The following is a 72089-nucleotide window of genomic DNA, read 5'->3' as shown; positions in this document are numbered from 1 at the left end:
CAATTGACTAAACAATTCTAGAATTAAGATTTCACACCTTAACCTTATTATGGATCTAACTTCACCTATTTAATATATTGAAAATTGTTACTTTGATGGAAATTAATTCTAAGATATCTTAAGTCCTCTTTCAAGGCATCTAAGGAGCATTTTAATTAACCTAAACCCTACTTTCGTAGTGATCAATCTTAATTAAAATCCTTTAAGCTCTTTGATTAATTATGAGATTCCATAAAGGATTTCAGCCTATCTCTCAGTCAAATTTTCTAGGTTCAAAATCCTGATTTCTAATACTAATCTTCACCTTTCAGTTCTTCAACTAGTATCTTATATCATAATTAAGTGGATACCAACATATAGCTTGCATTAAGAACATAGAATATTGAATCAAAGAACAAAACTCAAATCCATTAAATAAACTCACTATATATTCATAGCAGATATTAAGAGTGCTACTCTTCTAATTCTAGAATTAAACAAACTACTCGCTCATAGCGAGTTTAACAAACATACTGGAATTAAAATAAAAAAACATAGGACAATTTGAAGACATATAATAAAAAAACTTAGAATAAAGATTCTGCAGCCTTAAACTTTTAAAACTTTACCTGAGAGTCCTTCTCCTTAATGCTGATGCAGATTCTCTCCAAGTTGCTTGAAAACTAAGGTTTGTATGTAAACTAAAACTAACTCTAACTTGAACTAAAGGCCCTCCTACACGTTTCGATCTTCTGATATTTATATTGGATGCCTTAAAGTCACGTTTCAGAGTCCCAAGAGCCTTAAAAGTCTTTACAAAATGAGTGGAAGGGAGTTAGAGTCGAAACAGAAGTCTAGCTGTTGCAAAGTACACAGCCCATGTGTAAATCTCTGGATCAATTTTAGGCTTCGTTCATAAGGAGGCAGCAAGTTACACAAGGGTAGGATGTTTACACGGGGAAATTAGCACGGCCCGTGTATTGTAGCTTCTCCTTGGCTCTCTGGGTTTTGGCTTCTAGAAACTTACATGGGGCATGATACCTTACACGGGGTCTGTTTCATAACCCGTGTAATGTGGTTTCTTCTTGTATTCTTTAGTTTCTCTTGGCCATGGAGTTACAAGGGTCCAGCTCTATGTTTACACGACCCGTGTAAAGTTATACAGTAGGCTTTCTTGCTTTTTCTGCTTTCCAAACTTCCATGCCTTAGTTCTTCCTTAAAACACCTGAAAAGATACAGAAAACACGAAATTAAGTAGAGATTGACACAATTAACAAAAACTAATGAAACTAAGTAAAATGCATACAATTAACTACTTAAATACTATGAAATATAATGCAATAGGCCTTAAAATACCTATATAATACAAGTGTCTCAAGAATGTGTTAGTAGTATGCCCTAGAGCATATCATTTAGTATGTATCTTGTACATATTTTATTAATAAAAGGCAATTTCACTTTTCTGTTTATATAATATATTTATGTGTAATAGAAAAAATCCATTGATATTTTGTTAGAAATTCTATTCTTAAGTTGTTAAGAATATGAGTGACAGTATTTCTAGCACAAAGTATCATAAATTGGTTCACAATCGAGGATACTTTACACAGGACATGACTAATCCAGAAAGATTATATTCATGTTTGTTCCTAAGGTATTTATATGAGATATAAATAAGATGGAATGGTGACAGTATTTCTAGCACAAAGTATCATAAATTGGTTCACAATCGAGGATACTTCACACAGGACATGACTTATCCAGAAAGATTATATTCATGTTTGTTCCCAAGGTATTTATATGAGATATAAATAAGATGCAATGGTGAGTCTCATGCCATATAACAAACACGATAGGCACTTATACATAATAAGTAGGCCGAACCAGTGATGCATATGACAAGCACATTGAGTTTACTCTTGTCAATGCATTGTCATATATCATATCAGAACATATAATCTTTAGACCTGAGATAACACAGTTATCTTGTATATTGGTAATTTGAGTTTGATACTGCTTTCATACTTGTACTGTGTATGGGTATATGGGCATGTGTTAACTCCTACTAGTTATATATGGAGATAGGTGTTGATCAAGATGGAATCTGTTACCCTAAGTAAATAGGGATAAAATCCTATGTTTATTTAATTGTTATTGATGTTTTAAGTTTCTGGCTAGGACAGACAGATTTAGTCAGAAAAGAGTTTCTGTCAAGAAAATCTAATTAATCAAGAACTGAAATTAAAAGAGAACATAATAGTTATAGCAAATGGGGTTTGACATAAACCATGACTCCGGCTCAAATTGGGATTTTGTAACAGAGAGATTCTAGTGCATGGTAACATATGATTAAAGGTTCATTTAATGTATTCCTTATTACTGATTGGGTGGCCATGACACGCTATGCTAGGTGTCAACCATGGTCTATGAGATACCTAAAATGATTTAGTGAAATCATTCATGGTAAGAAAGAGTTCTGATGATATTAAGAGTTAATATCACATCTCATTGCCAATTAGTGATGAGCCTAGTGAGTTACACACATACGCAAGTTAATCACCAAGTTAAATGTGATTTAATTGATTAATTAAAGAGTTTAATTGATTAATTAAATAGGTTTGGTTTGCAATAAGATTGCAAAGTCCCTAGCATGGCTTGAAACCAAATCTAGGTTATTGGATGTATAGTATAAGTTAAATTTATATTTAAAGTATTTAAATATGAATTTAATTGTGAGAAATTAATTAATAGAAATTACTTAATTAATTTATATTTGATATAAATTGATTAGAAGAGGAGAAATAATGATTTTGGGTTGAGAACTCAAAATTACAACATAAGGGTAATTTGGTCATTTCACATGGTGACATGTGGCACCATGAGATGGTGACACATGGCATCATATAAGCTTGCCATTTGTTTTCCTATCATGTAAGATGATCAAAGTCAAAATTAAGTCTAGCTTTGACACTTGGCTTAATGTGATTAAGTCAATTAAAAATAAGATGCAATGAGGTGGTGACATGTGACATAGGGTTTAAGTGACTTAATGACCTAATTATAAAAGGGAAAAGAAAGATGAATAAAACACAACATTCTCTCTTGCTTAAGGTGGCGGCACATTTTTCTCTCCCTTTCCTCTTCTTGCTTTCTCATTAATTCAAAGAGAATCACTCCATTCCCTTTGAATTAAAATTGCTAGAAATTGTTTCTAATGCCATATACATATATACAACCTCTCTAAAGGTAAGAACCCAAATTATAATTAGTTGGCAAGGCTTGAGAAGCTAATTTAGGGGCTATCCATTGGTGATCTTGGTGTGGACAAGCTAGAGGGACAACACTTGGGGTCCTAGGTGCTTCCTAAAGGTGCCAATCACATCCATAGTGCATCAAAGAGGTTAGCGCCCAAACTCCTCTTTTAAACTAGGGTTTAAATGAATTAATTTGTTAATTCATAATCTTGAATGGCAAACATAGATCCTAATACATAATAAAAGTGTTTCAATATGCAATTGAGCATTGAAATTAATTAGGCAAATGTGGCATGATGCATATAACCCTAGAAGAAAATTTTTGAAATTCAATGCTCCAATAAACTAATCAACATGCTTCTACTCCTTCAATTAGTATCAAAGCCACTTTATTTGCTATTTAGATTGTTTATTGAGTTTAAGTGTGTGATTTAATTAAATATGGATGCATCAAAAGCTGATTGTGCATCACCAAGGTGGCGGCATGGTTGAGCATCTCTTGGTGCGCATGGATGGTTGAGCATCCCTTGGTGCGCATGGTTGTTGGGCCTTCTTTATATAATTGTTGTATGTGTCTAGGCCCATGCTTAATTAAATTGTTTAATTAAGAATTTTAATCACATAATTAAATTTTGAAAATTGTTTTCAAGGTATTAAATTTGGAAAGAGTTTCTAAATTTAAATTTGTTTGAATGAGATTCAAATCTGAATTTTAAATTTGTTTGAATGAGATTCAAATATGAATTTTTAAATTTGTTTGAATGAGATTCAAATCTAAATTTTTAAATTTGTTTGAATGAGATTCAAATCTGATTTTTTAGTTGAATATTAGATATTTAATTTAATTTTTTAGTATGTATATTTTATTTATTTGTTAAATTTTAATATACACGATGGATGATCATGGACAATAAAAGATCAATGTGATTGAATTTATTTCTTTTATTTTTCTTTGGGTTGTAAAATAATTAATTTTATTTTTGGTGGCATGTATTATAAGTGTTGTAATAATTTGGATTGTAATTTCATTTATTTGAGGACTTTAAAGTCCATATTCTTGTAAATTCGCCTTGGTATGCCAAGGATTACAATGTAATTGGATTGCAAGAAGATCAAGGAGGTCAAGAGCATTGGTGGGACCAGTGGGAGGAAATCAAGATCAAGTGTTGATTATGTACTCCTTCAGCAACTTTTATAAAATGAATGAATGAAATACACTTAGGAATGCCCTGATTCAATTCTTGGTGACTCAGAATTAAATCCCTTAGAAAGTCCATGATCATACCATATTATTTGTTTATCCATGTATGCATGAGATGTATGGGAATGTATGCAAGTATATGATATATGCATGCTAATTGGATAATGTGCAAAGTGAGACCATAATAGTAATTAAGCCGACCACTAAATCTTCAAAACAAAAGATTAAGTTGGAAATGGTATAATTAAAGTAATTATATCATGAGCCCTCCATTGAGGCAATTATTTTAAGAAATTTTAAATACTTGCATGTGATGTCTTTAATTTAAGAGATTTTCTTAAGAATGATTGTTAAGCAAGAGATGTTGTAAATATGTAAATAAGTTGATGGCAAATTATGAATGTGCCTGAGGACATTAAAATTATTTGCATGTTTACTGGCTTAATGGGATCAACTTATTAATGCAAGATAAATCAATAAGGGATGTGCCTGAGATTTTGAGCATTAAGGGCTAGATAAAGGATTGAACCTCACATGAGATGTGATGGGCAAGGAGTTGCTCACTTATAGTTTATTGTAATTCCAATAATGGATGTGCCTGAGGATGATCAATAAGACTATAAGAATTCAATCACCCACTAGAAATCCATTCAACTAGGATTTCCGATTCCTACTTTGGAAGTGTAGGATTTGCCAAGTTAGTGGGAGGACCGATTTGATTAAAAGACCATAATCATTTTGGTTAATTACTTGATACATTTACTAATTAATCTAGTTATTTTTTGCAGTTATTCTTCTGATAATAATGAGCACACAACAACTACCACCATCCAATATACTTGCGAGCATACTTAATCACAATAGGTTGACGGGACCTAATCTTTATGATTGGCTTAGAAATTTGAAACTTATCCTGAACCTTGAACATATAGGATATGTTCTAGACTCAAAGGTTCTTGGTCCCTTACCTCTAGAGGCCACTCAAGAGGAACATGATACTTTAGATAAGTGGAAGGAGCATGATATGAGAGCCAAATGTTACATGTTTGCTTCTATGAGTAATGAGTTACAAAATCAGCATGAAAATATGCAAAGTGCAAGTGAGATCCTCCTTCACCTGCAAGAGTTGCATGGTGAGCATAGAAGGAATGCTAAGTATGACATATCTAGGCAGCTATTTCGAATAAGGATGTCTGAGGGACAGAATATAGGAGATCATGTCCATAAGATGATTCGGCTTATTGAGTAGCTGGAACATCTTGACTTTCACATGGATTTCCAACTGTAGATGGATTTGATCCTTCAGTCCCTACCTAAGTCATTTGAAAATTTTGTGACAAATTTTCATATGACTAGGCAAGAATACACCTTGGCTGGTTTACTTAATATGCTTGTTATTGCCCAAAAGAATATGCTAGGCAATAAAGGAAAAGAGGTAGCTTTGATTGCATCTTCTTCTGCTGGAAAGTCTGAGAAGAAGAAGGGCAATAAGAATAAGAAACCTTAAGTTCCAAGACCTTCCAAGAAGATAGCCAAACAGAAAGGAAAGACCAAAGCTGATGGAAGCAAGGGAAAGTGTTTCCACTGCCAAAAGGATGGGCACTGAAAAAGGAACTGCCCAGAATATCTTGCTTCTCTGAAGGACAAGAAGGATACACCTTCAAAAGGTATGTCTATATCTTATTTTTTAGATGCTGATGATGCTCTTAGTTCATTTACAGCTTGGGTTTTAGATACTGGTGCCAGTTCTCACATTTCTTATGATATCCAGGAACTAGAAAATAGTAGCAGCTTGCATGCAAGAGATCTTAGACTCCGGATTGGCGATGGCTCAACTGTTGAAGCTTTAGCCATAGGATCTAAATCTTTTTACATGTGTAAACATGTTTTGTGCTTGAATAATATTTTGTATGTACCTGATGCTTTTAAGAACATCATTTCTACATCTAGTTTGACTAGAAATGGTTATGAATTTCAGTTCACAAATAATGTTTGCAATATTTATTTTGGAAATAAAATGTTGGCTCTGGTTATATGCATGATGGTCTTTATTATTTGGATAATAATGATAAATACAAATTGAATGCAAGCAATCTAAATGAATGTAATGCCATGATAAAAATCAACTCAAGTTCAAAATATATTTGGCACTTAAGATTAGGTCATATTGTAGAAGATAGGATTACAAAACTGGAGAAAATGGGGATTTTATCCTCGTTGGGTTCTTAACCTACTCCAACTTGTGAATCCTACCTTCAAGGCGAAATGACTAGATCACCCTTTGTTGGACAAGGACTAAGAGCTAAAAATATTTTGGAGCTAATACATAGTGATGTATGTGATCCATTTAAGGAAATAGCTAGAGGTGGTTTTCATTACTTTATTACCTTTACTGATGATAAATCAAGGTTTGGGTATTTGTATTTGATGAAATACAAACATAACTCCTTTGAAAAGTTCAAAGAATTTAAATCTGAAGTAGAAAATCAAACAGAAAAAAGTATTAAAACTCTTCGATCAGATCGTGGAGGTGAATACTTAAGAACTGAATTTGATGAATACTTGAAAGAGCATGGCATTGTTTCCCAGCTGACTCATCCAGGAATGCCACAGCTGAATAGTGTATCTGAAAGGAGAAACCGTACCCTATTAGATATGGTACACAGTATGATGTGCTATATTGATATGCCAATATCCTTTTAGGGATTTTCATTAGAATTAGATTTTGCATATTCTGAATAGGATTCTATCAAATCCAGTTTCTTCCACACCTTACGAGATATGGCATGGAAGAAAACCGAGTCTTAAGCATGTTAAGATTTGGGGTTGTTCAGCTTATATCAAAAAGCTGAACACTAATAAATTGGAAATCAGATTAGAAAAAGGTCAATTTGTTGGATATCCAAAAGAGAGTTTTGAATATTATTTTTATTTGCCTATATCACAAAAGGTTATGGTAAGTAGAGATGCCATATTTCTTGAACAACAGTTTATTCAAGAAGGAGGCAAAGGAAGGCAAATAGAGTTAGAATTGGAGAATTCTAACCAACCAACAGATCAAATGGATATAGATCTATCTAGTCAACCTACACCTATTGATGAAACATCTACAGTATTTCCTCGCAGATCAACCAGGATATCTCACCCACCAGTGAGATATGGTTTTCTTCATGAAGATGAACGAGAGTTGTTTACTTATAAAGAAGTAGACCATGTAGATGATCCACTTACCTATGAAGAAGATATATCAGATATAGATTCTTTAAAATGGATTGAAGCTATGAAATCCGAAATTGATTCTATGCATAAGAACCAAGTTTGGGACCTTGTTGACTCACCTGAAGGTATTGTACCTATAGGAAATAAATGGGTTTTCAAAAAGAAAATTGGTTCTGATGGAAAAGTAGAGACCTATAAAGCAAAGATAGTAGCGAAATGGTTTCGCCAAAGGCAAGGAATCGACTATGAGAAGACTTTCTCACCTATTGCCATGCTTAAATCAATTAGGATTCTATTAGCAATAGCTGCATATTATGATTATGAGATTTGACAGATGGATGTCAAAACAACTTTTCTCAATGGATATATTGAAGAAAACATTTTCATGGAACAACCTAGAGGTTTTGAATCCCAAGATAGTTCCAAGGTGTGCAAGCTAAAGCGATCCATTTATGAGTTAAAATAAGCTTCAAGGAGTTGGAACATCCGTTTTGATGAAGCCATTAAGTCATTTGGTTTTATAAAAAATGTGGATGAGCCATGTGTATATAAGAAGGTTAGTGATAGTGCTATTACTTTTCTTGTCTTATATGTGGATGATATTCTGTTGATAGGTAATGACATAGGTATGTTGACAACTATAAAGGTATGATTGTCAAATACATTCTCCATGAAAAACTTAGGGGAGGCAACCTATTTTCTTGGAATTCGCATCTATAGAGATAGAGCGAAAAGAATAATTGGTTTATCCTAAAGTCTATAATTGGAAAATGTGTTAAAGAGGTTTAACATGCTTGATTCCAAAAGAGGATTTTTGCCAATGAGACATGATATCCACCTTTCTAAAGAGATGTCTCCAAAGACACCTGAAGAAAGAAATAAAATGGCCAAGATTCCATATGCTTCGACTATTGGAAGTTTAATGTACGCAATATTGTGTACTAGGCTGGATATCGTATATGCTATTAGTTTGACTAGCAGGTTTCAATCCAATCCAGGTTTAGAACACTGGATAGCTGTCAAGAATATCCTTAAGTACTTGAGAAGAACTAAGGATTTATTCTTGATTTATGGAGGTGGTGACTTACAATTGGATGGTTATACTGATTCTGATTTCAAATCAGATATCGATGATAGAAAGTCTACCTCTGGGTTTGTGTTCATTTGTAATGGAGGTGAAATCAGTTGGAAGAGTTCCAAATAGAGTATGACTATTGATTCCACTACAGAGGCCGCGTACATTGCTGCATCAGATGCTGCAAAAGAGGCTATTTGGATATAAGGAACTCCGGTCTCACTAAAAATCCAACACACATAGAAAGGAGCAACCACATTATTATAGAGATAGTTGGGCGAGGCGATGTAGCCATGCAGAAAATAGCATTAGCTGAAAATTCAGCTGATCCATTCACGAAGCCTATGTCACAAGCTCAGTTAGACCGACATCTTGAGAAGATGGGTCTAAGATATTGTAATGAATGGCTCTAGTGCTAGTGGGAGATTGTTAGTAGTATGCCCTAAAGCATATCATTTAGTATGTATCTTGTACATATTTTATTAATAAAAGGAAATTTTACTTTTCCGTTTACATAATATATTTATGTGTAATAGAAAAGGTCCATTGATATTTTGTTAGAAATTCTATTATTAAGTTGTTAAGAATATGAGTGACAGTATTTCTAGCACAAAGTATCATAAATTAGTTCACAATAGAGGATACTTCACACAGGACATGACTTATCTAGAAAGATTGTATTCATGTTTATTCCCAAGGTATTTATATGAGATATGAATAAGATGAAATGGTGAGTCTCATGCCATATAATAAACATGATAGGCACTTATACATGGTAAGTAGGCTGAACCAGTGACGCATATGATAAGGACATGAAGTTTGCTCTTGTCAATGTATTGTCATATATCATATCAGTGCATATAATCTTTAGACCTGAGATAACATAGTTATCTTGTATATAAGTGGTTTGAGTTTAATACTGCTTTCATACTTGTACTGTGTATGAGTATATGGGCATGTGTTGGCTCCTACTAGTTATATATGGAGATAGGTGTTGATCAAGATGGAATATATTACCCTAAATAAATAGGGATAAAATCCTATATTCATTTAATTATTCTTGATGTTTCAAGTTTCTGGCCAGGACAGACAGATTTAGTCAGAAAAGAGTTTCTGACAAGAAAATCTAATTAATCAAGAACTAGAATTAAAAAAGAACATAATATTTATAGCAAATGGGGTTTGACATAAACCATGACTCCAGCTCGAATTGGGATTTTGTAACAGAGAGATTCTAGTGCATGGTAACATATGTTTAAAGGTTCATTTAAGGTATTCCTTATTACTGATTGGGTGGCCATGGCACGCTATGCTAGGTGTCAACCATGGTCTATGAGATGCCTAAAATGATTTGGAGAAATCATTTATGGTAAAAAAAAGTTTTGATAATATTAAGAGTTAATATCATATCTCATTGCCAATTAGTGATGAGCCTAGTGAGTCACATACATACACAAGTTAATCACCAAGTTAAATGTGATTGAATTGATTAATTAAATAGTTTAATTGATTAATTAAATAGATTTGGTTTGCAATAAGATTACAAAGTCCCTAGCATGGCTTGAAACCAAATCTAGGTTATTGGATATATATTATAAGTTAAATTTATATTTAAAGTGTTTAAATATAAATTTAATTATGAGAAATTAATTAATGGATATTAATTAATTAATTTGTATTTGATATAAATTGATTAGAAGAGGAGAGATAATGATTTTGGGTTGAGAACTCAAAATTACAACATAAGGGTAATTTGGTCATTTCACATGGTGACATGTGGCACCATGAGATGGTGACACATGGCATCATATAAGCTTGTCATTTGTCTTCCTATCATGTAAGATGATCAAAGTCAAGATTAAGTCTAGCTTTAACACTTGGCTTAATGTGATTAAGTCAATTAAAAATAAGAAGCAATGTGGTGGTGACATGTAGCATAGGGTTTAAGTGAGTTAATGACCTAATTATAAAAGGGAAAAGAAAGATGAATAAAACATAATATTCTCTCTTCCTCAAGGTGGCGGTACACTTTTCTCTTCCTCAAGGTGGCGGCACACTTTTCTCTCCCTCTCCTCTTCTTGCTTTCTCATCAATTCAAAGAGAATCACTCCATTCCCTTTGAATTAAAATTGCTAGAAATTGTTTCTAGTATCATATACACACATACAACCTCTCTAAAGGTAAGAACCCAAATTATAATTGGTTGACAAGGCTTGAGAAGCAGATTTTGGGGCTGCCCATTGGTGATCTTGGTGTGGACAAGCTAGAGGGACAACACTTGGGGTCCTAGGTGCTTCCTAAAGGTGCCAATCACATCCATAGTGTATCAAAGAGGTTAGTGCCCAAACTCCTTTTTTAAACTAGGGTTTAAATGAATTAATTTGTTAATTCACAATCTTGAATGGCAAACATAGATCCTAATACATAATAAAAGTGTTTTAATATGCAATTGAGCATTGAAATTAATTAGGCAAATGTGGCATGATGCATGTAACCCTAGAAGAAAATTTTTGAAATTCAATGCCCCAATGAACTAATCAACATGCTTCTGCTCATTCAGAATGTAATAGAGGTATAGATAGACGGGTCCAAGAGTGTCTTGATAGGGCTTTTTGCACTTCTGATTGGCTCTTTTTGTTTCTTACTGTTTGCCTTTTTAACGTAGTGGCTAGTGTTTCGAACCACTCTCCTATTATGCTTGATCTTGATCATGTTGTGCATTTTGTCTCTAAACACAAATTTTGGTTTGAAAATGCGTGGTTGGTAGAATCTGATATTGACTATATTGTTGAGCAAAATTGGTCTAGTACGTCGAGTAATGATTTCTTGGTTAGACTTGATCGTTGTGTGAAAACTTTATAGATGTGGGGTCAAAACTTTGCTTCCAAGTTTAAATAAGATATTAGCAGGTTGAAGGATAAGCTTGCTGCTTTACGCAAGAGAAATGATTCCTTGGTTGTGCTTAACATTGATGATACTAGACATGAATTGAACTTGTTGCTTGATCACGAAGAGATGTTTTGAAGCAGCGTTTTAAAAATTTTTGGTTGCAATATGGTTATCAAAACACAAGCTTCTTTCATATACAAGCTTCAGAGCGTAAAAAGTCTGACTGTATTCATGTGTTACATGATCAGTTGGGCAACTTGATTGAGGATCATTCAGGTATGTGCTCTATAGTTTCATAGTATTTTCATGAGCTTTTTTTTTTGCTCTAATGGTACCTATGACAAGGTTCTTGAATTTATTGACCAATGGGTTACCACAGATGATAATCTGAATTTGTTAAAACCTTTTTCAGAGGAGGAATTTAAAATTGCCATTTCTCAAATGCACCCAAACAAAAGCCTAGGTTCGAATGGGCTAAACCCTGCCTTCTATCAAAAATTTTGGCCGATTGTTGGAGCTAATGTGGTCTCTAGTTGCATTTCTTGGCTTTCCCATTGTGCTTTTCTGGAGGCTTTGAATGATACGTTGATAGTTTTAATTCCCAAAGTTGCTTCTCCATATAGTATGCAGACTTTATGACCTATTTCTCTTTGCAATATCGTTTATAAGATTATTGCAAAGGTTCTTGCCAACAGGTTGAAGTTGATCCTTCCTCGGATTATTTCTCTTTTCAATCGGCTTTTGTTCTGAGTAGGTTGAATACGGACAATGTCTTATCAGCTTTTGAATTAATTCATTATATGAAGCACAAAACCAAAGGAAAGACAGGTGACACTGCTCTTACCCTCCTACATATGTATAAGAATAATTGTTCCCACAATTTACTATAGAGAATCACCAACTTACTCAATTACAGCTATCAATTAAAGGGGTGTTTGATTCACCTGTTGGGTATAGCTGATAGCTAATATACACTCAAACAGGTGAACTGGAGTATTTAATAAACTTAGAGCCTGTTTGGTTTAACTGTTAGATACAGCTAATAACTGTTAGCTAATAATTGATAGCTGGTAGCTTATGATAGTTGATTTATGTCAAGTGTTTAGTAAAACTATATTCAGTTGTTGCTGTTAATAAGCAAAATGACTAATAAGGGCATATATCATATAATTTATTTTATTGTTGAAATAAAAATAAAATTATAAATTTATTATATTATATTATTTATTTTATTATTAAATTAAATATATATATATATATTAATTTAATATATTATATTATTTGTTATATTATTAAAATAAATACATAATTACCGATTTAATATATTATATCATTTATTTTATTATTAAAATAAATATATAATTATTGATTTATTATATTATATTTCTTATTATATTATATTTCTTATTTTATTATTGAAATAAGAAAATAATTAAATTCTTTAAAAAATAATTAAATAACTTTAATATTGTAATTATAAAATGATAATGTAATTATTATTATTGATAAAAAAAACTAATAACTAAATTTAAGTTTTTAGACGTAAAAAATGTATTTTTTTAATAATAAATAAGTATTTTATATTTTATGTTATTAATAAAAATATTTTAACAAAGTTGTTTTAATTAAGATTTTAAGATTATAAATAAAAAAAATAAAAGTATTAATAATATTTATTTTCAAATTATATGAAAAATGATAATATAGTCTAAATAAAAAAGATAAAATTAAATTAGCTATCAGCTAACGAAAAGCAACTCTAAAAATAATGCTGATACAAACTGCATCTGATGGGTATCATATCAGTTACCTATCAGCTATTAACTTTATTTTTTTAAAATTTACCAAACATTAGTTTACCTATTTGGTGTCTATCAGCTATTAGTGGCACTCAAGCGGTGAACCAAGCACCCCCTTAAAAAATAGCCGATAAACATCAAAATAGATGAACTAGAGTATTTGGTAAATTTTAAAAAAATAAAGCTAGCTGATGAGTAACTGATATGATACCCATCAACTGTAATTTGTATCAGCTCTGTTTTTATAGTTATTTCTTATAAGTTGATAGCTGATTTGATTTTATTTTTTATTTAAACCATATTATCTTTTTTTATTTAACTCAAAAATAATATTATTAGTGCTTTTATTTTTTTATTTATAATTTTAACATCTTAATTAGAGTATTATAACTTTGTTAAAATATTTTTTATTAATAACATAAAATATAAAATATTTACTTATTATAAAAATACCTTTTTTTACATCTAAAAACTTAAAATTAATTATAATTTTTTTTATAAATAATAATAATTACTTTATTATTTTAGAACTATATTTTTAAAATTATTTAATTATTTTTTATTTCAATAATAAAATAAATGATATGATATAATAAATTAATAATTATATATTTATTTGAATAATATAATAAATGACATAATATATTAAATTAATAATTATATATTTAATTGAATAATAAAATAAATAATATTATATAATAAATTTATAATATTATATTTATTTTAATAATAAAATAAATTATATGATATATACACTTATTAGTCATTTTATATATCGACATAAACAGTTAAATATAATTTTACCAAATACTTAATATAAATAAATTATTATTAGTTATTAGCTATAAGCTAACAGTTACCAGTAATATATATTAACTAACAGTTATCCACTGCATCCAACCGGTATACCAAATAGGCCATAAGTCTTTTTTATTCAATGTACCTTCGCATGCGTTTTAACTTTGCTTTGCCTTTCTTGTTGCACCTCAGCACACTGTTTTACTGCAGTAGCCATTATTGTCTTCATCCCCTCTCAAGCTGGAGATGGGTGAATGAAGGAATTCGCACAATCCCAGCTTGAAAACAAAAGCACCAAAGAGTGGACTGCTGAGGCATTTTGTAAAGAGATCAGCAAATTGTTCGGAAGGAGCATTTGATCTTGTACGACATGGCAATCGATGTTGAGATGCTTCGTCCGTTCATAGAAAATGGGATGCAGAATTGGGGGCCAGTTTTGATTTAAAACCTGTTTGTTTCGGTTTATGGTTAGATTTTAATCAACACCGGACCGGACCAATCCTGATCCATTCCCATTCCCATTCTAATTCCTATTCCAAGCTAATTATATTTCTGGTCTTCATTCAAAAATTATTTATATTGAAATATTTAATTTAAAAGTTAATTTGATCAACATTTCTCATTTAATTAAATGGTTTTTAATAATAATAATAATAATAATAATAATAATAATAATAATAATAATAATAATAATAATAATAATAATAATTTCAATTATGTTTTAATTTTTGTCCTTGCCCTTGTGAATATAAACAACCAAAAATTTTTTCTTCCTATTACATATGTTCTATTTATATTAATTTTTGTGGCTATAATGTTATAAAAATTTAATTATCGTCCTTTATTTGATTTTTTTTTTTTTACTTTTATCATGTTTTGTTCTTTTCTTTGTGATAAATTATTTATTTGACATTATACAATATGATAATAATATTTATTTATATAATTTATTATAATATTTTAGTGTTGCATTGTTGTATTTATATAACTAGACCACTTTATTAGTTTTTTATCATACAAGAAAAGATTATGTTAATACGTTATATGAAATATACATAGAAACTTGATACAAGATGCTAATGTTTTGCAATTTTAATAAAAAAAAAAGAATTAGCCTATTAAAATTTCATAAATTTGGATGAATTTTTTAACAAAATCTCCATTAATTTTACATATTATATCATTTATTAGTATAATTAAATAAAAATTTAAAATGATTTGATTTAATAATAATATAATATATATTAAATAACTAACTCGTGCATTTCAACGAGTCTTTTGAAGTAAGTGGAGCTCATAACAAATAAAGAAAAGTATATATATATATATATATATAAGATACCGATGAATTTTAGTTTAACAGTATTGTAGTTACTTTTTAAAATTATAAAATTTCAAATTTGAGTCTTAAATTTTAATTAAAATTATTTATATAAAATAAAATATTTGTACATGATGCATACATTTTACATAGTTAATTAAGTTAGATTTCATGGTTATTTTCTTGATTTGTTAGTCATATTTAATTAATTTTATTAGTCATTTAGTTAATTTTGCATAATTGTCAATTTTTAGACTAATTTGTAATTTTGCTTTTTCTTTGTAGATAAAATGATATTTTTAGGGGACTAAAAAGTAATTATGCAAGTAAGGAGTAATTTTCATATCCAAAAGTACTAAAATGAAGCTTGGAAATTAAAAATTGTGAAGTTGTCGAAATCCGCATGACTTGCTATATAACCTGTGCAGTTTTTGCATAGGAATTAGAAGGAATTGAATATCTGCCAAAAAGTGTACAACTTAGTGCATAGCTTACGCGGGTTCCTTACGCAGCTTCACAGAGGAGACCCTACACCAATCGAAACTTGCACAACTTGTTGCATAACTTATGCACTTTCACGCCTTCCCTTATGCAGCTTTACGGAAGAAACTCTGCAACTGCTGAAACTTGCACAACTGACTGCGCAACTTGTGCAGCTGTAGACCCTTATTTTGTGATGAGTATGTGTATTGAGGTCGTGAAAAACCCGATGATGAAAAATTATATGAATGTAAGATGTAATTGGAGGCATGAAGCTGAATTATTAATTCCGTGGCATGATCTTGAAAAAATAAAAATAATAATAAAGTTTTGGAGAAATTAATTTAATTAAATTTAAATAAAATTTTATTTTGTTTAAATTTAATATGGGTAGTTCTTAAATGGATCTAATTAAGTTTAATTAGGCTCTATGGGCCTAAGAAAGTCTAGTTAGGAATTTTAAATGAGACCCATTTAATTATTTTCTAAAAATTAAAATAATAAAATATCTCTCTGCTCCTTGGCCCCACTCTCTTCCTCACTCCCTATTGGTGTCACCCCCTTTCCCTCTCTTTCTATTGGTTGGAACACCTCACCTATATTCTAGTCTCATCCAAATTCATCAATCCTAGTCATTTAAGTTATCTGAACTTTATCACACTAAGACTCCAAACCCTACCACACCTCTTCCTCACTCCCTATTGGTGCCTTCCATTTTTTCCTGTGTTCCTGTTGGTTGAAACACCTCACCCATATCCCAATCTTATTCGAATTCTGCAATCGTAGTTGTTTAAGTCATCTAAACTTTATCACCCTAAGACTCCAAATCCTACCACACCTCTTCCTCACTCTCTATTGGTGCCTTCCATTTTTTCCTGTCTTCCTATTGGTTGAAACACCTCACCCATATCCCAGTCTTATTCGAATTCTGCAATCGTAGTTGTTTAAGTCATCTAAACTTTATCATCCTAAGACTCCAAACCCTATCACATCTCTCTCCCAAAACCCTATAAATACCCTACTAGAGAAGGGAAGAAAAAAGGAAATGGGAGGAAAGAGGAAGAGAAAATTCAGAGCTATAAGAAATTTAGAGATATTCAAGACTCTTTAAGTTATTCCTTATTTTTTCTTTTCTTCAAGAAGATTTTCATACAAGATTTCTGGAAGGTCAGTTTTTATTGTTTTCTTTTCAAGATCTATGTCACACAATATTTTAATTCTGTGCTCTTTGTCTTCAATTTATTTTATATGTTCATATAGATCATGTAATCATATTTAATTTGAGGGGATACACAATTCCACATATGTTTAGTTTCTGTCTCTTGTATTTTTATTATTTTTCTTTATTTTCTAAATCTGTAAAAAATTTGTAAAAATTATATTCATATTCTACACAAAATTCCATTAATTTTAGGCTCAAGAATCACAAAAAAAGCTTTAATATTTTGTAAGTTATGGCTATTTGAATTTAGGGTTCCTGTAAAATCTGATTTGCAGGATATCTCACTTGTGGAGCCCATATCTCTCTTGTTCCTTAATATTTTTGTGTAAATCTAGTGTCTAAAATTAACTTCAGAATCTTATGAATCTTTTCCAATTGGTTTTGTGTTCATATCTGCTGTGGTTAATGAGTTATGAATTTTACAAAAAAGTAGTACGATTCTGTCACTTAAAAAGTTACGATTTATGTAGACCATTCGGTTAGGGTTTTGTTTGATTTATAAATTTTATGATCTTGTATGATATGTAAGCTGTCTTCTGTAATTTTTTTTATGATTTTTAGGTATGTATAACTATTTTTAAAAAATCGGATTTATTGTTACTGTTAATCTGTCAGAATTTAGAAATTATATATTTATGCATATTCTTGTATTTTCTTAGATTTTAATTAATATTTGATCTATTTTTCTGTGTTCTTTTAATTCAAGAAGTGTTATGAAATGTTTGGATCATATTAGAAGACTTAGACCATTAGGTAGTTGTAACTAATTAGGAATCTTAACCCTTTAGGAGACTAGAGTTAGAATCCAATGTAAATTGTTATTAATATTTTCTTTATTTCTTTTATTTTCTTTAGTTTCTTTATTTTTTATTACAAAAAAAATTGGTAAGTAGCCCTAAGGTAAGTACCAAAGAGGGCATTTGCGTAGAGCTTATATGGAGCTAAATGGGAGTAAGCCAGGGATATCATTACCATACTAGAAGAGAAGACCCTATTTTAAGGGTAGATTGCTCCAATGGTAACTACATTTACCAACAGGTAAATAGCTCTAAACTTCTCGAATAACTATTGGCATGAAATTGTAGTAATAATAGAACTTTTATTTGGTAAATTAAAATTAACTTTGTTTTTAATTTAACTGACTTTTGCATGTAATTAATTTAAATAAATACTTTGTAAATTAAAATTAATCTTGTTTGTAAATTAAACTAACATTGGCATGTAAATAAATTTAATTTAATACTTGATAATTGTAAAATAAATTTGCATATTAGAAATTTTTATTAGGTTGTGATTGTTTGGGCCTTATGTGATATTAGAATAAATTACACATGTACATAATTAACTTAGTTCAATTATCCTTAGGGTAACTTGGTAAAAATTATTTAATTAGGTTGAATAGAAACGTAGGGTTATTTGAAATTGAATTTGTTTGTAAATTAAATTCTCAATAATAAATTAATTTTAGTCATCTGGTAAATATCATTTAAATAATTAGCAACCCCATAGATAGGAATTACTTGTGCATGAAAATTGTGTGTAAACAACAACACTTTTGTGAATTACTTGTGTGTGTAGGATTAGAATTGCATTTTTTAGGATAAAGTTTAATAAAGGAATAATAAACAAGACTTCTATAAACATTAGTAGAGGACTGGCACTCGAATCAACGAGGTTAGACCAGGCGTAAGGGGTGCCTAATACCTTCCCCTTACGTATCCACTATCCTGAACCTAGACCTTGGGCTATGGTAATGATTGTTGTGGAAACTCTGCAATGAGTAAGTTGTCATTCATGACCCTCAGAAGAAACACTGAATATGTCCCGGTTATTACCCGGGTGGCGACTCCTGTCTATCTATGCCTTCGTGGCATAAATCCTTAGTACCGTGGTAGTGTTATGGGAAGGCGGTAGTTACCAGTGGTTTGATTCTATTAGGATTGTATGAAGTGCATGTCTAGGAAATGCTGTCTAAGGAGGTGGTACTTAAGTGAGACCATTGTGACTCCACCATCTTTTCTGGGCATTACCTGGTGCATTTTATATAATTCTAATTGATGATATTTTGCCTCATGCCCCCTCCTACAGTTTGGCAACTCCACTGGGGATTAAATGGATAGTTACTCCAAAATGTTTCTATTAGTCCAATATTATTCCTTTGTTAAACTTTTTGCATTGCACTGCACTATCACACGGATCACCCTTACCTTTTTAGCCCCGTTAGTACTAGCCAAGGAGACCATGGTTCTGCTCGAGCTATGATGAAGTGGTGAATGCTAGCACCCCATGCCCGTACCTTCGAGTATATAAAAGAGCCACAGCTCCGGCCATTGTGCTTAATGGATAAGCTCTCGCATGGGTGATAATGAAGCCCATGAGCCATAGATTTCAACCCTAGGTACCCCGTAGATTTTTGTTGTGCTGGATTCGTATCCTTACTATTCAAACCATAAATTCTAGTGGTAGTTGAGATGAACCTAGGCCTATGCATAAACCCAATGTGTGTATAGTCCCAAGTCCATTTAAAAACCCATGTTAAGCAAGAGGATGCTTACTTATGGTTAAACTTTAAGGATACAAATCATTTGTTTATAAAGGAAAGGTTGTCCTGGACCACCCCCTATTAGTGTGTCCAGTGTACCGTAGCCTAGGATAGAATTTTTTCTTACTCTGTGCGTGAGAGTTGAAGGTATAAGGGGGCGAAGATTCAGTTCTGGAGTTTTTTTTTCGATTTTGATTCAGTCTTTGGTCCGATCTTAGTTCAGTTTATATGGTCTGGTTTTGGTTCAATTTTGGTTCTATAGGTATGGTTCAGTTTTGGTTTTGTAAAAATAAAAGCAAAAAAAAGAAAAAAATAGTCCGTTCATGCATTGCATTCATGTACATAGCATGTTTAGGTTAACCCTTAAATCCTATTTTTTTGAGCAAACATAGCCTCAAAATACACCAAAGAGACTTCCAATCAGGTCACTTGGGTTAGGGAAGGGAAGAAACTAGTAAGGATTTCACCTACACTACGTAAGATGTAAAAAACTATGGCCGTGCTTGATGAAATATTGAACGCCAAGATGTTTGAGCTAAAAGAGAAAATTGAGGTCAACTTTAGAAAGAAGCCCCGAGGTAGGCCAATTAAGTGGCATTAAAGTTATTGAGGTTCAAATTGTGTCTCACACCCCAAGGAGATTTTTCTAATTTAGCCAACCCTTATCCAAAGTTTGGGAGCGTCTCAAAGCTCAAGACGAATACAGCTCTTAGCATCCAGACCACTACCTAATCCACTCCCACCTAGCTATGATATTAACCAATGTTACCAGTTCTACTAATGCCCACAGTCATGACACCGGCTGATGCTTTCAACTTAATCATGATATTTAAGACCTAATTGATGCCAAAAGGATAATTGATCCAAAAAAATCAACCAAAAAAAAACCCACACTAGCCTTATGCCCAACCAAAATTTCTACCTACACCAGGTCTCTACATGATCTCCATCATACCAAATAACCCTAATAGAATTATTAACTTTATCCAACCCATCCAAAAGCTCAATGAACTTCAATCTATAATGATTATTGACATTTGTGATAATTCTATCAATGATGAGGGTCCTTTGGATGTCTGGCTGATTCTGATGAGGAGATAGTTGCATTATAACTAGATGGTTTAGTTCTACTGACGTCTGATTTTTAAGTTGTTGGGATCTATGAAAACTAAATGGATCTAAAAGTGGCTACTATGAAGAAAGGGATGAAGTTTTTTCTTAGCATAGGCCTAAGAGAAAGTATAGATCGTCTGGTGACTTTTCTTGAGATGAAGAGGCAGATCATAAGTCATGGTTTGGGCTATGAGCCAACAGAAGAGGAAAAAGAGCCAAAGCCTCCTATGTTCTTGAAAGAGGGGGCAATTACCTTGACATATGATTAGGGGTTACAACATGTGAAAGAATTAGAGCAGAAAATCAGCACCATTGATCTAAAGAGTACATGAAAGCCAAGCACCTAAAGCTACACCCCTAAGTTTGAGTCTGTCTTTTGTAATACTCACAGTAGTGATACTGATGTTTCCATTTCTGATATACTTGATGCTGATTTTAAGGCGAAGATCAATAACATGACTAGTCCTTCTACTTACTTGTTTGATGTTTATTCTAATGGGCATATGCATGGCATTCATAATCATTTAGAATCTATTTTTGTTAATGCATCAAAATCAATCTTTATTAATTTGGTTACACTAAATAATCCTAAAGACATTAAGTTAGCTGAAGATTTAACCCAAAAAGAAAGAGATAAATTTATAGCCTTGTTAACAAAGTACCAAGAAGCACATGCCTCGAGCTTAAAATCAGATAGCCGATTCCCAAGCCATGCTAGTGTCCCTATGGGAAAAGAGTGAACAAAAGTTAGCTTAGCTAGTTATCCTAATGAGGAGTAAAATTTTATGCTATGAAGGATTAGTAGTAGCACATGTGGACCTAGAGGGAGAAGGAAAATCATATGAAGACATAAGGAGGTCTCTGGTAGTGAGCGAATACTCGCAATAAGCCTACAAAAGAGATAGAGCAACAGTTCATAGATTAGCCACTCAACTTACTTTAGCTGGGGGGCAATTCTACAAACTCTTATGTGTGATAGAAAAATAGACTGAGCAAATAATGAAAGAAATACATGCAGGAAATGTGTGGTCCCCATATGAATGGAAATGTTCTAGTTGGGAAAAAATATTCGAAACATATAAGGATTGGCCTGAAAAACTCCCTTATGTTCTTTAAGATTATCGTAGTACTACAAGGACATCCACGAGGGCAACCCTGTTCTCTTTAGTGTATGGGACTAAAGTAGTGCTATCCATTAAGTAAGAGGTCAAATCCTTAAGAGTGATGCTAGAAGTTAAGATCCTAGAAAATGAGTGGGCCTAAAAGAGATATGAAGAACTAGCTTTGATTGATAAAAAGAAAATGTGAGCCTTGTATCATATGCAGGTTTATCAGAGGAAGATAGCTAGGGCCTTTAATAAGAAGGTGAAGCCAAGAAAGATCAAAGAGGGAGACATAATTTTGAAACAAGCTCGGCCCATCTCTTTTGATTTAAGAGGAAAGTTTAACCCAAGCTAGGCTTGTCCATACATAGTCAAAAAGATCTTACTACTGTAAGAATATCAGACTTGGATGGAAATGAACTTTAAGAACCAGTCAACTTAGACAAGCTCAAACTGTACGTTGTGTGAGATAAACCCGCTAGGATGAAAACTTACAAAAGACGGTCTATGCAAAAGTAAGGGTAAGGAAAAAAAAAAAGAAAAGAAAAGAAAAGAAAAAAATTGCTAGATTGAAAACCTGTAAAAGGCAGCCTAGGCAAAAGGAGAGATGAGAGAAGATTTGGATGGAAAACCTGAAAAGGCCATTTGGCAGGTTATTGATGTGGCCCAACCGCAAGTGCACGGGTCGTACAAGTAATATAGAAAAGATATCGTTCCCACGAAGAGTTGTGTTAATGATTGAATTTTTGATATAAAAAGTTGCCTAATTTAAACTATTTTTAAAATTAAAGCAATAAATTGATGGGTATTGAAGTATGAATTCTATATGTGTAAAATTAATGATCTATTCGACAATGTAATGATTAAACTAAAATTGCATCAAATTAAAATAAGCAAGTTGGAATATGGCAGAATTTAAAATGGCAAGCAATTAAATTCAATTAGGAATTAACAATGATAAAAAGGCGATTCCGGAGTTCGGGATTTCATATTCAAGCTATTTTGGGATTTTAAATTGGTTATCCAATCTTGTGGAACTTACGGGTTTTAAGGATATTAATTCTTAAATCCTTTGAATACCCTTTCGAGTGAGACAAAGAGTGCTTTAATCAATCTAATCCTACTTTCATGGAGTTAGAGTTAATTAAGACCCATTAGGTTCTTTAATTAATATGTGAATCCTCTTAATCCTTAGTCTATTTCTAGATCTAAGTTAATTAAGTCCAATTTCTTGATTATCTATCACAAGGCCTTCTCCTTTCGGTGCCTCAACCATGGATTAGGAACATCACTTAATGGGATCCTACACTAAGCATGTCATTAAGCACACAAGAAATGAATAAAACTCATTAAGACCACAAAATATGGATTACCCAATCAAAATCCACAAAATATCTTAAATATTACATCCCTTACTCCAGAATCTAAGGAAAACTACTCACTATCCATAATATTTACAAGATATTCTGAATTTATATGGAAATAAAGCTTTAATCTAAACTAAGAAACAAAAAGCTCAACACTAGAAGTGTAGGAAAAATGTAAGAAAAGAAAGAAATCTCCAAATCTGATTGGAAATGGTGTGGGAGGTGTTTGTGTCCCTTCAGCTGCTGCTTGCTCCTTTCCCTTTTCTTCCTTTCTTTCCTCCCCTCTAAAATGGGAAATGGGGCTATTTATAGCATTTTCTGACATGGAGCCCTAAAATGGTGTGTTTTAGGAGGGATTTTCTGAGGGAATCTTCTGCCAGCTCATTAATGAAATCTTTGTGGGACTGCATAAGTGGACTGCATAAGTTATCTGATCCCTTATACTGATTTTCAGCTGGTTCACTTATGCGAAACTGTATGACCAGGCGCATAGGTTATGCACAATTCTGTGAGATTGCATAAGGGAGGCGTGAATCTGCATAAGCTATGCACTCTCCTTATGCACAATTCGGCAGGTGTTGGAACAGTGTTTCTTCTCCTTATGCAGATCTGCATAGCTTATGCGGCAAGTTATGCGCAATTTGGCCAATGCATATTTCAACTTTAAAACTTGTTTTTGACATCTTTGGCTGTAGAAGTCACTCCTCAATGGCAAAATTTCTTTTCAGTCCTTCAAAAATACTATTTTTCCTACAAAACAAAGTAAAAATTACAAATTAATCCAAAATTGACAATTATGAAAAACTAACTAAATGACTAATGAAATTAGCTAAAAGTGACTAATAATCAAATAAAATGGCTATGAAATTAAACCTAAATGATTATGCAAAATGTATGCATCAAATACCCCCAAACTCAAGCTTTTGCTTGTCCTCAAGCAAACTTTAAAATGTAATGCAATTTTTAGGGGTGCCTTATCCAAAGAGCTATGAAAATCACCTATTAAAGTAACTTAACACCCCTTTAGCCATACCAGCAATCCATATACCCATCCTTCAAAGTGCAAAGAATCTAATGCTTATCCAAGCTTTCACCGCTTAGCCATCAAGTCAATTATCAATCAAAATTCCCAAACCAACCAATCAAAAGAGAGAGTCATGCTCAAAAAGAATTCTAGGACAATCAATAACCAAAGTGTCTCTATATGGAATGATGGATTTGAATGAATGAATGAATAGTTTTCCAATCCCATAGGCAAATTCCCTACTCCCATCTCCACTAATGTAGCAAGTACTATCAAGAGATCAAAGGTCTTTTTAGGGGTGTAATGAGGCCATGGGTTTCAAAATGAGGCTAAGAAGAAAAATGGGTAAAAAGGATTCAAAGCATGAGAATATTTCCAATCTTGACAACATAAGGTACACTTCTTTACTTTTCTTTTTTTTTTCTTCTTCTTTTTTTTTTTATATATATGTGGAGGAGAGAAATACACAATGAGAATTGTCAAGTGCTAGCATAGTTTACAAAACACATAAAAATGGAGGGACTTTTTGATACTTTAAACTTTTATCTTGCATTTTCTTTTGATGATTGTCCCTAAAAATGCCACCCCCAAACTCATTCCTTTTAATACTTTGGGTGGGTTTCTTTCAATTTGAATGACAATAATGAAAAGTACATATACTAGCACTTTTACAAGATGACAAGCATTTCTTCTCCCTTTTATTGTATATTTTTTTTTTCTTTTTCTCTTTTTATTTTATTTTATTTTTTTATAAAGTGTACCTAATATTCAATTATCCTCATAAAAAGGGTTGGAGTGTTTGGTTCATTAGCTAGGTAGCAATGAGGATTTCAAGAAGAATTAGGGATAAAAAGGCTCAAAGGGGTTTTTCAAGGGTCAATTTTAATTAGGAAAATGGCCAAAGGTTTAAAATGAGAAGGTTTAAATCAAAGAATGCCTAATCATCTCTCTTTTCAAGTACAAGCTGGTATTTCGCCTTGAAAGGTTTAGAAAATTTGTTCTAGGATTGGTGAGACATCATTTGACTACCTTATATCCAATAACTCCCTCTAAACATTCCAATCTCTAAAGGACTAGTTGGGTGGCTTTTTGGTTAAGAAGATATAGGCAAGGGATAAACACTTCAAAACCTTGCACCTCTTAGGAAACTTTCAATCCACAAACCCAACTAAAGGTAAGTCAAATCACTCTCATAGGCAACTTTTCAATACTCAAGGGATTTGGCAAAAGATTTTAATGCATGATGCATGATTCCTAAAAATGAGCAATGCATTAACTAAATGGAGAAAATCTATTTGTGTGCAAATGTGTACAATTTCTAAGTGATGTATAATGTGTGTGTAAATGTGTAATGTATATGTATGTATGGATGTATATGTAAAATATTTACAATATTTGTAAATGGAATGGGATGAGATGTTCCTATACTCAAAATGTGAAAAATGTAGCAAAAAATCAAAATGCACACCCCCAAACTCAAAATTGGACATTGTCCTCAATGTCTCAAGGAGTGTATTATCAAAACTCAAAGTAAACAGGAATTACCAGGAATTGTGAGATTTAAGAGCAAAAAGAAAGAGTTACCTGGTATAGAGAAGATGAGAATTCAAGAGATAATGTGAATGCATAAGAAGCTGCACAGGTTATGCAGAATAAAGTGCTGTCCAGAACAGGTGCATAAGGAAGGTGCATAAGCTGTGCGGTTCTGCATGAGTGGCCATAAGGACTGCACAGGCTATGCAAAACATTTGCATAAGGGAATTCACAGCCTGTGCAGTATATTCAAAAGTTGTTGCATGATGATGAGCAAGGAAAAATGTGCAAACACCAATGGAAGCATGCAAATATAAAGTGTATGGACAAGTATGCACAAAAGGGCAGTAAAGGCAATGAAAATCAATCCAAAAACTAATGTAATAGCCATCCAATAGAACTTCAAGAAAAACAGAATTCAAAACAAACTAAAAATTGTTTCAACATATCTACAAAGAAAAACTCCTACAAGTTTGAACAAAAGTAAAACAGAAACTAATCTAATTCTATTGTTTTGCCCTTGTCCAAAGATGTTGCTAAGGGGCTGGTTGGAACTGGCTGCTGTCGAAGTGATGGTGCTGGAGGAGGTGATGGAGGCGGAGGTGGCATTCCCAGAAAAATCATGAGCTGTTTCATCATCTCCTTTAATTCTCTCTGCTTGTCTCTGGTTTCCATGACAAAGTCAAATAGTTGATCATGACGATCCTTGAGGGTATCAAGACCAGTGTCAAGCTTCCTATCCACAAAGTATATATCATCACTAAGCCTTTCAAGATAGGTGAATAAGGCTTTAGTGTTGAAGGCAGGGGGTGCTGTGGATGAAGAGGGTTCAGCTGCAGGAGGTGTAGGTTGTGCAGAATCTGCTGGGATGTCCTGTGCAGGCTGAGTGGGTGGTGTATGTTTAGTAGAATGCTGTTGGGCTGGTGGGACAGGTTGTGCTTCTGGTTGTGCAGTGGGTTCAGTTTCTGCTGCTGGTTGTGCAGTGTCAGAATGTGGCAAACTGAATCCAGTTTTGGATAGGTGTGTGGCATCAAAGTATAGAGTGTCTGAAAGTGCTGGTAATGGATGCTCTTCCGGATTAAAACCAAAATGCTTGGCTATAACAGTTATGAGCCCACCCATGACAATGTCACCTATGGATTTGGTGGCAATATGTAACACATGCTCACAAAAGAAATAACCAGGAGAAACTTTGACTTTGTGAAAAGCACACCATAACATGAACAATTCAGATTTCCCAACAGCACCAGAACTAGTCCCTCTGCCCAAGATAGTGCTAGCAATAAGCCTATGGATAAATCTAAGTGCAGGGTCTAATATTTGAGAGGTTTTGGATCTGCCAGCAGAAAAAGTCTGAGGTTGATTTGTGATAATTCTCCAAAATTGAGCAGCATTCCAAATACCTTTGTTTGCTACCTCTACCCCTGTATATGGCACCCTAAATAGTCCATCAATTGCAAACCCAAAAATGCTATGAAATTGGTCCAATGATAACTCTCTATTTTGCCCCAAACATCTAAATTTCATAGTTGGCTTATAATCTACGTCATGCAATTTCAGGGTAGCAGAAAATGAGGAAATAAATTCCAAAACTAAAGCTGGATAAACTATTTCTTGCTTATGCACAAATTCCATCCAACCCATACCATCAAGGTATGCAACCACATTATCAAATAAACTAGCTGATTAGAGGGCCTCTGCAGAAATATACCTTGTGGGTTGCACCCTCCTTTCCTTAAGTCTCTTAAAGGCTGCCTTGTGAGTTGCATCAGGAAGGGGCCAAGGTAATTTTGATACCTGTGTTGCTACTGATGTTTGGTTTTTACTGGAGGAGGGTGATTTGGCTTGTGTGGAGGCTGAAGTTTTTGGGTTTTTGGGTGGAGGCTCTGACATTGGGGTGGTGGGTGGTTCTTTGCGTTTTGAGAGAGGAGGTGTAGAAGCTATGGGTCGGGTGGATTTTGACCTGATTTTTCTCTTGTAAGTGGCTGTGGGAGGTGGAGGAGGGGTTTCTTGTGGAGGGGAATCGGGGTTGGGAGGCCGCATTGCCAAGGGCAAAACTTGGAGAGGGGAGGTTTTAGGGGAATGAGGAGGCAACTCCATTGGGTTGCCGATGGTGAGGATGAAGGAGATGAGGGAGAAAATGAAAGATGCAGAGGGTAGTTAGGGCTAAGGCAGCGGAAAGATGAGTGGAGCAGAAGGGGAGAGGTAATGCCGGAATAAATGGACGTGGGGGGAAAAGGAGTGAACAGGAATATCGGGAAGTGGAGGTGGGAAAATGGGTGCCGAAAATGAATTTTGATTTGAACAGGACTTGTGTTAAGGCTGCATAAGGGGAAAAGTGGGTGTGCATAACTTATGCACTCTCTTATGCAGGTTTCGGTGGAAGATAAACAGTGTGAAAAACTAATTATGCAAGAGTGCATAGCTTATGCGTTAACTTATGCAAGTTTCGTCCTGTTTTGGATTTCAGAGAAATAGGTCATGCGGAAGTGCATAAGCTATGCACTCCCCTTATGCACCTGTCAGCAGGTTTTGGAATTCAGAGTTGGTGGCTATGCGGAAGTGCATAAGCCATGCACTCTCCTTATGCAGGTCTTGGCAGGTTTTGGGTTTTTGGGGAGTGTGGTCATGCGGACGTGCATAAGTTATGCACCCTGCTTATGCAAGTCTCGGCAGGTTTTAATTTTTGGAGAGTGTGGTCATGCGAAAATGCATAAGTTATGCACTCCCTTTATGCAGATTTTAGCAGAAAGAGAAAATCCAGAATTTGAAGTCATGCAAAAGTGCATAAGTCATGCACACACTTATGCAAGTCTCGGCAGGTATGAAATTTGATAAAAATGTGGCTATGCAGAGTTGCATAAGCTATGCACCTCCTTATGCAGTTTGCAACAGAGATGAAAATGGCAAGAATTGTGGTTATGCAGGATTGCATAAGCTATGCAGTTACTTATGCACAATTCAACAAGATTGAGATTACAATTGAAAATGATTTGCAAGTATGAAAAATACCCTAGAATGAAGAAATATAATTCTATGAAGCATAAATCATGAGAAATTGTCACCAAAAACACATCAACATATACAAAATCCATCAAAATTGCACCACACAACCTTGTAGAAGTGAATCCTGCATAAAAGGCCTTTGTGAACCATGCCATTTTGACTCAAATTCTGCAAATCAACATTTAGCACATTAAAACTCAATAAAATTTGCATAAAGTTGCATTTATCCACAAATGAGAAATGACTCCCCAAGTTATGCCAAGAAAATGCAGTATATCCACCTTAAATCTCACAACCCAAATAGGCTCAAAACTGCAAAAATGACTCACTTACCACCATATTAAAAGCACAAATACTTAAAAGTTACACACCCAACCTCACCAAGAACATAAGTCATCTGCTGCAGACCCTTCCTTGCTGCAAAATTTCATTTTTTTTTTCTGCATAAACCAGATAGCAAACCTGCACAGGTTATGCAGTAAAAATCAATCAATTTTGGGAGAGTTGAAGGACAAAATTTTCAGGTTAAGAATCACTCCCCAGCAGTTCACCAACCTTCCTCCATTGAAATACATCTACAAGGGACAAGATTCAACAATGTCAAAAATTGAATTTGGGGAGATTTAAGATAAAAACAAAAGCAATGAAAATAAAAGTAAATCAACAAAAAGGAAAATAAAAGAACTTGGGATGCCTCCCAAGAGGGCTAATTTATAGTCCTTAGCTGGACTTTTCATGCATTTCACTGAAAAGAGGTGAGGGATTGGAGAGCTTGTAACAGCTTGCTCCTTTTATTGGGTCTCCAGTTATGTAATGTTTCAATCTATGCCCATTGACCTTAAAATTCCCAGATTTTTCACTCCAAATTTCAATTGCTCCATAAGGGAAAACCTTAGAAACTCTATATGGACCAGTCCACCTTGATTTAAGTTTTCCAGGGAACAATTTCAATCTTGAGTTGAACAATAAAACTGAATCACCTCTTTGAATTCCTTTTTTCTAAAATGCTTATCATGCCAAACTTTAGTTATTTCTTTGTAAATACGGGCACTTTCATAAGCATCCATCCTCAATTCTTCAAGCTCATTAAGTTGCAATAGCCTTTTCTCACCAGCTTGCATAAGATCAAAATTCAAGGTCTGAACGGCCCAATATGCTCTATGTTCTAGCTCTACAGGTAAATGACAAGACTTACCATACACCAACCTAAAGGGAATAGTTCCTATAAGGGTTTTGTAAGCAGTCCTATATGCCCATAGAGCATCATCTAGTTTGACAGACCAATCTTTTCGAGAATTGCTTACTATTTTCTCCAAAATATGTTTGAGTTCTCTATTAGAAATTTCAACTTGTCCTGAAGTTTGAGGGTGGTATGGGGTAGCTATCTTGTGCACTATACCATATTTCCTCATTAAGCTCTCAAATTGCTTATTACAAAAATGTGAACCCCCATCACTAATTACAGCCCTTGGGGCTCCAAATCTACTCAAGACAAATTTCTTCAAGAATTTCACTACCACTCTAGCATCATTAGTTGGAGTTGCAATAGCTTCCACCCACTTTGACACATAGTCAACCCCAACTAGGATGTATCTATTACCATTTGAAGGAGGAAATGGCCCCATAAAATCTATTCCCCAGACATCAAATAATTCTACTTCAAGAATATCATTTAGGGGCATTTGATCTCTTTTTGACAAATTTCCACTCCTTTGATATTTATCACATTCTAACACAAATTTCCTCACATCTTTCAAAAGATTTGGCCAGAAGAAACCAGCTTGCAAAATTTTACTAGCTGTTTTAAAGATTCCAAAATGTCCTCCATAATCAGAAGCATGGCAATGATACATAATACTCTGTGTTTCCTCATCAGGAATACATCTTCTTATTAAACCATCACAGCATCTCCTAAAGAGTAAAGGATCATCCCATCTATAAAATTTTGCCTCATGCAAAAACTTTTTCTTTTGTTTCCATGTCATTCCTAGAGGTAAAACTCCACAAGATAGATAATTCACAAAGTCTGCATACCAAGGTAATTTAGCAACAAGAGAGAAAAGTTGTTCATCCAAGAAAAACTCATCAATAGGGATTTCATCCATTTCTTCATCATCCAATTTCAACCTACTAAGATTATCCACAACTACATTTTCAGCTCCCTTCTTATCTCTAATCTCCAAATCAAACTCCTGTAGCATCAGAATCCACCTAATGAGCCTAGGTTTAGCCTCCTTTTTACGGAGTAAATACCGATATGACATGATCCAAAATATAACCACCTTTGAGTCAATAATGTAAGGTCTGAACTTTTCCAATGCAAAGACAATTGCTAAGAATTCCTTTTCAGTTGTTGTATAATTTGTTTGAGCCTCATCCAGTGTTCTACTAGCATAATAAATAGCATAAGCCTTTTTGTCCTTTCTTTGACCAAGAACAGCTCCAATTGCATAGTTGCTAGCATCACACATAATTTCAAAAGGTAGGCTCCAATCAGGTGGTTGCATGATTGGTGCAGTGATAAGAGCTTGCTTCAACCTGCAAAAGGCATCCAAACACTCTTGGTCAAATACAAATGGTATGTCATGACTTAACAAATTAGACAAAGGTTTGGCTATTTTAGAAAAATCCTTGATAAAGCGTCTGTAGAACCCGGCATGTCCTAGAAAACTTCGAATTCCTTTGACATTGGTAGGAGGAGCCATCTTCTCTATCACTTCAACCTTGGCTTTATCAACCTCTATTCCTCTGTTAGACACCAAATGTCCAAGCACTATCCCTTCCTGAACCATGAAATGACACTTTTCCCAGTTTAACACAAGGTCGATTCGCACATCGCAAAACTTTAGAAAGGTTAGCCAAGCATATGTCAAATGAAGATCCATAAACAGAAAAATCATCCATAAAAACCTCCATTATGTCTTCAATGAAATCTGAGAAGATTGCCATCATGCACCTTTGAAAAGTGGCTGGTGCATTACACAACCCAAATGGCATCCTCCTATAAGCAAAGGTTCCATATGGACAAGTAAAAGTGGTTTTCTCTTGATCATTTGGATGGATAGGGATTTGAAAAAAACCTGAATACCCATCTAAATAGCAAAAATAAGAATGCCTAGCCAATCTTTCTAACATTTGATCAATGAAGGGAAGTGGAAAATGATCTTTTCTAGTGGCTATATTTAATTTTCTGTAATCTATGCACATTCGCCAACTAGTCACTGTTCTGGTGGGAATTAATTCATTATTTTCATTTTTGACCACTGTCATTCCACCCTTTTTTAGGACAACATGTACTGGGCTCACCCAAGTACTGTTTGAGATAGGGTATATGATCCCTGCATCAAGCAACTTCTTTCATATTTGGGTTCAACCTCCTCTGATGTTCAATAGATGGCTTACAATTTTCTTCCAAACTGATTCTATGCATGCAAAAGTGTGGGCTTATTCCCTTAATGTCATCTATGGTATATCCTAAAACTTTTTTGAATTGCCTCAACACTCTTAACAACTTATCAGCCTCTAAGGTACTTAAATTTGCATTTACAATTACTGGATAAGTGTTATTGGTGCCAAGAAATTCATACCTGAGCTGAGAAGGAAGTTGCTTAAGTTCTACCTTAGGTGCATCTTCTTCCTTGAATGATGGTTGCTTAGATTCTGCTATTTCCTTTTGTGTGAGTTGAAAAACTGGAGCAGAGATGAATGGTGGACTACCCTCTAAATGTTGAGCATATGCAGCCACATGAGGGTTGTCATAGTCTATGCCTCCTCTATGAACCAAGCAATTTTCAAGTGGATCTTCTGGATATCTCTTTCTGAAATGTTCTTCAACCAGCTCATCAATGATATCAATTCTCAAACAAGTATCAGCTTCAGAATGATGCTTCTTCATAGTGTTATTAATATTGAAAACCAATTGATCTTCACCAACTCTAAGAGTCAAATTTTCTCCCTTAACATCAATCAATGCTCCTGCTGTAGCTAGAAAGGGTCTTCCCAAGATAATTGGGATATTAGAATCCTCTTCCATGTCCAAGATGACAAAGTCAACAGGTATATAGAACTTCCCAACCTTCAGAGGCACATTCTCCAAAATCCCTTCAGGATACTTAATTGATCTGTCAGCTAACTGAAGAGAAATGTGGGTTGGCTTAAGATCTCCCATATTGAGCTTCTCATAAATGGAAAGGGGCATAAGGCTAACACTAGCCCCTAAATCACATAAAGCTTTTGTAGAACATGATTCCCCAATGTGGCATGGAATTGAAAAATTCCCTGGATCCTTGAGCTTTGGAGGAAGTTTCCTTTGAAGGATAGCACTACATTCTTCTGTCAAAGCTACAATTTCATGGTCTTCAAGTTTCCTCTTGTTTGAGAGAATTTCTTTTAAGAATTTTGCATAAGAGGGCATTTGTTAAAGAGCATCAATAAAAAGCACATTTATGTATAGCTTCTTCAAAACCTCTAAGAACTTCCCAAATTGCTTATCAAGCTTGGCTTTTTGAAATCTTTGTGGAAAGGGAAGTTGTGGCTTGTAAGGCTCTGGAGGTATATACTTCTCTTCCTTCTCTTCAATTTTCTCTTTACATTTTTCTGCACTTTCTTTCTCACTTTCTTGTTTTTCACTCTCAGCAATTTCTTTCTCATTTTCTCTCTTCTCACTATTTTCACTCTTCTCATTATTTACAACTTTCCCACTTCTTAAAGTAATAGCTTGACACTGCTCTCTTGGGTTTTCTGGTTGACTTGGAAGTTTTCCAAAAGACTTGGTACCTGAGGAAGATGCTTGTTGTGCAATCTGATTTTTCAAAGATTCTGTATGTGTCGCATCTGTTCTAGCCTTGCTTTCATCTCTCTCATCTCCTCATCATGCTTAGTTTGGTTAGCAAGAATCTATTGTAATAAAGCTTATGTGGTGGAACTTTGTTCTTGCTGTTTTGGTGGAGGATTCATATTTCTCTACTGAAAATTAGGCAATGGTTGCCTATTTTGCTGATATGGAATTCCTTGTTGCTGTTGTGGTTGAAAATTCTGATTTGGAACTTGATTTTGCTGATTTCCCCATGAAAAGTTGGGATGATTCCTCCAAGTTGGATTATAAGTTTGAGAGTAAGGATTCCCCATTTGTTTGTTTCCATAATTACCAACATATGCAGATTGCTCTCCATAGTCTACTCCACAGTTGGTAGTTCCTTCTGCATAAGCAACTTGTTGTGAACTTCCAGATGATGATGATGAACTAACCAACATACTCAAATCTTCCATCTTCTTAGCCAAGACATTTGTAAGTGCATCAAACTTTGCATTAATCATGTTAAATGGATCAAGATCATACATTCCAGCAGCTTGCCTCTTTTGAGTTGGAGCTGGTCCTCTTGGACTACTCCAAAGATGAGTATTCTTTGCAATTTTCTCCAATAGCTCATAAGCTTCATCTTCATGCTTCATAATAAATTCTCCTCCTGTTTGAGCATCAATAATCCCTCTAATTGTAGGACTGACATTTGTGTAAAAATTCTAGTTTATCATCCATTTCGGAATGTCATGATGTGGCATTGTCTCTCTAATTCCTTCCATCTCATCCATGATTCATAAAGAGTTTCATCTTCTCTTGGTCTGAAAGCTGTCATTTGATTCCTCAATTCTTGAGTTTTTCCAGGTGGAAAATATTGTGCAAGAAATGCATCAGTGAGTTGCTCCCAATTTGTGATGGAGTTGTGAGGTAAAGAATCAAGCCAATCCAATGCTCTATCTTTCAAAGAGAATGGGAATAGCTTCAATCTTGCTGCATCATCAGATACTCCAGGTTGTTTTTGCATATCACAAATCATAGCAAACTTCTTCAGATGTGTGTGTGGATTTTCAGAAGGATGTCCCCCAAATTGAGAATTTTGAATCATTTGAAGAACTCCAAAATCCATCTTGTAGCTATTTGCATCAATTCTTGGTCTTGCTATGCTTTCTCTCAAGTCATCAAAATGAGGAAAAGCATGATCCATCATACTTCCCCTAGGTACATTAGCATTTACAACCTCTTCACCTTGGGCTGTATTTTCATTGTTTCGATCATTTCCAGCATTACCGCCACCAATTCTGATTCTTTCGTCAGCCATGTCTGCTTCTAATTCAGTTTCTCTCCAAGCTTCTTTTCTTTTTCTGGTTTCTTTCTTGTTGGCTTTATAAAATTTCTCAATTTCAGGATTGAACAATAAGGATGTGTCACTTGTGCTTCTAGCTCTTCTCATAAAAGATTAAGAGTACCTGAAAAAGAACAAACAAATACAAAATGAAAAGATAACAAAAATAAAACTATGAACAACTAAAATAATCAAGAATTCAATCTTAAACAAACAACTCCCCGGCAACGGCGCCAAAAACTTGATGTGGCCCAACCGCAAGTGCACGGGTCGTACAAGTAATATAGAAAAGATATCGTTCCCACGAGGAGTTGTGTTAATGATTGAATTTTTGATATAAAAAGTTGCCTAATTTAAACTATTTTTAAAATTAAAGTAATAAATTGATGGGCATTGAAGTATGAATTCTATATGTGTAAAATTAATGATCTATTCGACAATGTAATGATTAAACTAAAATTGCATCAAATTAAAATAAGCAAGTTGGAATATGGAAAAATTTAAAATGGCAAGCAATTAAATTCAATTAGGAATTAACAATGATAAAAAGGCGATTCCGGAGTTCGGGATTTCATATTCAAGCTATTTTGGGATTTTAAATTGGTTATCCAATCTTGTGGAACTTACGGGTTTTAAGGAGATTAATTCTTAAATCCTTTGAATACCCTTTCGAGTGAGACAAATAGTGCCTTAATCAATCTAATCCTACTTTCATGGAGTTAGAGTTAATTAAGACCCATTAGGTTCTTTAATTAATATGTGAATCCTCTTAATCCTTAGTCTATTTCTAGATCTAAGTTAATTAAGTCCAATTTCTTGATTATCTATCACAAGGCCTTCTCCTTTCGGTGCCTCAACCATGGATTAGGAACATCACTTAATGGGATCCTACACTAAGCATGTCATTAAGCACACAAGAAATGAATAAAACTCATTAAGACCACAAAATATGGATTACCCAATCAAAATCCACAAAATATCTTAAATATTACATCCCTTACTCCAGAATCTAAGGAAAACTACTCACTATCCATAATATTTACAAGATATTCTGAATTTATATGGAAATAAAGCTTTAATCTAAACTAAGAAACAAAAAGCTCAACACTAGAAGTGTAGGAAAAATGTAAGAAAAGAAAGAAATCTCCAAATCTGATTGGAAATGGTGTGGGAGGTGTTTGTGACCCTTCAGCTGCTGCTTGCTCCTTTCCCTTTTCTTCCTTTCTTTCCTCCCCTCTAAAATGGGAAATGGGGCTATTTATAGGATTTTCTGATATGGAGCCCTAAAATTGTGTGTTTTAGGAGGGATTTTCTGAGGGAATATTCTGCCAGCTCATTAATGAAATCTTTGTGGGACTGCATAAGTGGACTGCATAAGTTATGCAGTCCCTTACGCAGTTTTTGGCTGTTTCTGGTTCACTTATGCGAAACTGCATGACCAGGCGCATAGGTTATGCACAATTCCGTGAGATTGCATAAGGGAGGCATGAATCTGTATAAGCTATGCACTCTCCTTATGCACAATTCGGCAGGTGTTGGAACAGTGTTTCTTCTCCTTATGCAGATCTACATAGCTTATGCGGCAAGTTATGCGCAATTTGGCCAATGCATATTTCAACTTTAAAACTTGTTTTTGACATCTATGGCTGTAGAAGTCACTCCTCAATGGCAAAATTTCTTTTCAATCCTTCAAAAACACCATTTTTCCTACAAAACAAAGTAAAAATTATAAATTAATCCAAAATTGACAATTATGAAAAACTAACTAAATGACTAATGAAATTAGCTAAAAGTGACTAATAATCAAATAAAATGGCTATGAAATTAAACCTAAATGATTATGCAAAATGTATACATCAGTTATAAAGCTTATTTCTAACTTTGGAAGGTTAGAAATTTAGCAAAACTAAATGTAAGAGGAAGTAATGGTGTACCTGAATAAATAAAGAATTTTTTATTGCATTAACTAGAAATGGATTTTATTTAATTATGATCGCGAATGTTTGTGTCTTGAGGGATACATCAAATGATTAAGTAATTGAACTGCATTGTTTTGATTTAATCTATGCCTTCTGAGTATGACAAGATGGGTACTTGATATGAATGCCCTGATAATTATCTAAAAAAAAAAAAAAGGGAGCTTGCTAGGTGCAAAACCCGAAAGGGCCGCTTAGGCAAAAGTTAGAGCAAGCCCGCTGAGATGAAAATCCAAAAGGACATTTCAGGCAAAAGTTAGCGCACAAAGAATGGAGTTCATGAAAGAGAAATGAGTTAAGGAAAAAACCATGGGGGGAGAGAAGAAAAAGAAAAATCAGAGGAAAATTGTATTATGACCTTAAGGAAGTCTTTTTTGGTGAACAATTCTTCTAAAAAACTTTGAGGCTATAAGAAAGTTTTTGCAAAAAAAGGTCCCCCAGAGGACTAAGTTTTTTTAGAATCTCTAGTAAAATCAGCATGCCCATGATAGAAGTTGCATACAGGAAGCATAAAGATCAGAGAGAATTTTGAGACCCAGTCATCCTAATTTTTTTTCAAATCATGAATTAGATATTTTTTGGTAAGTCCTTAGACGTTGCTTAGGCCGCATGACATAGTTGTGTAAGGCATAAAAGAACATGCATCAACATGTCACCTGTGGGTGTGTAAGGCGTAGAATAACATGCATCACCACAGTTTCAATTGTCGAACTACGAGGGGGTCTGATTCTTCCTCAGGATAGTGAGGGGGATACGTAGGTAGTTTAGGACCGCGGTCCTAAATGTGAATCCATAACATTTCATGACAGATATTTTTTGGTAAGTCCTTAGACGTTGTTTAGGGCATATGGCATAGTTGTGTAAGGCGTAGAAGAACACGCATCAACATGTCACCTGTAGGTGTGTAAGGCATAGAAGAACATGCATCACCACAGTTTCAAGTGTCGAACTACGAGTAGGTCTGATTCTTCCTTAGGATAATGAGGGGGATACGTAGGTAGTTTAGGACTACGGTCCTAAATATGAATCCACAATATTTCAAATCACACAGTTGCCATTGTCATGAGACCGTAGCTAGTCTCATGACACAGAGTGTATCGACAGAGCAAGATGCACTCAATTTTCACATAACACAGTTATCACTGTTATGAGACCGTAGCTAGTCTCATGACAAAGAGTGTATCGATAGAGCAAGATACACTCATTTTTCACATGACACAGTTATTACTATTATGAGACCGTAACTAGTCTCATAACATAGAGTATGTCGACCAAGCAAGATATACTTGATCCTCATAGCCAATGTTTCATAGTTATTAGAAATTTGAGTTTCACTTTGACGAAACTTGAGTAATGCTTTCACATTGATTTCAACTTTCGCTAAAGTGGGGGGCAAACTATAAACCCTTATTTTGTGATGAGTATGTGCATTGAGGCCGTGAAAAACCCGATGATGAAAAATTATATGACTGTAAGATGTAATTGGAGGCATGGAGCTGAATTATTAATTCCGTGGCATGATCTTGAAAAAATGAAAATAATAATAAAGTTTTGGGGAAATTAATTTAATTAAATTTAAATAAAATTTTATTTTTTTTAAATTTAATATGAGTAGTTCTTAAATGGATCTAATTAAGTTCAATTGAGCTCCATGGGCCTAAGAAAGCTTAGTTAGGAATTTTAAATGGGACCCATTTAATTATTTTCTAAAAATTAAAATAACAAAATATCTCTCTGCTCCTTGGCCCCACTCTCTTCCTCACTCCCTATTGGTGTCACCCCCTTTCCCACTCTTTCTATTGGTTGGAACACCTCACCTATATTCCAGTCTCATCCAAATTCATCAATCCTAGTCATTTAAGTTATCTGAACTTTATCACACTAGGACTCCAAACCCTACCACACCTCTTCCTCACTCCCTATTGGTGCTTTCCATTTTTTCCTGTCTTCCTATTGGTTGAAACACCTCACCCATATCCCAGTCTTATTCGAATTCTGCAATCATAGTTGTTTAAGTTATCTAAACTTTATCACCCTAAGACTCCAAACCCTACCACACCTCTTCCTCACTCCCTATTGGTGCCTTCCATTTTTTCCTGTCTTCCTATTGGTTGAAATACCTCACCCATATTCCAGTCTTATTTGAATTCTACAATCATAGTTGTTTAAGTCATCTAAACTTTATCATCCTAAGACTCCAAACCCTATCACACCTCTCTCCTAAAACCCTATAAATACCCTACTAGAGAAGGGAAGAAAAGGGGAGATGGGAGGAAAGAGGAAGAGAAAATTCAGAGCTATAAGAAATTTAGAGATATTCAAGACTCTTTGAGTTCTTCCTTATTTTTTCTTTTCTTCAAGAAGATTTTCATACAAGATTTCTGGAAGGTCAGTTTTTATTGTTTTCTTTTCAAGATCTATGTCACATAATATTTTAATTCTATGCTCTTTGTCTTCAATTTATTTTATATGTTCATATAGATCATGTAATCATGTTTAATTTGGGGGGATACACAATTCTGCACATGTTTAGTTTCTGTCGCTCGTATTTTTGTTATTTTTCTTTATTTTTTGAAACTGTAAAAAATTTGTAAAAATTATATTCATATTCTACACAAAATTCCATTAATTTTAGGCTCAAGAATCACAAAACAAGCTTTAATATTTTGTAAGTTATGACTATTTGAATTTAGGGTTCCTGTAAAATCTGATTTGCAGGATATCCGACTTATGGAGCCCATATCTCCCTTGTTCCTTAATATTTTTGTGTAAATCTAGTATCTAAAATTAACTTCAAAATCTTATGAATCTTTTCCAATTGGTTTTGCATTCATATCTACTGTGGTTAATGAGTTATAAATTTTACAAAAAAGTAGTACGATTCTGTCACTTAGAAAAGTTACGATTTATGTAGACCATTCGGTTAGGGTATTGTTTGATTTATAAATTTTATGATCTTGTATGATATGTAGACTGTCTTTTATAATTTTTTTATGATTTTTAGGCATGTATAACTATTTTTAAAAAATCGGATTTCTTGCTACTGTTAATCTGTCAGAATTTAGAAATTGTATATTTATGCATGTTCTTGTATTTTCTTAGGTTTTAATTGATATTTGATCTATTTTTTTGTGTTCTTTTAATTCAAGAAGTGTTATGAAGTGTTTGGATTATGTTAGAAGACTTAGACCATTAGGTAGTTGTAACTAATTAGGAATATTAACCCTTTAGGAGACTAGAGTTAGAATCCAATGTAAATTGTTATTAATATTTTCTTTATTTCTCTTATTTTCTTTAGTTTCTTTATTTCTTATTACAAACAAAATTGGTAAGTAGCCCTAAGGTAAGTACCAAAAAGGGCATTTGCGTGGAGCTTATATGGAGCTAAACGGGAGTAAGCCAGGGATATCATTGCCATACTAGAAGAGAAGACCCTTTTTTAAGGGTAGCTTGCTCCAATGGCAACTGTATTTACCAACAGGTAAGTAGCTCTAAACTTCTTGAATAACCATCGGCATGAATTGTAGCAATAATATAACTTTTATTTGGTAAATTAAAATTAACTTTGTTTTTAATTTAACTGACTTTTGCATGTAATTAATTTAAATAAATACTTTATAAATTAAAATTAATCTTGTTTGTAAATTAAACTAACATTGGCATGTAAATAAATTTAATTTAATACTTTGTAATTGTAAAATAAATTTGCATGTTAGAAATTTTTATTAGGTTGTGATTGTTTGGGCCTTATGTGATATTAGAATAAATTACACATGTACATAATTAACTTAGTTCAATTATTCTTAGGGTAACTTGGTGAAAATTAATTAATTAGGTTAAATAGAAACGTAGTGTTATTTGAAATTGAATTTGTTTGTAAATTAAATTCTCAATAATAAATTAATTTTAGTCATCTGATAAATATCATTTAAATAATTAGCAACCCCGTAGATAGGAATTACTTGTGCATGAAAATTGTGTGTAAACAACAACCCTTTTGTAAATTACTTGCATGTGTAGGATTAGAATTGCATTTTTTAGGATAAAGTTTAATAAATAAATAATAAACAAGACTTCTATAAACATTAGTAGAGGAATGGCACTCGAATCAATGAGGTTAGACCAGGCGTAAGGGGTACCTAACACCTTCCCCTTACGTATCCACTATCCCGAACCTAGACCTTGGGCTATGGTAATGACGGTTGTGGAAACTCTGTAATGAGTAAGTTGTCATCCATGACCCTTAGAAGAAACACTGAATATGTCCCGGTTATTACCCGGGTGGCAACTCTTGTCTATCTATGCCTTCGTGGCATAAATCCTTAGTACCGTGGTAGTGTTATGAGAAGACGATACTTACCACTGGTTTGATTCTGTTAGGATTGTATGAAGTGCATGTCTAAGAAATGCTGTCTAAGAATGTGGTACTTAAGTGAGACCATTGTGACTCTGCCATCTTTTCTGGGCATTACTTGGTGCATTTTATATAATTCTAATTGATGATATTTCGCCTCACGCCCCCCTCCTACAGCAGCTCCTCATGCAGCTTTATGGAAGGAATTCCCAGATGGCCAAAACTTGCATAACTTGCCGCATAACCTGTGTAGTCCAGTTATACACTTTCATGAGAGGCTTCAAAGCATGCAGAAACTTGCACAGGCAGCCCGCATAACTTATGCAACCTCACTGGAAGCCTCTGTAACTGCTAGATTTGTACAAGATCTTGCATGACCTATTCATTTCTTCATAAATGAGCTAGAAAGAAAAGATTTTCCCACGTGAATCAATTACCTCACACACCATTTTAGGGTTTTCTTTGTCAGAGAATATAAATAGAGAGTTTTTTTTTACCTCATTTAGATAGACAGAAAAACAGAGGAAGAGAAAAAGACACAAAAAAGGCATGGGAGAAGAAGCAGCCGGCATTTTGCTCCTGCACCAAATTTGAAAATTTCTTCTTTTCTTCACCATTTTCTACCTTTCTTTTACTAGGTTTCTTAGTTCTTTATTTATTTTCCAGATTTATTTCCATATTTGCTTGGAATCTTTTGTATTAAATATGGGTAGTGAGTAGTTTTCAAGGATTCTGGAGTTTGGCTATGTAATATTTAAGATATTTTATGAATTTTAATTAGGTAATCCATATTATATGGTTTTTATATGGTTTCATCCATTTATTGTATGCTCAATGACATGCTTAGTGTAGGATCCCATTAAGTAATGTTCATAATCCTTGGTTAAAGCACCAAAAGGAGAAAACCTTGAGATAGATAATCAAGAAATTGGACTTAATTAACTTGGATCTAGAAATAAACTAAGGATTAAGAGGATTAATAAATTGATTAAGGAACCTAATGGATTTTAATTAATTTCAACTCCATGAAAGTAGGATTGAGTTAATTAGAACACTCTTTGTCTCACTCAAAAGGGTATTCAAAGGATTTAAGAATTAATATTATTGAAACCCATAATTCCTATGAGTTTGGATAACCAATTTAAAATCCCAATTTAGCTTGAATATGAACTCCTAAACTCTGGAACCATTTTGTTATCATTGATTGTTAGTTGAGTTTTATTGATTATCAATTAAATTTTTGCCACACTTAATTTTGTAGGGTTTATTTCTTATAAACATAGTTGGATTCCCATTTAAGTTATTTCTTAGTTGAAATTGCAATTATACTCTTAAAATTCCATTCTCTTCCTTTTTTTACCTTTTTAGTTTAAATTTAACTATAATAAGTTAATTTTATATCAATAATTCAATCACTAACACAACTCTCCATGGGAACGATATCTTTTTCTATACTACGTATGCGACCCGTACACTTACAGTTGGGCCACATCAAGTTTTTGGCGTCGTTGCTGAGGAATTGTTTGTTTAAGATTGAATTCTTGATTATTTTAGTTGTTTATAGTTTTATCTTTATTATCTTTTCATTTCGTGTTTGTTTGTTCTTTTTAGGTACCTTTTTTATTTTTTATGAGAAGAACTAAAAGCACAAGTGACACTATACAATCCTGAAATTGAGAAGTTTTGTAGAGCCAACAAGAAAGAAATCAGAAGAGAAAAAGAAGCTTTGAGAGTAGTTGAAATTGAACTAGAAATGGTTAAAGAAAAAGTAAGAATTGGTGGTGGTAATGCTGGAAATAATAGAAATAATGAAAATGAAGCTTGAGGGGAAGAAGTTGTCAATAATATTGTGCCTAGGAAAAGTATGATAGATCATGCATTCCCTCATTTTGATGATTTGAGAGAAAGTATTGCAAGACCAAGGACAGATGCAAACAGCTACAAGATGGATTTTGGAGTACTACAAATGATTTAGAATTCTCAATTTGGGGGTCATCCTTCAGAAAATCCTCACACTCACCTTAAGAAGTTTGCTATAATCTGTGATATGCAAAAGCAACTTGGAGTATCTGATAATGCAGCAAGGCTGAAATTATTTTCATTCTCTTTGAAAGATAGAGCATTGGATTGACTTGATTCTCTATCTCATAATTCAATTACAAATTGGGAGCAGCTCACTGATGCATTTCTAGCACAATATCTTTCACTTGGAAAAACATAAGAATTAAGGAATCAAATAACAGCTTTTAGGCCAAGAGAAGATGAAACCCTCTATGAGTCATGGATGAGATGGAAGGAGTTGGAGAGATAATGTCCACATCATGCCATTCCAAAATGAATGATAAATCAGAATTTTTATACAAATGTCACTCCTGCTATTAGAGAGATTATTGATGCTCAAACAGGTGGAGAGTTCATTATGCAGCATGAAGATGAAGCCTATGAGTTATTAGAGAAAATTGCAAAGAACACTCATCTTTGGAATAGTCTAAGAGGGCCAGCCCCAACACAAAAGAGACAAGCTGCTGGAATGTATGATCTTGATCCGTTCAATATGATCAACACCAAATTTGATGCACTTACAAATGTCTTGGTAAAGAAAATGGAAGATTTAAGCATGCTGGTTACTTCATCATCCTCTGGAAATTCTCAACAAGTTGCTTATATAGAAGGAATTACCAGCTGTGGAGCAAATTTTGGTGAACAAGGGGAACTATGGAAACAAGCAGATGGGTAACCCCTATTCTCAAACATATAATCCAGCCTAGATGAACCGTCCTAATTTTTCATGGGAAAATCAGCAAAACTAAGGGCCAAGTTAGAATTTTCAGCCACAACAACAAGGGAATTCATATCAGCAGAATAGGCAATAGTTGCCTGGATTTTAGCAAAGGAACACAAATCCTACACCTCCACCAAGACAGCAAGAGCAAGGTTCTACCACAAAAGCTTTGTTACAATAAATCCTTGCCAATCAAACTAAGCATGATGAAGAAATGAGAGAGATGAAAGTAAGATTGGAGCAACTGCAGACATATAATAGAATGTTAGAGAACCAAAGTGCACAACAACCATCCTTTTTAGGTACTAAGTCTTTGGGAAAGCTTCCAAGTCAGTTGGAAAATCCAAGAGAACATTGTCAAGCCATCGCATTAAGGAGTGGGAAGGTAGTAAACAATGAAAAGTGTGAAAAAAGTGAGAAGAGAGAAAATGAGAAAGAAGTTGTGAAGGTGAAAAGCTAGAAAATGAAAAAGAAAAGAGTTCAAGAAAAAGTAAAGAGGAGGTTGAGGAGAAAGAAGAGAAATATATACCTCCAGAGCCTTATAAGCCATAACTTCCTTTTACACAAAGATTTCAGAAAGCCAAACTTGATAAGCAATTTGGGAGGTTTTTGGAAGTCTTGAAGTAACTGTACATAAATGTACCTTTCCTTTATGCTCTTTCGTAAATGCTTTCTTATGCAAAATTTTTGAAAGAAATAGTTTCAAACAAGAGGAGACTTGAAGATCATAAGACTGTGGCCCCAATAGAAGAGTGTAGTGCCATACTCCAAAGGAAACTTCCTCCCAAGCTTAAAGATCTAGGAATTTTTTCAATTTCATGCCACATTAGAGAGTCATGTTTTATAAAAGCTTTATGTGATTTAGGGGCTAGTGTTAGCCTTATGCCTCTCTCCATATATGAAAAGCTCAACATGGGGAATCTTATGCCAACCCACATTTCTCTCCAGCTAGTTGACAGATCAATTAAATATCCAAAGGCAATTTTAGAGAATGTGCCTTTGAAGGTTGGAAAGTTCTACATACCAGTTGATTTTGTCATTCTAGACATGGAAGAAGATGCTAATATTCCAATTATTCTTGGGAGGCCTTTTCTAGCTACAGTAAGAGCATTAATTGATGTCAAAAGTGAAAAATTGACTTTTAGAGTTGGTGAAGATCAATTGGTTTTCAATATTAATAACACCATGAAGAAACATCATTCTGAAGCTGATTCTTGTTTGAGATTTGATATCATTGATGAGCTTGTTGAGGAGCATTTCAGAAATAGATATCCAAAAGATCCACTTTAAAATAAGGTGCTCCGGCACAAAATGTAGCATTCCTTGCTCGATTACATTGTAGATCGGGTAAGGGGTGTTACAGTGCTTTTGGTTAATGGTTTAAAACATAATTTGCTTAGTGTTAGTCAAGTATGTGATAAGGGCTGTAGAGTTATTTTTTAGTCCAAATCTTGCTTTGTGTCTAAAATGAGTGATAACAAAATATTGTTTATTGGTGAAAGAATTGAAAATATTTATGTTATCGATTTGCATGCTTTATCTAACAAAGATTGTCGCAAGGACTTTGCGGTCGCCGGACAATTCTCACCGAAGTGGAGAAAGTGAGGAGTCGCCACTTTAATTTTAAGAGAAATTAAAGAAAACAATTACTGAAAATAAAACCACTTTCGAAACAGAGATTCTAAGTTCGGAGTTAGTTCACGGGTGGGGAAGGTGTTAGGCACCCCACCTGGACTCTTAACGAGAGTCAGCAAATTTAACAATGTGCTCTTAATTACTTATGATTAATAATTCGGGGGTTTTGGAATCATAATGTCGGTCCTTTTATTGATAGGAGCATTCAATATCTCACCATTTTGGATTTTCCAAGAACATGGGTACATGGGATGTCCCCACGGTGAATTGGTGTTTTGTTTATTTGATTTGTTACATATCTTATCTAATTTTTTAGCTTTGAATTTGGGATTTTAATTTTAAAGATATTTTATTTGAGTCCTTAAAGATCTGCAATAAATGAGGAAGGTTCTTAGTTCACATGTTAGGTATCTCAGTATTTAAATATTAAAATTTTGATTGAAAAGATTTCAGAAAAGGACTCTCTCCCAATTTCTTAAAATATTCTTATTAGAATTTTGGCTAAGAGAATTTGGGTAAGGACTCTCTCCCGATCTCTTAAAACATTTTTATTATAATTTTAGCTAAGAGAATTCGGGTAAGGACTCTCTCCCGGTCTCTTAAAATGTGTATATTAGATTTTTGTTAAGGGGATTCGGGTAAGGACTCTCTCTCGATATCTTAAAATGTGTATAATGAAACTTTGTTAAGAGGACTCGGGTAAGGACTCTCTCTTTATCTCTTCTAATTTGTCAAAAATGAATTTTAAAAGGTCACAGTCGTGAGACCGAACTCGTTTGACCCTATTAGATATGAGAACATTGCTCACATCACCTCCCGCTTTTCATATTATCCCAGATTTTTGTTTCTGATCTCATGATTTATTTATTGAACTTTTCTCAACTTATTACGACTCCTCATTTTGAATCTTCTAGACATCTCATTTTGGAGGTTCCCCGTCTGAACTTGATCCCGAATCCTGATCTCATTTCTTTTTTTTTTTTTTAGCTAGACTGAGTAGCTAACCTCTCAATTCATCCGTACTATTCCTAGTCATTTTTACCTTAATTGGGAATCTCCACATTATATTCTCCCATCCGTACTCCTTATGGTACTTTCAAAATATCAATATCCTGAATTAACCTTTTTTACACGAAATAACGTAAAGAAATTAAAGACAACGTAAAAATAAAAAGGTAACACTCGTAGACATCACAAAAGGTGAAATAAGTTTAGTTTTGACGTAAACTTATTCTAAAAATTTGTTGCGACAAACTATACCATGAACATTTAAGAATGATAAGTCAAGTACTTACCTATAGAAAAGGCTAAAACAACGAGTAAGATGATACTGGTGTCTTTGTGTATCCGGTGCCACTAACACTGAAATAGTAAGGTGGTTTTGAGGAGTTGTAAACGATTGAAGTGAGATCTTCTTGAGAAATGATGATTGAGTTCCCAAGACTCTACGAGGTTATCCAACGTATGGATTGAAAGCTCTATAGTTTCCATGGAAAGATCCTTCAGAAAACTTATTTCTAAAGTCTCTAGGAACCTTGAGAGTTTTTTATTGAAAATAAAGCTACAGCAAAATTCCAAGGCTTTTCCTTAATAATTACCCCCCCCTCTATAGCGTTGCATGCAGGTATTTATAGGAGATGGGTACTCAAAATAGAGGGCCGGGATTCCAGCAGGAGGAGACGGAAGGCCTAGATTCAAAAGGACATAATCCGACGTCCTGGAATTAAAAAGAATCGAAATTAAGGGTTGGGATTTCATTCGGAATTTCTGTCCTTTCGCCCCTTAATCCAACGGTTAAGGGTCTTGCCTTTCAAAATGGATCCAAGGGCTGGAAACAAAAAGCACTGAATCTGTCATTTATTTTTGATCCGAAGGCCTCAAATCCATCCTTACAATTATAATCAATAGTGTAAATCGAGATGTACTGGGCTACTTTAACCATTTGAAATCTAGTAGCTAGGGGTGCCTCCTTACAAATGAGATGTGTGGTGAAGATTAGATCATGACTGTAATGCTTTAACTAACTTTGATCTGACGGTGGAGGGAGCTAGTTTTATGAATTAAAGGTCATGATTAGAAGTTATTCAACTCCCTAAGTTCTCTGATCTCTATAGGTCGTCCTTCCCTTTTTCGATCTTCTCATTGTGACTGACCAATCTTAGGATTATTATTCCGATCTCTATTTTCTTTTGCATTTGGTCTTTTTACTTCCTGATCTCTTCCTGTTCTCTGACCTCCTTCTCATCCTTTCTCTGTGTTGGTCAAAGCAATAAATTTTTCAATTACCGATGAGCTGCTTAGAGTTCTGCATGCAATAAATGCTAAGGCCCTATATATATGCTAATGAATTTTGCCCTTCGCATACTCACAACCTTCCTTCTCTGGTGAATCTTTAATGTTTTATTTTCCCATTCTTGGATTTTCCGACAAGAATTCTTCTCACGACAACCACTTTAATCTTTTTCCGAATGTTTTCCTTGTTCATCTCCTGAAAATGAGCAATTCCGGTGATCAAAGGTTTATGAGGGCGTTGTCTGATGACGGTGAGGGAACTGGACTAATTAACCGATCAAGGTCGAAACTGACTACCGTGTCGATCTCGGATCGGCTCATCGGTATGGCTTACAGATCGATCTCTGACAAGAGGACCACTAATTTCAATCTTAATATTGGTGACCGCCTCTTCAAGTTCATTTGGCTCCTCACCATCTCAAAGGTCTCAATCGCAGCTTGGTTCTGGTCGATGACATCGACGATGACACCGCTCAATATCATGAGAGTCATAGTCACCCCATCTGAGCTATACATCTGTCCAGTATTTATTGCTAGCTTTCTGATCAAACACATCTTTTGATTCAGCCACAAGACTAGGCTTTGACACAGGCCTATTGTGCAACACTTTGGGTTTGGGAGTAGTCCAAGTTAGGTAAAATGTAGTGTAAGGACATTTGTAATTGTTGATCTTGAGAGATTGCCCAAATGATGTAATATGACATTTTGGAAATGAAATGAAATCTATTATTGAAATTTGGATCTGCTTATTCTATTTTTATTATTGCATTAGTTATTATTCTGATCTCTGATAAATGTGCCCGATCTGATCCCTAGACGAATCGCCATTTTGCCTGATCTGTTGGTTCAGAACCCTGTTATATCTGATGATCTTCGTTGACCAATCTTATTTGTCTGAATTTTTACTATGTTTCTAGAATATTCTTTTGATGTGTCATTGAAATGGCCCGGTCCTGCTAACCGATGCGTCCCTTGGGGCTTTGTGAGCATTTAATGCTCAGGCGGGTATAAATAGGGAGGGGGTTAGCCATTTGCTCCCTTATGCCATTTTTAGACTTTCTTTTAGCGACTTCAACACTCTCTCTTGTTTTCTAAAGTTTTCCAGTGCTGATTTATACTCCGGTAAAAGCTTTAATCTTTTTTCAATCAATTTCATTTTTATTCTCTGAAATGAGTGGTACCGATGGTCAGAGAGCTGTTAGTCCTCCTTTTGTTCACATCTCATGGACATCGGCTGAAGGTGAAGTGGCCAAACCGAGTGAAGTGACCTGAACCTTCTACAATCATTGTCCCAGTCCATGGTCGATCAACCAAGTTAAAACAAGCATCGTCTTCAAGGAAAGAGAACTTACCATTGGATGAGTTGCCATCGATTCTCAAGGAGACCTATCTCTAGTCTATTATCCAAGAGTACAACCTTCTGACTGACTCCTTCGAACTTATCATATGTCATGGCAATCTCCGAGCCAATCATTTCTTTGAAGAAATCGACTTGATCATAGTATATGAGGAACAATTGAAAGTCAGGCTTCGATTTCCCCTGAATGAATTCTATAGAGCTGTTCTGAAGTTCCATCATGTCTGTGTAGCCCAGGTGCATCCGAACTCCTAGCGGCCTCTGGTGGCTTTTAGAGGTTTATGCCGAGCTAAAAAGCTCGAGCCTATGATGAAGGTTTTTGCCGAGTTGCATAGGCTCGCTTGGTGGAAGGACGATGAATATTGGCTTTTCCAAGCCAAACTGAACTGCGAGCTCTTCACCGATCTCCCTTCTTCATTGTAGAATTGGAAAGATCGGTTTTTCATATTAAGGAACAAGGACCCGAATGGCTTTGAGGGCATCTTACGTAGTTGGCAGTATTTGGTTCTTTTAGTTCTAAAGAAGATCACCTTAAATAAAGATGAGGACACCATGGTGAAGGAGCTGAAGGATCAGGCGACCACTCACAAGTACTCATGTCTGGACGCAGTTATGGCCAAACTAAAATGGGGGTTGATGCAAGTGATCGCCCGTGAGGACTATGAGCTGCAACTCTCTGACCTTGGCCCTGGGATCGGTATAATATAAATCTTCAGTCTCTTAACTTTGGTGATCTCACTAACTTATTCTCTGTGCAGGTATGGCAGAGGTGAGAGTGCAAAAGAGAGCTGCAAGCGAAAAAGGGAGCTCGCCCAGAAAGTGCGGGAGATGAAGGTTGCTGCAGCTGCTGCCTCTCAGACACCAAAGTGGGACTCGGCAGAAATACCGAGCTCTTCATTTTGACCTCCAGAGCAGCCAGTCTCAGAGGTAGAAGTGGTTGTTTCTCCACCTCAACAGGCTAAACCTCCACCTCCACCGGTCTCTTCAAGTGCAGAAGGGGGGCCTTCCCGACAGGCCGTAAGGACTTTTTCTCGATGTGCTCAGGTCCTTATCCAGTCTCTGGAAAGGAACCATTCTGTTGAGGTAATCGTGACCTAGCCAAGGTCCTGGGCGCTACCATCTGTTTTCAAAAAGATCGGAATAGATTGGCCCAGGATAGCATCGACGAACTCCTGGCTCAGACGATGAGCCTAGGTTTGGAGGCTATTTTGAACCAATATTTGATTAGAGAAAAGACTCATCTCTTAAGACAGGAGATTGTGAAGGTGGTCCAGGGTGCATTTTTCACCAAGGCCCAACTCTCCACTACCCAGGACTCCATCGTCGAGATAGAAGGTTGGGTAAAATCTTATGAGGAGAGGATAGCTGAACTGGAGCGAGAACTTGAAGATGCTCGGGCCTGCCGATCTACCAATATCGCTTGACTTGCCAAAGAGATCAAGGCAAAAGAAGAAGAGGCTTTGGCAAGAGAGGCTAGTGCTTATGTGAATGCACGTGGTGATTTTCTGGCTGAGCTCACGAAGCGCTATCCTGAAGAAGACTTCTCCTAGATGGTGGACCTCGTCCCAAGAGCTAAAGAAGACAGCGAGGAGGAGCCTAAGAGAGAGAGAGACAGAATGACGAAACTGAAAATGTACCTGGAGAGCAGGTTAGGGGAGACTGTCCTACCGAATGACTTGTATATTTTTATATTTTGAAATGAATCTAAGTCTTTTCATGCTCAATTTTCTTGATGAGATCGAAAAACATCCAAACCAAATTACCTGAGTACTTAATCAATTGAATACAATTGAACATTAAACCTGAGATTAGTTATTAATAATAAAACATCAAGCCACTTCAAGAGATCAAAAAACCATTGCACGTGAACATGAGATCGGTTGGTGCTGTGACCGAATATCGACTAAAACCTTGAAACATTTGTAGAGTGCTTTGGTAGAATTGTAAAGATTTGAAAATGACTTGAGCTTATTAAGGTCAAAATAATAGATCGGATAAAACCTTAGCTTTGTTTGAGGAATGTTTGGACAACTCCAACGAGATAGCTGATCACAACACTATATGCAGATTTAGAATTTTGAGGTATTTGAACATGGAGAGATCGGAGAACAATAACATGTAAGGTTGAATGGTCCAAAGATCCAATATCGATCCGAACACATCGGATAAATGTGAAGATATCGGAAAGCAATCTAACTTGAACGTGAGGTCGAGTTATTCCGAAGACAAGCCATTGCTGAGTTCGAAAAAGCAACCTATGATTGGGTCGTCAGTTGAGAACGGATAACATAGTGAAATTTCAATTTTAAAAGAACATTGCATTTGAGAGTTGACCAAAATATGATGTTTACAGCTGCCTCTCTTTACATAATTTCTATTAAAGAGAATGAAATTCTTCATATAGGAATCATGTAAAGATTTAGAACCATATTTTGGGCAGATGAAATTTTAAAATAAAATACTGCAAATTATAGCATTGGGAATTCAAATCAATTTGAGTCTTGGATTCAGAGGTTGTTAACAAAGAAATATGAGAAATTAAAAACAACTGGGATCTTGAATCCAGATATTGAAGACAAGAATCAAAGTACTGAAAATTAAAATCAACTTGGATCTTGGACCCAGGGTTGATAACAAGAACTTAATGCTGAAAATTAAAATCAACTTGGATATTGAATCCAGCGGTTGGTAACAGGAAATTAAAATCAACTTGGATCTTGAACTCAGAGGTTGACAATAGGAAATTAAATGCTGAAAATTAAAATTAACTTGGATCTTAAACCCAGAGGTTGATAACAGGAAATTAAAATCAACTTGGATCTTAAACCCAGAGGTTGACAACAGAAAATTAAATGCTAAAAATTAAAATCAACTTGGATCTTAAACCCAAAGGTTGATAACAAGAAATTAAAGTGCTGAAAATTAAAGTCAAGTTGGATCTTGAATCCAGAGGTTGATAATAGAAAATTAAAATCAACTTGGATCTTGAACCCAGAGGTTGATAACAGAAAATTAAATGTTGTAAATTAAAATTAACTTGAATCTTAAATCCAGAGGTTGATAACAGAAAATTAAAATCAACTTGGATATTGAACTCAGAGGTTAATAACAAGAAATTAATGTTGAAAATTATAATCAACTTGGATCTTGGACCCAGAGGTTGATAACAGGAAATTAAATGATGTAAATTAAAATCAACTTAGATCTTGAATCCAGAGGTTGATAACAGGAAATTAAAATCAACTTGGATCTTGAACCCAGAGGTTGATAATAGGAAATTAATGCTGAAAATTAAAATCAACTTGGATCTTAGACCCAGAGGTTGATAATAGGAAATTAATTGCTGTAAATTAAAATCAACTTGGATCTTGAATCCAGAAGTTGATAACAAGAAATTAATGCTAAAAATTAAAATCAACTTGGATCTTAGACCCAGAGGTTGATAACAGGAAATTAAATGCTGTAAATTAAAATCAACTTGGATCTTAGACCCAGAGGTTGATAATAGGCTTGAATCCAAAGATTGATAACAAGATATTAAATGCTGTAAATTAAAATCAAATTGGATCTTGAATCCAGAGGTTGATAACAGGAAATTAATGTTGAAAATTAAAATCAACTTGCATCTTGGACCCAGAGGTTGATAACAGGAAATTAAATGCTATAAATTAAAATCAACTTGGATCTTGAATCTAGAGATTGATAATAGGAAATTAAATGCTGTAAATTAAAATCAACTTGGATCTTGAATCCAGTGGTTGATAACAGGAAATTAAATGCTGTAAATTAAAATCAACTTGGATCTTGAATCCAGAGGTTGATAATAGGAAATTAAAGTCAACTTGAATCTTGAACCCAGAGGTTGATAACAGAAAATTAAAGTGCTAAAAATTAAAATCAACTTAGAGCTGACTTAGCTAACTATCGTAGATAAGTTTTGTGTATATTCCTTAGTTGCTTGCAAAGCAAATCTGATGCAGGGTATTATCCCAAATAAAGTTTACTTAACAAGATCCCAAAGATAAACGATTGATGGAAAAGGCCAGAACGAGTTTCGAGACTTGGCCTATAATTTGTCCAGCATCCTTTTGGCTCTTTCCTTACTTTTTACCATTTCTGACTAGAAGTGCCCTTTTGGGTTTTTACTTCTAGGTTTTTTTTTTAGGGTGTCCTTTCGGATTTTCACCCTTCGCTCATTTTGTAGAAAGTGCTCTTCCGGGTTTTCACATTCTTTCCCTCATTTTGCTAGGAGCGCCCTTTCGGGTTTTCACTCCTATCTCTTTTTTTTTTTTTTAACCCTTTGCTGGCCTTGCAAGAAGCGTCCTTGCAGGTTTTCGCCTCTTAGATGCACCAGTTGCCATGATGATTCTTTGCCTTCCTGTAAATCTCAAAGTATATGAAGTTACCTGTGTTTAGATTCTCATCTTATAAGAAAGCTTTCAACAAATTAATAGCGCATAAACCAAAGTAGAAGAGATATGCACAAATTTATTTATGGCGTAAGAAGATAATCATTAAAAGAATAAAAGGTACAATTTCATGGCTAAGAGTATAAAAATAAATCTCACAAACGTCCTCAGTTAATTTTGAAGTCCCTCAATTGCCATAGTTTTGAGTGACCTTCTGAAAAGCGTGCTGTGTATTTTACTATCCCTTGATCTTGGAATCCTCCTTATTTCTTCATCTTCTTCAACTAGCAGTGCCCTTTCGGATTTTTACTCCCAGCCCCCCCCCCTTTTTTTTGGCTCTCTTTTCCGGGGCGTCCTTTCGGATTTTCATCCTTCACTCATTTTGTAGAAAGCACCCTTTCGGGTTTTCGCCTTCTTTCCCTCATTTTCAAGGAGTGCCCTTTTGGCTTTTCACTCCTACCCCTTTTTTTTATGTATAATATCTTTTTACAGCATCTGCATTCACCGGCCTCAACAATTCTTCTCCATTCATGTGAGTTAAAATGAGTGCACCACCAGAAAATGTTTTTTTAACCACATAAGGCCCTTCATAAGTTAGTGACCATTTGCCCCGGGAATCACTTTGATTTGGTAGGATCTTTTTTAGAACTAGATCTCCTGATTAGAATTCATGTGGGCGTACGTTCTTATTGAATGCTTTGGCCATCCTCCTTTGGTACAACTGACCGTGACATACTGCTGTCAGTCTTTTCTCATCTATCAAATTTAGCTGATCTAACCTTGATTGAACCCATTCTGTCTCATTTAGTTCTGCCTCTTTTAGAATCCTTAAAGAAGGAATTTCTACCTCAATTGGCAAAATAGCTTCTATCCCGTAGACCAGCGAATATGGAGTTACCCCGGTTGATGTTCGTACTGTAGTTCAATAGGCATGAAGCGCAAAGGAAAGCATATCATGTCAATCTTTATAAGTGACTATCATTTTTCTAATTATCCACTTGAGATTTTTATTGGCAGCTTCCACTGCTCCATTCATCTGGGGGCCGATATGGCGATGAATTGAGATGTCGAATCTTATATTGATCACACAACTTCTGAATCTTTGGAGCATTCCGATTTTTGGCATTATTAGTGATAAACTCCCCAGGAAGACCATACCGACAAATAATATTATTCTTGAAGAATTTCAGAAAGGTGTTCTGAGTGATGTGAGCATATAAAGTTGCTTCAACCCATTTAGTGAGGTAGTCGATGGCTACTAAAATGAATCTGTGCCCATTGGATGCTTTTGGGTTAATCGGATCGATTACATTGATGCCCCACATTGCAAAAGGCCATGGTGATACGAGATTGTAGAGCTGATGAGGCAGGACATTTATCTGATTAGCATAAATTTGGCATTTGTGACACTTCCGGAAATACTCAATGCAATCTTTTTCCAAAGTGGTCTAGATGTAACCCCGCCTTAAGATCTGCTTTGCCATCATATACCCATTGCTATGAGTAGCGCAGTTCCCCTCATGGGTTTCAAATAGAATTCTTCTTGCTTCTTTGGCATTTATGCAACTCAACAACTCACTGTTGGAGTTTCTGTTGTACAAGATTTTTCCACTGGGGAAGAATCCCATTGCTAATCTTCTGATCATTCTCCTTTTGTTTCTGCTTGCCCCAGGAGGATATTCCCTATTTTTGATGTAAACCTGGACATTGTGATTCTAGGGTTTACCATCTGTTTTTTCTTTGATCATAAAGTAATATGCCAGCTCACTTCTTGCTTTAATTTGCAATAGCTGCATTATTTGCCCTTCCTCCATCTGAGTCATCACTGCCAGAGTAGCTAAGGCATCAGTAAATTAGTTCTTGTCCCAGCTCAGGTGAGTGAAAGAAATCTCTTCAAATTCCTTGATTAGTTCAAGGAGATATTTTTGATACGGGATCAGTTTTGGGTCTTTAGTTTGCCATTCCCCTTTGACTTGGTAAATGATCAAAGCTGAATCCCCATACACCTCTAATTTCTTTATCTTCATTTCAATAGCTGCCTGTAAGCCACTCATGCAGGCTTCATACTCTGCTACGTTGTTTGAGCAGCCGAACCTCAGCTTAACAGCTATTGGGAAATGTCTCCCATCTAGGGCAACAAGCACTGCTCCAATCCCATTACCTGCTAAATTGACTGCTCCATCAAAATACATTTCCCATACATCATTTGGACCTTCAGCATCATCACTCACTGCGTTAATATATTCGTCTAGGAATTAAAAATCCAGGGCTTCGTAATCATTGATTGGGTTCTCAGCTAGGAGGTCAGTTATCGCACTCCCTTTTACTGCTTTTCTTGTCATATAGACTATGTCATACTGAGAAAGTATGACCTGCCATTTTACTAATCTCCCAGGTACAAAAGGACTTTCAAATACATACTTGATTGGATCCATCCTGGAGATGAGCCATGTTTTATGATTCTACATGTAATGTTTGAGTCGATTCGCTATCCAAGCCAACGCACAACAGGTTTTTTCTAGGAAAGAGTTTCTTGACTCGCAGTCATTGAATTTCTTACTCAAATAGTAAATAGCCCTTTCTTTCCTCCCAGTATTATCATGATGTCCTAGAAACGCAACCCATCGAGCTCTGCTGAACTGCCATATATAGAATTAATGGCCTACTCGTCACCGGAGGAACCAATACTGACAGATTTGACAAGTACTACTTAATCCTTTCGAAAGCCTCTTGACAAGATTGGTTCCACTTGGCGGTATTATTCTTCTTAAATAGCTTGAAAATGGGTTCAGCCTTGGCTGTGAGATTAGAGATGAATATTGAAATGTAATTCAACTTTCCGAAGAAACTACGCACATTCCTTTCCGTTTTTGGGGAAAGCATCTCTTGGATGGCTGGAATTTTGTCTGGATCCACCTCTATTCCCTTCTCACTTACTATAAATCCCAACAGCTTTCCTGATCTTGCCCCAAACACACATTTAGCCGGGTTCAGCTTCAGCTGATACTTTCTGAGTCTTTCGAACACTTTTCTTAATACCAGTACATGGCTTTCAGTCCCCCTAGATTTAATGATCATGTCATTTATGTAAACTTCCACTTCCTTATGCATCACGTCATGAAATAATGTGACCATAGCATGTTGGTAAGTAGCCCCTGCATTCTTTAGCCCAAAGGGCATGACCCGGTAGTAAAAGACTCCCCACTGGGTGATAAAGGCAGTTTTTTCTTTATCGTCATTGTCCATCAAAATCAGGTTATACCCTGAGGCTCTGTCAATATATGAGAATCTCCCCAATCTTGCAGCATTGTCTACCAGTACATCTATATGTGGGAGAGGGAAATCATCCTTTAGACTTGCCTTATTGAGGTCCCTGTAGTTAATGCATACCCTTACTCTGCCATTTTTCTTCATTACGGGGATAATGTTAGCTACCTATTCTGGGTATTTTACCACTTCTAGGAATCTAGCATCGTATTGCTTTTTAACTTCATCCCTGACCTTGAGCAACATGTCAGGGTTCATCCTCCTCAGATTTTGTTTAACTGGGACTGTTTCAGAGATCAAAGGAATCTTATGCGTGACTATCTGAGGATCCAGTTCAGGCATGTCATCATAGCCCCAAGCGAATACGTCGATGAATTCCTTTAGCAATTAGATCTTGTCTTCTAATTCTTCATTATTCACGATTCTGAGTTCCCTTTTATTTTCCTTTGTCCCTAAATTCAAGGTACTCATTTCATCTCCACAGGGTACTAGAGTGGGTTCATCTGCTTCTCCCGACTCCTTCACAAGCTCTTTTTCAGGATCACTTATATCGATGGCAATTGTGGGACTCTCAAAGTTAACATAAGGGATTTCAGAGTTGATTGGATTATTATGGTTAGGTTGGTCAATGGTCTTAAAGAAGTGAAAATGGATTATATTAAAGATTGGATTTTTAAAATGAACTTTTAAAAGAAAATATTGACACAGAGTTTGGGAAAGTGCGCTATTAATTTGTTAATTGCTTAATCATAAAAAGAGGTCCATTTACAAAATTACACTTGACACCATGGACAAAGTAATCAAGTGCTAGTAACAAAATATACTTTACTCAAAATAAAGCATAGGATATCTTCGGCTTCCCAATTGTCAAGCTCTTGTTTGTCAGTGGTTGGTGAGATCAGTATTTCGGACATGGAATCCAGGTGCAGGACATTGATAGATGACTCTGAGGGAGATTCTCCATCCTCTTTTTCTAAGTTCTCAATGATTGGTCTGGTAAAAACGTCTGAGATTTTCGGGATGCTTTTTTTCATTTCAAGAGGTTTGTCAAATCTCTGATCCCTGAGTAGGTTTCTCATCCAGAACCTTCTATCAGTCAAAGCATCTTCATCATATCCCAACCTTGAGCGACCACTCCTCTGAGTGGCTGACACGGTTTACGATTTCGACAATTCCTTACAAGGTGGCACCTAATCCCTTGCCCTTTTCATAGCCATTTTTCAGCATTACGTTTGCTACCATGGCTACAGCTCCCCTGTCTCCCAGAGCAGTTCCTTGTAACTCTAAGGCTTGAAATGAGCTTTATAGAGATCGTTTGGTTATTTCCATATAAGGAACTGACTGCGGCTTAGTGAGTAGCATAGCTTCTTCTCCTCTCACCGTGATGATTTTGCTGTTCATGACATATTTGATCCTCTGATGCAGAGTTGAATGCACCGCATTTTCTAAATGAATCCAAGGCCTTTCTAACAATATAGTGTATGCTGGTTCAATATCCATTACCTGGAATGTTACATTGAAAGTACACGCCCCAATTTGAAGTGGCAAGTCAATGTCTCCTAACACACCTCTTTTTGTGCCATAAAATGCCCTCACAATCATGGAACTTTGGCGTACTCTAGATGGGTCTACCAGGAACCTTGCCAGGGTTGCATTGGGTAAGAAATTGAGTGCTGATCCATTGTCAATTAGAACTTTAGCAACCAAACATCCTTTACGCTTAACTGTCACATGCAGAGCCTTAGAGTGCTTCAAGCCAGCCTGGTCTATTTTGTCTTCTGAGAAAGTGATGAAACTGGATGCCTAAATTTGTCCAACTATCTTTTCAAATTGCCTCAGTGTGATGTCAGGGGTTATAAAGGCTTGGTCTAGAACCTTCTGTAAGGCGTGGCGATGCACTTCCGAGCTCAGTATTAATGATAGCAAGGAGAATCGAGTAGGTGTCTTCTTTAATTGTTTAATCACATCGTACTCACTCTGCTTCATGATTTGCAACAATAATTCATCTTCTTCCTTCCTTTCACTGGATTCTCCTCTCTCTACTACTTTTCCCACCTTTTCCTCAGTCTCAGGTGACTCTCCTACTTCTGTTTTCCCTTTACTTTTCTTTTCATTAGTGTCATAACACCTCCCACTTTTAGTAATAAATTCTACTTCTGGATTTGGTGAGTCATTTGTTAGGGCAGGTTCTGATGTGAATTGGGGAGCAGAGTCATTGGAGGGGCCTGTATAGGTTATTTTGAAGTGAGCATGAGGGGTGAAACATAGTTTAGGGGTGGTGATGAGTTGAGTGTAGGTATGGTTGAGGGTAGGGATGGAAGTACTGCTAGATGCAGTCTGTGTATAAACTTGGAAATTATAATTCCAAGGCATAGCATGGGTATTAGTAACTTGCAGTTGTGGTGGGGTGCGTATGATTGTCAGAGGTGGTGCTGGTGGTGTTGATGTGGTGGGGACAGAAAAAACCATTTTTGGAGTAGATCTTAAGATGTCTTCGCCATAAATGGCGGTGTTCACTTCCTTTTCTTCTTTTGACTTTAATTGATACCTCAAGATTTTTAGTGATATCATCCTCCAGATTTCCTCCTTGAATTCATCACAATTCTATAATTCGTGATTGGTTGCTCCATGATAAGGGCATCCCGAGCCCGACAGATCATTTCCAGAATTAAGCCCATATGGATGTATGTATTCTTCTAGCACTGCCATTGCGTGAATCTCATCAAAGAACGGGGTTAACTGATCCACTTTAGTAATCAAGTTTTCATCTAGGGACTCTATCACGCTCACACCATTCCCTTTGCCAGTATCATGATGGGGCAATGGCTTTGAAGTGACATTAGGAGTGGAGCCATTCCCTTCAATCTTTAACCACCCATTCCTAATCAGGGGTTGTACCCTTCCTCGAAGGGCTCCACAGTTATCTATTGAATGTCCTATAGCCCCGCTATGATATTCACATCTGGCGCTGGGATTATACCACCTGGGATATGGCGGCTGGACGGGGTCTAGTGGGATGGGCACTATTTGATTGATACCCAACAAATAACAAGTAAATTTCACTGAGTGGGAGTGGTAATGGCAGATCAGAATTCCTTAATGGTCTTGGATTAGGTTGAGGAGCAGGTGTTCTAAAAGGAGTATTTTGGTCAAATGGTTTGGAATTGTAGGTAGCTTAGGGAGAATATTGTGGGCAAGGATAATTCAAGAATGGAGGAGGAACATTTGCTACCATTGGGTTTTGGGCTAGGGGGTATGGACTTTAGGCTGAGGTGTGTAGGCAAAAATTATTTAGTGGCGGTAGGTGAGTTTTTGAAATAGAGTGCATATCCCCTTCCTTCTTTTTTCCAAAATTAGTAGGCTTTTTCATAGGACTCTCCCCTACTACTTCTTGTAATCTCCCCAATTGGAGATTTACTTCAATCCTTTCCCCCGTCTGAATGATATCAGAAAAACTATTGGAAGTATTCCCAATCATTAAATTGAAATATGGAACCTTCAGAGTCTCAATGAACAGAGAGCAGAATTCACTGTCTGTCACTAGAGGATAAACTTCAGCTGCCTTTTCTCTCCATCTCTGGGCATATTCCTTAAAGCTCTCCCTTTTCTTTTGTACCAAGTTTTGGAGGTCTCTCCATGTGGGGGCAACATCACAATTGAACTTATACTGTTTGAGGAAAGCGTCAGCCAAATCTTTCCAGGAGCATAATCTACTCCTATCCAATTGTATGCACCAACGTAAGGCTGCCCCCATGAGACTTTCATAGAAGAAGTGTGCCAAGAGTCTATCATCTTCTGTAAGAGCAGACATCTTGGCTATGTAAGTGGCCAAATAGATGCGCGAGTTGGAGCTTCTGCTGTATTTGTCAAATTCTGGGACTTTAAATTTTGGTGGTACCACTACATCCCGCACTAATCTCAGCGAAGACACATCGACTAAGCCATACATATTTAACCCTTCAATAGCTCTTAGCCTTTCCTCTAGAGCAGATAACTTCTCATTTTCTTTTTCTCTACTTTCTCCTCCTATTACATGAGCTATTCCCTCAGTTGGAAAATTGGTTGGAGGGTAAACTGAAGGGATTGGTGCTGAAGGATGAAATTCAGCATTCGGGATAGCCTGGTGATAAGAGACAGGAAATTCACTGTTTGGGAATGTTAGATTGAAGGTAATTGTTGGGTTAGGAATGGAAGTTTGGAAGGTGAAAGAAGTTGAGGCTTAATCATGAAGCTTTTGGGCATGAGCATCAACTGTTGTTGTAAGTGGGGGAATCACTGGTAAATTTGGTTCTAGGGCTGGCCGGGTGGTTTCTTTATTTTGGGACATTTCTTTCATCATCTTCATTAACTCTGAGTTCTATTCCCTTAATTCTGAAACTTGCCCCTGTAGGTTTTGTACTTGTTCTTGCTCTTCCATTGTCTTCTTTGTTCGGGATCTTGTTAAATAAACTTTTCATGGTATAACTGGTTGCTGGATCGGATTTGCTTTGGGAGCAATATTAGTTTCTTGTAGAGATAAGTGCGTTATCAGTTTTATTTCTACAAATAAACTTACTGTGGCAAAAGTTTTGGCTGGTCAAAGGATACTGTGGCAAATAATTGCCGAAAATGGTGTTTGCCGAGGGTAGATTACATTATCTTTTACAATGGCAACATTCGATAGTCCAACTATGAATGACGAGGCGTATGCGTGGTTATGATACATGTTCATATAAAGCATACGTCTTTTCGCATAGCTCTAATGAGGATAAATCTCACGGGAGTTACACTATTCATTCATAAGTTTCAAGGTCCCAGAACACAGTTTTATTATTTATGAAGCATACATAGTATTGTGTTGTTGCCTAGGCTCATGAAGGCTTCTTAAAATACAATAACATCTTTTGAGATACTCATACAATCTCGCTTCTTGTCTCGCAGAGTTGAATATCTTCAAAGCATATTCGGATTTAGGCATCAGTTCTTGTTTCTCTTGCACTATCATCTTTTCTAATCGGTCGACATTCCCTCGCAATTCTTGGTAAATGGTGGCTTGTCTGTCCTTTTCCTTTCTTTCTTTGGCACACTCCTTCGAGATATCATTGATTAATTGCGCCTGATCTTTAAGTTCATGCTTCCTTCTCTTGTTTTCTTGCTTGTATTCTTCCACCAATATCTCATGATATTCCAATCTTTCTCGTAATTTACCATTTTGTATCTCTTTCTCCTTTACTGTGCTTTAGAGTGAAGTCTTCTCTTTTTCCCACTGGGCTTTCTGCCTCCCATATTCCACTTCTCCTGTCGTCATCTCCTCTCTAAGTCTCTTTGCTTCCTTTTCCACACTTGCTCTTGATCTTCTAATCTTTTTATGCGCTCTTTCAGTTGCTAGTTCTCAGTAGTCAAATCTTGAAGAGGACTACCCGATCCGGTATCAACTCCTTCCAAACAGACTTCTTGGTGAGATATACTTTCCCCAGACCCTGTTAGTTTGGAGATTCGATACTGCTTGTCTCTCCTGTTTCTCCATAAGGAATATTCCTCTATTGTGCTTGGCCTTTTAGGTGACCATTCCATCAAGATTACCTTTTCCCAAGATTTGTGCAAAGCTTTCAGTTCGTTTTCTCTACCAGGTTCATGATAGAAATGGGTTTGACGAAATCCTTCAATATTGGGAATGAATTGAGTCGAGCTGAATTGCCTCATTATCATAGTTGGGATATAACTTGTGCATCCGGTTAGTCCTACCAATGGTACAAAATGATGATCTCCTGTACTGATTAAGATGGGTTCGCTTGTAGTCCACAACTTCCTCCAATAGTAAATGTGACTACTAAAACTTAGAATCTGCTCTTGCCATTGTCGTTCATCTCTTTGACTTATTATTAGCATCACCATCTTTTTAATAATGGGTTGATCAGAGTACCAAGTCAGACCCTTAGTTTCTAGTGGACAGATATGACTGAGGATCCAAAGATATAGCAGTTGGATGCAACACTTAATGATTCCCTACCCTGATGCCGGCAATATGTCAAGGTCAAGAAGGTCTCGACAAGAATAGTAGGTATTGGGTTGACATTCTATTTTTCCACTGCCCAAAATAATTCCATGACTTATGGATTACAATTCCCAGAGGTCTGGGGAATAAGACCAATCCATAAATCCCCAGAGCTATAACTGACAAAGCCTTATCCCATTTCCCACCCTGAATGTGCTGGTCCAAATGCTTCTTAATGTAAATCCAAGGCCACCCATGCGAGTTTCCCTTAACGGTTTCTTTTACTTTAGCTTCTTCTACTGGGACTTCTATTATGTGCGCGAACCATTTTCATGTCTTTCTGTGATCAAGGTGGAGATAATATGTTCTGGGCTGCATAAGGGATCTCCAACAATGTCTGATATTCCTCTACCATAGGTGTCATGTCAACATCATTGAAAGAAAATACCCTATAACTGGGATTCCAAGTAGATAACATGGCCTTTAGTGCCGGAGCTTGTGCTTTGACCCATATCAAAGAGCCTGTGTCTGAGCATGATTGGGCAATGATTTCCAACTATTTAATAAGTCATCGAAACTGGCTATTTTGATCTCAATTTTACTAGGATCTAATGGAGGCAATGGATGGGCTTCTGTTTCTATCTTACCAGTCTGTAAGGATTCTGAGTCATGGATCGATTTGAATCTTTGTTGAGCATCTCGTTTCTGTTTTGAAACCTCTTTGGCTGACTGACTCGAAGATGTCATTTTAAAGTTTTCCTTACCCTTAGCAGACACCAGTTTATAACACCTACAGAGGAAATAAGTTAGTAGAATAAATTCAGGTAATTTTGAATTATACTACTTGCGTGATAATATCTATACACCTATCAAAGTAGGAAGGTGTTTAGGTCATCCTGGCAATATGATTCAAAATTACCCTCATGTTATTTAAGAGAAGTTTAAAAATATAAACAGAGTGAGGTGAAAGCAAGTATGTCCCTTTTTGTCCTAAAATAGGGTTACCGTGACACTGGGTAGGTACTATCTAATTGAATGGTCTTACCTTCAAGGATGGCTTATTATAGGCTCTAACTAATGTGACGGTTTAGCTCAAGGTCTAATTTTCTAAAGCCATAGGTCCCCAAATTGTCCCTACTGTAAACAGTAGAGCCTCATTTCACCATTATGATAATGACCGGAAAACTTCATGGTGATCACAATAGACGAAACAAGTTCCAATCTGAGCAAAAGTCTTCACGGATACTAACGGGGTAAAAACCCACGGGTACTGCTACATGACTCCCTCCTACTTCCTACAGGGTAAGAGAGCCCGAGTATAGGGCTAAAGTGTGTGAGGAAATCGTGTAGGTGATCAGTGTGTGAAGAGACATATTTACCTCTTCCTTATTCAAGGGAATTTAGGCGAAGATTACTGTAATAAATGAAACAATCAGAACAAATAAAACGGTTAGAGAGAACAGTAATAATTAAAATATTAAAACTTCTAATTCTATGACTCAACCCCCATAATTATCAATAAGAGCACAGGATTAAATTTGCTCTTTAGACTTCTAAACCAGGGTTATTTGGGTCTTCATCCCCAGCAGAGTCGCCAATCTATAGCAAGGACTTTGCGATCGCTGGACGATTCTCACCGAAGTGGAGAAAGTGAGGAGTCGCCACTTTAATTTTAAGGGAAATTAAAGGAAACCATTACTGAAAACAAAAAACACTTCTGAAATAGAGATTCTAGGTTTGGAGTTCATTCACGGGTGGGGAAGGTGTTAGGCACCCCACCTCATCTCTTAATGAGAGTCAGCAAATTTAACGATGTGCTCTTAATTATTACGATTAATAATTTGGGGGGGTTTTGGAATCACGATATCGGTCCTTTTATTGATAGAAGGGGCATTCACTATCTCACTATTTTGGGTTTCCTAAGAACACGGGTATATGGGATGTCCCCACGGTGAATTGGTGTTTTGTTTATTTGATTTGTTACATATCTTATCTAATTTTTTAGCTTTGAATTTGGGATTCTAATTTCAAAGAGATTTTATTTGAGTCCCTAAAGATCCGCAATAAATGAGGAAGGTTCTCGGTTCACATGTTAGGTATCTCGGTATTTAAATATTAAAATTTTGATTGAAAAGATTTTGGAAATGGACTCTCTCCTAATTTCTTAAAATATTTTTATTAGAATTTTGGCTAAAAGAATTCAGGTAAGGACTCTCTCCTGATCTCTTAAAATGTTTTTATTAGAATTTTAGCTAAGAGAATTCGGGTAAGAACTCTCTCCCGATCTCTTAAAATGTGTATTTTAGAATTTTGTTAAAGGGATCGGGTAAGGACTCTCTCCCAATCTCTTAAAATGTGTATATTAAAATCTTGTTAAGAGTATTCGGTTAAGGACTCTCTCCCGATCTCTTAAGATATGTATATTAGAATTTTGCTAAGAGGATTCGGTTAAGGACTCTCTCCCGATCTCTTAAAATGTGAATATTGAAACTTTGTTAAGAGGACTCGGGTATGGACTCTTTCCCAATCTCTTCTAATTTGTCAAAAATGAATTTTAAAAGGTCACGGTCGTGAGACCAAACTCGTTTGACCCTATTAGATGAGAACATTGCTCACATCACCTCTCGCTTTTCATATTATCCCAGATTTTTGTTTCCGATCTCATGATTTATTTATTGAACTTTCCTCAACTTATTATGACTCCTCATTTTGAATCTTCTAGACATCTCATTTCGGAGGTTCCCCATCCGAACTTAATCCCGAATTCTGATCTCATTTCTGTTTTTTTTTAGCTAGACTGAGTAGCTAACCTCTCAATTCATCCGTACTATTCCTAATCATTTTTACTCTGATCGGGAATCTCCACATTGTATTCTCCCATCCATACTTCTTATGGTACTTTCAGAATGTCAGTATCCTAAATTAACCTTTTTTACACGAAATAATGTAAAGAAATTAAAGACAACGTAAAAATAAAAGGTAACACTCGTAGATGTCACAAAAGGTGAAATAAGTCCAATTTCGACATAAACTTATTCTAAAGATTTGTTGCGACAAACTATGCCATGAACATTTGAGAATGATAAGTCAAGTACTTACCTGTAGAAAAGGCTAAAATAACGAGTAAGATGGTACCGATGTCTTCGTGTATCCGACGCTACTAACACTGAGACAATAAGGTGGTTTTGAGGAGTTGTAAATGATTGAAGTGAGATCTTCTTAAGAAACAGTGATTGAGTTCCCAAAACTCTATGAGGTTATCCAAGGTATGGATTGCAAGCTCTATAGTTTCCATGGAAAGATCCTTCAGAAAACTTGTCTCTAAAGTCTCTAGGAACCTTGAGAGTTTTTTTATTGAAAATAAAGCTACAGCAAAATTCCAAGGCTTTTCCTTAATAATCATCGCCCCCTCCATAGCGTTGCATGCAAGTATTTATAGGAGATGGGCACTCAAAACAGAGGACCAAGATTTCAGTAGGAGGAGACAGAAGGGCTAGATTCAAAAGGACATAATCCGACGTCCTGGAATTAAAGAGAATCGAAATTGAGGGTTGGGATTCCATTCGGAATTTCTGTCCTTTCGCTCCTTAATCCAACGGTCAAGGGTCTTGCCTTACAAAATGGATCTAAGGGCTAGGAACAAAAAGTGTCGAATCTGTCATTTATTTTTGATTCAAAGGCCTCAAATCAATCCTTACAATTATAATCAACAGTGTAAATCGAGATGTACTAGGCTGCTTTAACTATTTGGAATCCGGCGGCTAGGGGTGCATCCTTACAAATGAGATGTGTGGTGAATATTGGATCATGCCTGCAATGCTTTAACTGACTCTGATCTGACGGTGGAGGGAGCTAGTTTTTATGAATTAAAGGTCATGATTAGAAGCTGTTCAACTCCCTGAGTTCTCCGATCTCTATAGGTCGTCCTTCCCTTTTTCGATCTTCTCATTGTGACTAACTGATCTTAGGATTATTATTCTGATCTCTATTTTCTTTTGCATTTGGTCTTTTTACTTCCTAATCTCTTCCTGTTCTTTGACCTCCTTCTCATCCTTTCTCTGTATTGGTCAAAGCAATAAATTTTTTGATTGTCGATGAGCCTCTTTGAGTTCTGCATGCAATAAATGCCAAGGCCCTATATATATGCTGACAAATTTTGCCCTTTACATACTCACAACCTTCCTTCTCTAGTGAATCTTCAATGTTTTATTTTCCCGTTCTTGGCTTTTTCGGCAAGAATTCTTCTCACGATAACCACTTTAATCTTTTTTCGAATGTTTTCTTTGTTCACCTCCTGAAAATGAGCAATTCCGGTGATCAGAGGTTTATGAGGGCGTCGTCTGATGACGGTGAGGGAACTGGACTAATTAACCGATCAAGGTTAAAATTAACTACCGCGCCGATCTCGGAATGGCTCATTAGTATGGCTTGCAGACTGATCTCTGACAAGAGGACTGCTAATTTCAATCTTAATATCGGTGACCACCTCTTTAAGTTCATTTGGCTCCTCACCATCTCGGGGGTCCTAATCGTAGCTTGGTTCTGGTCGATGACATTGACGATGACACCGTTTAATATCATGAGAGTCATAGTCACCCCATCTGAGTTGTACATCTATCTACTATTTATTATTGGTTTTTTGATCAAATACATCTTTTGATTTAACCACAAGACTAGGCTTTGACACAGGCCTATTTTCGACACTTTCGGTTCGGGAGTAGTCCAAGTTAGGTAGAATACAGTGTAGGGACATTTGTAATTGCTGATATTGAGAGATCACCCAAATAATGTAATCTGACCTATTGGAAATGAAGTGAAATCTGTAACACCCTAGGCAAATCCCACATCGACAAAACATGGGAGAGATGCTGGGTTTATAAGTTGGTGGTTCGTAACCCCTAGTGACGCGTTTTAAAACCGTGAGGGCTTTGGCCCAGAGCAGACAATATCACTAGTGGGCCGGGCCCTTACATTTGTGGTATCAGAGCCGCTCCGCGTGCAACCTTGAACGATGGTGGGGCAAACCTCAGCGAGGACGCTGAGTCCCATAAGGGGTGTGGATTGTAACACCCTAGGCAAATCCCACATCGACAAAGCACAGGAGAGATGCTGGGTTTATAAGTTGGTGGTTCGTAACCCCTAGTGACGCATTTTAAAACCGTGAGGGAGCACCCTATCTTATCTTGTCATGTCTATTGTAAATTTTAATGTCCTTTAAATCAGGTAATTTACGTGTAGAAATTTTTTTTTTTTTATATCTTATTTTTATGGAGACCCGAACAGATCCTCCTCTGTTTTATTAGCATTTGGCGGGTTCCACTATCACTTGTTAACATATTCATAGTCATCTCACATATTTCCATATCATATTCTCTTTTATCATATCATTCGCAACTATTTATGAGATCTCAAAATAAAGTGTCATCTATTGCATTCATATTGAAATTCATAGATAATAAATTATAAGTTTTCATTTCAAGTCCAAAATAAAATACATCATAAACTAGTAATTACATCATGACTAGACATAATGAACCAAAATACTAGTCTACACATGGGCCCTACCAAAATACAAAAGACTGGTGAGGTGACTCTGATCGGTGGCATATCTGGTTGGAACTCTGTCCAAATACTGCTGTGGCGACTGCTGATCTTCAGTACCTACGCGATGGAAAACCAACGTGCTAAGCATAACGCTTAGTGGTGCATAATTTATAATAACAATAATTAAACAATTGAAGTAATATTTACAAATCATAAATTCTGGGTCTTTTACATTTTTTTTTATTACACTTTGGAAATAATTAAAATTATTGGGATCTTTCCTGTTTACTTATTGTATATTCAGTATTAATTAATTATTATCAATGCCCAAGAAACCTATAACAAATTATAAAAGTTGGATACACGGGAGTATGCGGGTTAGACAGCCATATGTCTACCCTGTATACATCTGTCAGGCACGAGGCCAACTGTCGGGCATGAGACCCGCTGTCAGGCTTGTAAAGCCAGAAATAAAGTAGACATAATGGCCAGTAAGTAGGCATATAGCCTGTAGAACAATCACACCAGACATATATTGTCAGTTCATGATTTGCTCTGTAAGCAGTACTACTATCTGTGGTCCCTAATTGCTATACCAATTTATCCAAACTAAATAAATAAGTCTAGGTATACTATGAGCAATTAAACATTTTTAATTATTTTAGCACTATTCACTGTTACTATTTTCTGGTACTATTAATTAGTACCATAAATTTCATATTAATAGGACATTAGTCCCAATTTACATATTCATATCATTTTTAATATTTAATTATCCTTATGAGTATTTTAATTATCATATATAGCATTTTTCCCATGAACCTTTCTTTAGGTTCATGTTGATGTGTTATTTTTATCTAGGAATTTGACTAGGTTAGGATGTATATTTAGTCACACTTCCTTCATAACAATTGCTCCACTATGTTTAAACTTGAATTTCAGTTTTTGAATCACTGAATTTGGGGTTATAGAACTCAAGTTATGGTCAAAATACCATAACTGGTCCGTTTGCCTCTAAGCTGTCCAGAATTTACAAATCCTGGTCAATAAATTTTGACCAGTCATGTGATAATTTTATGGTCATTTTTAGACTTAGGTTCCATCACAAGATATGTTCCTCTATGTCTTAGGGACTCCCAGCTACAATTTCATAATTTTTCAAGCTTGGTATGGCGAGTTATGGTCAATGTATTAACCTGGACTCTCAGTCCTATAAGGGCAAAAACTAACTTCAGGGCAGTATGTTTGACCCTCTTTTTAGGGTCTTTACACTTGGAATTTGGCAAAGGTGCCTAAATCAATGTTGTAGCCCTAAGTATCATGTTTCTAGATCGTATTGGCACATCTCAAATGGAATTTCCTAGTGGGAGTTATGGCCAAATGAACACACGGGTATCAAATGGCATTCTGGGTTCAACTTAACATTTTCCAGATTTCAATTCCTAACTTTGGCTAATATTTTCCCTAGGATGCAATGGTTTCTAGAGCTTGGTCAAAACATAAAAATTGTTGTACTATGTCTTATAAAACTTTTGGCACTAGTTTCACTCAATTTTCAGCTTTGGACACCAAGTTATGGAATTTTTACCAAAACTGGTCAAGCATACTAAAGGAATAGTATTTTGGACAATTTCTTGGTTGGCAGTTTTAGTGACTCAACTTGTGCTAACAATTTGATTTGGTTAAAGGCAAAACTAGGTCAAGTGGTCTTCATGAAAAGTGTAGCCCTATGTCTAAACTTTCCATTGATGAAATTTTAGGTCATTTGGACCAGTATAGAGAGAGTTATGACCAAATGAACACGTACTGTTCATTTGGTCATTTTCTGGGTTGGGTGCAGGGAAATCCGAATTTGGGCAGTATTTAGCTCAAGTTTTGGACAGAATTTAGGCATAGATTCTTCATGGAAAATGGGCTATTTTGGGTCTAGTTTCACCTCCAATTAGCCTCATACCAATTGGGGTCACACAATTTTATTTATGGCCTAAAATGTACACTGCCCTCAACAAACACAACCTACAGAAAATTAACACTTCCAAAACTCAATCTCCTCCAACTTCCTTACTTCAATTTGTATGCAATACACTTCTATAAGCAACAATCTTATCCCAATTAGGTCAAATTTCAAGAATTTACACAAAATCTCCAAGTCATGTACACAAACCCTAATTTCTAAGTTTCAAACTCAATCAATTCAATCCCTTTTCACTTCTCATACATATAATCATATCAATCATCATCTCTAAACTCATTTACATTATTTGAACACAATAAAGCCCAACACATTTCATGGCTGCTAAAATTTGGGGACATCATTGGTTCATGAATTTCTTGTTAATTTCTTGAAATTTTCACTTATCTCAAGTCACTTTCAAGTATTAAAGAAGAAGGAAGGGAGAAAAGCACTAACCTCTTGTGACCCAACTTGGAAATTTTCCCAAAACTTCAACTTTCCTTCTTCCTATGGGTACCTAGAGCTTCCTTATGATGTGGGCTAAATTTTTAATGAAGGGGACTATGGGTTTTGGGGAGTAAAAGCTTGGGAAATCAAGCTTTAAGCTTGATAACAATGGTGGGGAGGGAGAGACTAAGGGAGACGGCAAGGAGGGAGAGAGAAGAGGAGGAAGAAGATGGTTGGTGGGGTTTTGTCTCTTGTGGTTATTTATATATATACATTTATGTGTACTTTATTATTTTTAAATTTCATAAATCTATTTCATTTCTTTTCTTTTCTTTCCTTTTCTTTCCTTTTCTTTTCTTTTCTTTTCTTCTTCTTTCTCTTCTCATTTTTAAAATTCAAATTCATAAAATTAATTTATGTTAATTATTCTATTTCCAAATTTTAATTTGACATTTAAGTCAAAATTCACCTCTAGGGGTGAAATGACCAAAATGCCTTTCATGGTGCTCATCGGATTATTTTTATTTTTTATACCAATTAATAAATTCTCTAAATTTTATTTTATTTCTTAAAATTTTTTTCCTATATTTTTTTAATATTTATTTCATTAATTTATGCCTCCTCACTATAGTTTAAGTGTAGTTCCAAACATCCTAACTGTCCGAACAGACATTAGTCATCAGAACAGTAAAATGTACAGACTACCTACGGTGAGGGCGTTACAATTCTTCCCCTCTAAATAAAATTTCGTCCTCGAAATTTTACACACTGTAATTAATTGAGGGACCGCTATCTCCTTGTCTTTTCACCTTTTTGTGTTATAATACTTTACCTTTTTTTTTTTAGTCTGTCTTATTAATCCTTGTTCTACAATCTTATCCTTATCTCGATTTACTATTGAAAATACGTAGCTCTACATAATAGTCCCAAGTCGGTACTGTAATCTGCAGCTTACAGCACAAACATCAAGAGCATTGCATAGTTACTACGGTATATCCCAATAAACTAACTCTTTTTTTTTTTTCAACCAGTT

The 72089-nt window shown here is 35.4% G+C and overlaps 1 protein-coding gene and 2 non-coding genes across 3 annotated transcripts in view; 1 reads left to right on the top strand and 2 right to left on the bottom strand.

Annotated features, from left to right (window-relative positions):
* Positions 1 to 34467: 34467 nt before the first annotated feature.
* LOC131176381 (small nucleolar RNA R71) lies at positions 34468 to 34573 on the top strand. The gene has a single exon (XR_009146473.1). It is a non-coding gene; the product is annotated as a small nucleolar RNA R71 (small nucleolar RNA).
* Positions 34574 to 43615: 9042 nt separating this feature from the next.
* LOC131176375 (small nucleolar RNA R71) lies at positions 43616 to 43723 on the bottom strand. Its single transcript, XR_009146467.1, has one exon. It is a non-coding gene; the product is annotated as a small nucleolar RNA R71 (small nucleolar RNA).
* A 19734-nt stretch (positions 43724 to 63457) lies between these two features.
* LOC110631480 (proline-rich receptor-like protein kinase PERK8) overlaps positions 63458 to 72089 on the bottom strand; it is a 122374-nt gene continuing 113742 nt past the window's right edge. Inside the window, exons 12-13 of the mRNA XM_058141453.1 lie at positions 63759 to 63901; positions 63458 to 63639 (exon numbers count right to left, since the gene is read on the bottom strand). Of these exons, the coding sequence (XP_057997436.1) occupies positions 63458 to 63639; positions 63759 to 63901 (325 nt within the window). The remainder of the gene's footprint in view (positions 63640 to 63758; positions 63902 to 72089) is intronic.

This window comes from Hevea brasiliensis, unplaced genomic scaffold (genome assembly GCF_030052815.1).
Source record: "Hevea brasiliensis isolate MT/VB/25A 57/8 unplaced genomic scaffold, ASM3005281v1 Scaf1, whole genome shotgun sequence".
NCBI lineage: Eukaryota > Viridiplantae > Streptophyta > Magnoliopsida > Malpighiales > Euphorbiaceae > Hevea > Hevea brasiliensis.
Note: the sequence above shows the minus strand (reverse complement) of the source record. Positions and strands in the feature narration are given on the sequence as shown.